Source organism: Vitis vinifera, chromosome 12 (genome assembly GCF_030704535.1).
Source record: "Vitis vinifera cultivar Pinot Noir 40024 chromosome 12, ASM3070453v1".
Lineage (NCBI taxonomy): Eukaryota > Viridiplantae > Streptophyta > Magnoliopsida > Vitales > Vitaceae > Vitis > Vitis vinifera.
In genome coordinates this window covers 16,617,009-16,689,097 of record NC_081816.1, presented here as the reverse complement: position 1 = coordinate 16,689,097, position 72,089 = coordinate 16,617,009, and the positions used below count along the sequence as shown (strand labels likewise).

The 72,089-nt window shown below is 33.9% G+C and overlaps 1 protein-coding gene across 2 annotated transcripts; it reads left to right on the top strand.

Moving 5' to 3' along the window:
* Nucleotides 1-43,348: 43,348 nt before the first annotated feature.
* LOC100250466 (ABSCISIC ACID-INSENSITIVE 5-like protein 6) lies at nt 43,349-67,216 on the top strand. 2 transcript variants are annotated; one of them, XM_002266308.4, is made up of 4 exons: nt 43,349-44,341; nt 44,617-44,688; nt 49,783-49,812; nt 66,644-67,216. In XM_002266308.4, the coding sequence occupies exons 1-4, from the start codon at nt 43,625-43,627 to the stop codon at nt 66,722-66,724; spliced, it is 900 nt and encodes a 299-aa protein (XP_002266344.1). In that variant the 5' UTR covers nt 43,349-43,624; the 3' UTR covers nt 66,725-67,216. The 2 variants fall into 2 exon arrangements, with proteins under 2 accessions (XP_002266344.1, XP_059596988.1); XM_059741005.1 differs by lacking the exon at nt 66,644-67,216 and adding an exon at nt 61,823-66,637 and having other exon boundaries at nt 43,358-44,341.
* The last annotated feature ends 4,873 nt before the right edge of the window (nt 67,217-72,089 follow it).

Genomic DNA, 72,089 nt, shown 5'->3' with positions numbered 1-72,089 from the left:
AAGTGGCTGACATGACTGTCATCAAAAATTGCTTCATGGCAGATTTCTCTTTGCTTCCCCTCCTTGCATTCCGGATTTGCTTATGGCAAAGGACTTCAAAGCTTTGGTTCTTCATGTTTCTGAGCTTTCCATTGCTTTGCCATGGATTCCAAATAACTCTCATCAATCTCATATTGCTTTGGTGATCAAAAAGCTATCAAAACACCAAAACTTAACACAAATTGATTAGAAGTGCTTGCAAAGGTCCTTAATATGTTAATTGGGTTAAAAGGCAATAACTACTACTCAAAAGTGTTTAAAAGAGTTAATTACAAGCTATGAAATAGCACTTTTTGAGTAGTAATCACTCCCCCCAACCGACATATTGCTAGTCCCTTAGCAATGAAGGAGAGAAAAATAAAAATAAAAATAAAAAGTACTATAATTTACAATATCATGCTGATAAAAAAAAAAAAACAATTTTCAAGTGGCATGATGATCTAACTCTCACATGGAACATTAAAGAAATATAAACTCAAATTTCAACAAGAGTTATCAAAAACTTTGCTAAACACTATTGATCAAGGGAATGCATTATGCAAATTGAAGTTTTAAAATCATTTTCACTTCCAAAGAACCAAACTTTATTCTTCCACAAAAATCTAAGTGTAAGATGATAGTTTCCGAATATAGCATGTTAAACTGATCTCTCCCCCCAACCTATCTCTTTTCAACACTTAGCAAACTGACCAAATTCAATAGGCAGATAACACACTTCTTTTTTTTTTTTTTTTTTTAGAAGGTACAAGGCTTAAGGGGTATTCATTTCTGAATTGTCCATGTAACGGGGGTCCATCGATGACTCCCAACCAATTAAGGTTTAAGGCATCAAGCTTTAAGGATTTTTCAACCACTAACTCCTAGGATTTTACCCCGGACTTTTGAGAATGAATTTTTAATACCCAAGCACCTACCATATGCTAACTCCACCTATCCACTTTTGTAACGAGCATTGAGGTCGGTGACTCCCAACCAATTAAGGCTTAGGGCACCAGGTTTTAAAGATTTTCACCATATACCCCTCAGGCCTTGCTCGGGTTTCAAGGCAAGCAAACATTTTGCTTTCTTTCTCTCTTTTTTTCAAAGGCTCATTGGCCTTTCATAAGGTGTCTCACATTATTAAATGAGGTCAAAGGTACCAAGTCCCAAAATTTTCCTAAGTCAAGAGGGAAATAGTTTTTCATCTTATAATTAGAATCTATTGTGCACAATGTGTGGATAGCTTAAAGTGGAAGAACTAAACTTGATTTCAATAGAAGCTTCAACAATTGAACCACTTCAGTAAGCATAATCCAAACTCTAAGTCAAGTGAAAAGCAAAAGTTCAGTTTCTCCTATTTTAATTTGAAAATTTTTCCTCTTAATCCATGGAGATTAGAGTAAAAAGTAAAAAACTACAACTAATTTACCAACATAATTGAACTACCAAAATAACTTAGCATACTTCCTTCCTCATTTCTCCCCCCTCCCCTCCCCCCCCAACCGAGCTGAGCATTGTCCTCAATGTGATATGGGTAATTGAAATTATAGGGAGGAAGTGGTACCTCCTGAGTGATATCAATTTCGAATACTAATTGAAGAAACCACATGTTTCAAAAAGAATAAAAGATGTGAGCAAAGGAAATAAGAATAAATTAATGCTAAGAGTTAACAAAGAATGCTAGACTTGTATTACTTTAATTCATGTGAGTACAATCGGAAAGAAAGCAATACAAGTAATCCCCATATATGATATCAAAATGATGGGATTTCATAAAAGACTAACAAAAACGAAATACATAAAAGAAATATATAATAGATATATAAATGATCAGACAGGTGGATGATGCTGGAGCTGATGGCTTAGGCAGATGGCTCTGCCTCTTCAGTAGTTGTTTTAGGAGGGGCCTAAGGCTCTGTGGCCTGTGAGTGTGGCACTACAGTGGTGGGGGTGAGATGCTCAGCAGTTGATGGAAGACCGAGATGATGCTGGAGTTGCCTCAAGATGGCAGTATCCTGAACCTAGGTGGTCAACATCTGCTCCTGGCGAGCTCGAATAGCTGTCATCTCCTGAGCAAGGCTACTCTGAGACGTGGTAAGGGTCTGCAGTATGCGGCATAAATCTCTATACTCTGGAATGGGAATGGCCATCCTTGGCTCAGCTGAAGCAGAGGGCTCTGATGAGGCTGGAGTAACTGGAGGGGCTCTAGATATGGTAGGAGAAGCAATGGGTATACCCTCAGATATATGATCTGGAGATGCTCTCCTGGCAGCTGGTATCTCAGCTGGCTGTGGAAGCTCTGGCTGCTCAGCTCTATACGTTGTCATATTGGTCCACTTGTCAAGAGTAAATACCTCTCGGCATTTACGCTTGCGCTCCAGCTGAGGATCTGATGGATAGCCCAGATGCTCCAGAATCTGACACAGCAGCCGTGGAAAAAGAAGTGGAATGGCATCAGCTCGCTGCAGCTTCTTCTTATGCACCTTCTCTTCAAAGTAGAGAAGGGCAGCCATAATTATATGGTGAGGGCCAAAGAAATATCCCTCTGAAATCCTGAACAGGGCCTCTAAAAGAACTCCTCTCCTCTGAGTCCAATGCTGTAGTGGATAAATGTTGTGACGCAAGAGTGCATCAATGAGAAACATGCTCGGAGGAAGTTCCCTCCTCAATAGATGTGGATTTGTGGAAGCTCTTCTGGACAAGATATGAACCATTTCCAACTAAGAGAGACTAGTCCATACTCGGTAATCCTCAAAATGGCTTGGCTCGTATGGTATATGCAGGGCCTCTGTTATATGGCGAGCTCCTAAAATGCCATGCCGACCGTCAATAGTAAAATGGATTAGAGTAGGATCTCTGACCTGATTAGTAGTCATGGACTGATAAAAATCCATGGCTACTCTGGGATAGAAGAAATCTCTTGGGGATAGCAGATGCTCCATGCGATATCTGCGCAATAGGTGGAATGAATCTGTAAGCTCCGACCTCAATTTGAAGGTGGCTGTGTCAAAGCACAACTCAGAGTGAAATGGTCGAGCTCGGCAGTCCAAATTCCCTTCAATTGGCGGTTGAGTCAGCATCGGACGCCTGATTAGCACTTCAGGAGCTATCCCAGATGGAATTCGGGATTCTGAAAGTGGCGGCTGGTGCTCCTGAGGCTCTGCCCGAGGCTCTAACGATGGCGCCGAAGATGGTACCGGAGAGGGCTCTGGTGAAGGTACCGGGGACTACTCTGTTAAGTCTATGGGCTCTGAGCTTTCGACCCTGGCTCTCTTTTGCAGGGGACGGCCTCCTGACCTAGTGAGATAACGCCTCGCCGGAGGATTCTGAGGTGCGGCCTTCGCCGGAGGTGAAGCAGCTCCTGGCCGCGGATGTTCAGAGACGGGGCCTTGAACAGGCGCCTCTCGCGGGACTCGTTTGCGGCTGGAAAGAGAGGATGATTTGGCTCTCTAGTTCACGCCATATCGGACTGACGAAATTTGGCCGGAAGTGATGACCGAAAGAGATGACCGGAGGTTCGCGCGTCGTCGGACTCGGGCAAGGAAATGAACAGACGGTTGCTATGGCGTTTTCTCTTTCTGAAACCCTTTCGCAACTCAAATGACCGGTCTTTATAAAAAAATAACGGAATATTAAAGGTCATTTTGATTTTTGCAGAAGAAGGCCGATTTCGTAGCAAAAGGGGGGTTTCGCAGAAAAAAAAAACGATTTTCGCAACCCATTTCGCAACCCATTTCGCAGCTACGAAATGGGGGTCACTGTGCTGCGAAATGGCACTCGTGTGCCAAAATTGGTTTCGCAGCTTCGAAATACCCTGCGAAATGGAGCTTTGGCTGCGAAATTGAGACTTTTTATGCTTTGGAGCTTCGCAACCGTTTCGCAGCTGCGAAATGGGGGCTCCTGTGTTGCGAAGTGGCACTCGTGTGCCAAACTTGGTTTCGCAGCTGCGAAAATTTTCGCAGAGGAGTCAATTGAGCTGCGAAATGATTTCGCAAAGGACGACCGTTTTCGCAGAGACTGGTTGATTCCGCAGCGGCTTCTTTTAGGTTGCGAAACGGTTTCACAGCGAAGTGCTAATTTCGTAGAGGATTCTCTTAGGCTTCGAAATCTCGTAGACCCTTGTTTTTGCCCTGTTTTTGCCCTATTTTTGCACTGTTTTCGTTCCAAAAGACTTCCTTTCAATTTCTTTGCATTTTCTCCAACCTGAGATCATTCAAAAAGACTAAATTACATATAAATACGCAATTTAAGATCAAAATTAAAATCAAAAGTATGGATAAAACTTTGACATTTGCAAAATTTACAAAAATTTTGGACTTTGGTAAAACCAAGTCCATCAAACCCTTATTTGCTTAGGCTTTTTGTGACTCAAGAAGGTTGATTTCCTCCTTTTCAAGTTTGAATGGCTCCATGAATGGCTTGAGACGATATCCATTGACTCTAAAGGTGTCCTTGCCATTGGAATTCAATAATTCCACCACTCCATTGATATGTACTTGGTGAATAATGAAAGGACCTATCCACCTTGACTTGAGCTTTCCAGGAAAGATATGGAGTCTTGTGTCATAGAGTAGAACTCTTTGTCCTTTCCGAAATTCTTTGTTGGAGATTAGTTGATCATGCCACTTCTTCATCCTCTGTTTTGCAACTTTGGAATTGATGTAAGCATCATTTCTTAATTCCTCCATCTCATTAAGGTCTAAGCACCTCTTTGCTCTGGCTCTGATCAAGTCCATATTCAGCTTTTTGATTGCCTACCAAGCTTTGTATTCAACTTCCACAGGGAGATGGCACGCTTTGCCATAGACAAGACGATAGGGAGACATGCCAAGAATAGTCTTATAAGTTGTTCTATATGCCCATAATGAATCATGAAGCTTAATAGACCAATCTTTTCTGCTTGAAATCACCACTTTCATCAATATGTTCTTTATTTCCCTGTTTGCTAGCTCAACTTGCCCGGAAGTCTGAGGATGATAAGGTGTAGCTACCTTATGCTTCACTCCATACTTGGCTAATAAAGTTTCAAAATGTTTGTTGCAAAAATGAGTACCTTCATCACTGATTATGGCTTTGGGCACCCCAAATCTTGAAAAAATGTTCTCTTTAAGAAACTTGAGCACCACTCTGTGATCATTTTGTTTACAGGGGATTGCCTCAACCCATTTAAAAACATAATCCACCCCCACCAAGATATAAGAATTACCAAAAGACATTGGGAAAGGTCCCATGAAGTTAATGCCCCATACATCGAATAGCTCAACTATTAGAATGGGGTTCATAGGCATTTGATTTCTTTTTGTTAGCTTTCCAAGACTTTGGCATCTATCACAACTTCTACACATGATGTGGGCATCTTTGAAAAGAGATGGCCAAGTAAACCCTGATTGCAACACCTTCACGGTTGTTTTCTGAAAGGCAAAGTGGTCTCCACATGCATTCTCATGACAATGGTTTAGAATCCCTTGTTGCTCTTCTTCAGGAACACACTTCCTTATGATCTGATCTGCACAATACTTAAAAAGGAAGGGCTCTTCCCAATAATAAGCATGAATTTTTGCAAAGAAGTGCTTCCTATCTTGTGCATTCCACTCACTTGGAATTTCACCAGTAACTAGATAATTAGCAATATGAGCATACCAAGGAGTTTTTACTAGGAACATAAGTGATTCCTCAGGAAAGTCATCATTAATAGGCAAGGCATGGGAATTATGTGCTATAGCTAACCTTGAAAGGTGGTCAGCTACCACATTCTCCACTTCTTTCTTATCTCTGATTTGGAGATCGAATTCTTGTAACAAAAGAATCCATCTAATCAACCTTGTTTTTGCATCTTGCTTTGTCAATAAATACTTCAAGGCTGAATGGTCAGTGAAAACAATGATGAAAGACCCTACCAAATAAGCACGAAATTTGTCTAAGGCAAATACCACAGCTAACAATTCTTTCTCTGTAGTTGTGTAGTTCCTTTGAGCTTCGTTCAATGTTTTGCTTGCATAGTAGATCACATAGGGCTTTCCATCTTCTCTTTGGCCAAGCACAGCTCCTATAGCAAAGTCACTTGCATCACACATCAGTTCAAAGGGTAGTTGCCAGTTAGGGGCCCTCACTATTGGAGTTGTTGTTAAAAATTTCTTCAGTTGATCAAAGCTATTTTGACATCTTTCATCCCATATAAACTTAGCATCCTTAGCTAACAGCTCACAAAGAGGTTTTGAAAGATTTGAAAAATCTTTTATAAACCTCCTATAGAAGCCTGCATGGCCAAGGAACTGTCTTACTCCTTTTACAATTGTTGGGGATGGCAATTTGACAATAAGCTCCACCTTTGCTTTATCAACTTCAATGCCTTTTTCGGAGATGATATGGCCAAGAACAATTCCTTGACGTACCATAAAATGGCATTTCTCCCCGTTGAGCACCAAGTCTTTTTCAATGCATTTGTGAAGAACCGCTTCCAAATTGACTAAGCATTCCTCAAATGTACCTCCATATACGGTGATGTCATCCATGAAAACCTCCATAATTCGCTCCACCATATCACTGAAAATACTCAACATACATCTTTGGAATGTTGCAGGTGCATTGCATAAACCAAAAGGCATTCTTCTGTAAGCATATGTTCCAAATGGACATGTAAAAGTGGTCTTTTCCTGATCTTCCACATCAATTTCAATTTGAAAATACCCTGAATACCCGTCCAAGAAACAATAGAACAGATGGCCAGAGACTCTCCCCAACACTTGATCGATAAATGGCAATGGAAAATGATCTTTCCTGGTTACAGCATTCAACTTTCTTTAATCAATACACACCCTCCAACCTGAAGTGAGGCGTGTAGTAATTTCTTCTCCTTTTTCATTCTGAACCACAGTAATCCCTGACTTCTTTGGTACCACTTGAGTAGGACTCACCCAAGGGCTGTCAGAGATAGGGTAAATAATGCCTGCTCGAAGTAGCTTCAGCACCTCAGCTTGCACCACCTCTTGTAAATGAGGATTCAATCTTCTTTGAAGTTGACGAATTGGCTTAGCTTCCTCCTCCATATATATATGATGCGTGCAAACTAAAGGACTAATGTCTTTCAAGTCAGATATTTGTCATCCTATTACTTTCTTACACCTCTTGAGAACTTCCAGTAAACACTTCTCTTGATGACTGGTCAGAGATGAAGATATTACGATAGGACATTGATTATTCTCTTCAAGGTATGTAAATTTCAGCTCCACGGGTAGAGGCTTCAAATTGAGTTTTGGGGTCTCTTTTTCAGCAACTGCTCCTTCTTCTTTATTGAACAAAGCTAGAATCTCTTCTATCCTCCTCCAACTTTGTAGAGTAGCAAGCACATTAGGGGGTTCAGACAAACCTTCCTCAAAATCCGCAAGACTTTCATTCAGCTTGTCTTGCATATTCTGATTACAGTGCTCCTCCACTAGAATGTCAATAATGCACACCTCTTCTGGACTCTCTTCTTCTTCCGGAGTGGTTTGCTTTTTAGACATATAAAAAATGTTGAGCTCAAGTGTCATGTTGCCAAAAGTGAGTTGCATGAGCCCATTCCTACAGTTGATGATTGCATTTGAGGTAGCAAGGAATGGCCTTCCAAGGATGACAAGAACTAAATTAGCTTCCTTTACAGCAGGATCCGTATCAAGAACAATAAAATCTATCGAATAGTAGAAATTATCAACTTGAACCAAGACATCCTCAATTACCCCCCTTGGAATTTTTACTGATCTATCTGCTAAAGATAGAGTGATTGTTGTTGGCTTCAACTCACCAAGTCCCAATTGCTTCTAGACAGAGTATGGAAGCAAATTCACACTTGCTCCCAAGTCTAACAAAGCTTTCTCCACTACCTTTCCTCCAATCATGACTGAAATGGTAGGACTTCCCGGATCTTTGTACTTCAAAGGAGACTTACTTTGTAAGATTGCACTTACTTGCTCAATCAAGAAGGCTTTCTTATTTACAGTCAACCCTCTTTTGATAGTACATAAATCCTTTAGGAATTTTGCATATGTTGGAACTTGTTTAATCATATCCAGCAGTGGGATATTGACTTTCACTTGTCTCAATACTTCAAGAATTTCAGATGCATTTCTAATCCCCTTTTTCCCATGCAATGCTTGAGGAAAAGGTGGGGAAGTTGATTTCTTCAGCATTTCTTCCTTCAAAAGTTCCTTCTCTAGATTTGCATTCATTGTTGAATCATAGTCCTCCTTCTTTTCAGTGATCTCTCTCTTTTTGTCTTCCATTTCCTCCCCTTTCTTTGTTTCTTCTTCTTCCTCAACATGTGGCTTGGGTGTTGGCTTCTCAATTTTTTTACCACTCCTTAGAGTGATCAAGGCTTTAACATCTTTCATCTGTGATGATTCTCCCTCATGGCTTTCCACTTCATGGACACCCTTAGGGTTTTGGTGGGGTTGAGAAGGAAATCTTCTCTTTTCTTGCACTGTGTTCAAATTTGTGAGCCTTAAGATTGAGTATTGGAGATTATTTATCTTTTGGGATATATCATTTTGCATTCCATCCATCCTTTTGTTCAGAGTACTCTCTACTTTGTCAATTCTTTGACTGAGTTGAGCATTGATGGCTTTTTGGTCTCCAACAAAATCTCTCACTACCTTGCTGAGATTCACTATTGCTTGTTCAAGGCTTGAAGATTGTTGAGATGGTCGATCCGGCTGTTGGTACTGAGGTGCTCTGGCCTTCCATGAGAAATTTGGATGATTCCTCCAACTTGAGTTGTAAGTATTTCCATAGGGTGCATTGTTATTGGGCTTGAATTGTCCAACAACATTTGCTTGATCTCCAAACATTTCCCTTTCAGCTGAAATTGTAGGGCATTCCTCCACCAAGTGTTCATATGATTGACAATTAGGACAAAGCTTCACTTGCACTGGTGCTTCAGCAACAGCTTGCACTTCATGCATCTTTTTCAGTTCCAGCTCCTCCAATCTTCTTGTCATAGCTGCAAACTTTGCTTTCATATCATCATCTTCTTTTAAGGTATACATCCCAACCTTAGCATTGAAAGCACTCAGTTGAGACTTCATCTTTCCCACTTCTCCTTTGTTTGGTTCATCCCATCCTCTTGAAACTTCAGCTACATAACTCAAGAAATCCATAACTTTCTCCGGATTTTTGCTCATGAAATCTCCTCCACACATTGTCTCGAGGAGTTGCTTCATTGAGGAAGACATCCCATCATAAAAATAGCTCACCAATAGCCAAGTATCAAAACCATGGTGAGGGCAAGCATTTATAGCTTCCATATATCTTTCCCAACACTCATAGAATTTCTCATTCTCTTTAGCTGAGAAGTTTGAAATTTGCCTTTTCAAGCCACTTGTTCTATGAGTGGGAAAAAATTTCTTGAGGAATTCAGCTTGTAAGTCAGTCCAAGTGCGGATACTCCTTGGCCTTAAAGAATTAAGCCAAATTTTGGCCTTATCCTTTAAAGTAAAAGGAAATAACTTAAGCCTCATCAAGTCAATTGAAGCTCCTCCCTCTTGGAATGTATTACAAACATCTTCAAATTCCTTGATATGTGCGTAGGGATTCTCACTTTCCATCCCATGGAAAGTTGGTAGAAGTGGAACAATATACGGTCTAATCACTAGCTGCTCTGTAGGGGGCACTATACATGATGGTGCACTCATACGAGGTGGATGCATGCGGTCCCTCATTGATCTAAATTCATTGAGATTGTCTTGACGACCTTGGTGACTATGCTGATCTTTAGGTGTAGCTTCCATGATATTCAAGCTCAATTCCAATTCCTTGTTATGAGGTGTATCGCGTTTAACAAGTCTTCCTCCACTGTCTCGTATCCAATCTGGCATACACAACTAGTATCTATCTATAACTAAAATGAAAATAAAGGACAACAAAAGAAAACAGGGCTACAAAAACAAAATAAAACTAAGTTGAATTTAAAAGATAAATTTAGATTATGAATAAGTAGAAAAAAAAATGAGAATAAATAAAGCGAAAGAAACGTTACCAAACTTGTGATGAAAATCACAAGTACTCTGAAATAGTATCACTATAAACTTGACACCTTCCCCAGCAACGTCGCTATTTGATTCGTGCCCAATTGGTATCTCAGCTGATTCGTGTCCAGCTGGTGCTACTTGATTGAGGGAGTAATCAACAAAATTTATAACCTATTACACCATATACTAGGGTAGCAAAGAAAAAGCTACTATAGCATAGTGGCTCTAGGATCGTTCACTGGGAAGGGTTTTCAAATTACAAATGATACCAATTCAAAGTGAATTGGTGCTGTTTCATTTCAAGGTTAGCTTAAGAAATAAAACACAAACTTTGGTTGAAAAAGGTTTAGATTTAAACTAACGGCACAGCAAGTAATGGAAATTAATTATGAAGAAAAACATTCCTTGGAGATTTAGGTTCACAGGGGAGGTTCCTCATGCAAAAACATAGCTCTGATCAGTTGGTTCATTTCCTCGCATTACAGAATTAACATATGGTCAATTCTCTAACCGGTGTTGTACAGATGCATCCCTTAATTGGATTTCAGCTCTAATTCCATCTCACTGATGCAACTTGCAATGGTTCGTGCCTCTCACTTAGCATTTACCATTCAAGGTGATCTTTAACCTTGGACTTCCCTTCTCAAACTCGCAAGAGATAACTAATGGATGTCTCCTTGGAGTCCAAAAGCTTACCAAGTGTTGGCAATTCTAGAAAATCCTACCTTCAAGTCACCTCCCAAAGGCTCGCAAGGGGTAAACTAGTGCATCTCCATGGACAGAGATCACTTGCCTTACCAAGTGTTGGCCCAGGTGACTCCAAGGCGTTTTAAGTTAACTAAAAATATAGAAATCACTAAAGGATCACACTTTCTCTTCATTCATGGCTGAAACTACAAAGCTACTAATTCTTGCACTTGGAACCTTTCCCAGCAACCTTAGCTCCAAGGAACTAAAGGTTTAGTTACTCATTCTCTGGGGAAACTTCCTCAGAGAGTGCATAACTAGTAAATGAAAAATACAATCAAAGTGAGAAGGTAAGGTAGAGCAAAGGCTCTGTATTTTACTTTCTTTCAAACTTTTACAAAAGGTCCGTCGTCCTCTCCCTTGAGAACAGGCTCCCGAGAGCTATTTATATGAAAATTATAATAATAATTATTACATGGATATTCACCCTTTTTCCTAACTTAATAGCTAAGGAATCCTGTAATCGGTGGCTTACAATGAGAGTTTTGAGATTTAGACAACAAAAATATGAAGAAAAATATCTCAATGTGTCGGTTGCAAATATCGGGAAGCACTAAGGACCATTTCGCAGGTGAAAACGAGGTCTGCGAGATTTCGCAAACGCACAAAAAGGGCTGCGAAATCACTTCGCAGTAAAAGGCTGATTTCGCAGCGCTGCGAAGTTGGCTTTCAGCTTGCAGTGTTTGGCTTCCAATGGCTGTAACTCCTTTATTTCAGCTCCGAATTGCGCACCGTTTGAAGCATTGGATTTATGACTTCCTAAGCTTTGAAACGACATATAGCATGCATAAATTGGACTTTAGGAAGTGCTCCAAAAGTGGCTGACATGACTGTCATCAAAAATTGCTTCATGGCAGATTTCTCTTTGCTTCCCCTCCTTACATTCCGGATTTGCTTATGGAAAAGGACTTCAAAGCTTTGGTTCTTCATGTTTTTGAGCTTTCCATTGCTTTTCCATGGATTCCAAATAACTCTCATCAATCTCATATTGCTTTGGTGATCAAAAAGCTATCCAAACACCAAAACTTAACACAAATTGATTAGAAGTGCTTGCAAAGGTCCTTAATATGTTAATTGGGTTAAAAGGCAATAACTACTACTCAAAAGTGTTTAAAAGAGTTAATTAAAAGCTATGAAATAGCACTTTTTGAGTAGTAATCATTAGTTATAGGGTTCTCTACTCGACTTAAGTGACTTGTGCCCATTAAGGGCTTATGTCACTTAATCTAGCCAAAAATGGATCCTAATTGATTAATTAACCCAATAGGACCTACTACTTAATCAATTAGCCTAATCTAGAGACCTTATTCACTTAATCTTATGCACCTTGCATAATTACCAAAACGCCCTTATGCACAAAAGTGAACTTAGAGTCAATCCAACCCTCATAACCCTTGTCAATAAGGTATATAAGCTCAAAGCGGGGACCACTGGGATACCAACTCCCTCATAATCCAATTTGAAGTTGATTCAACATCCCACTACAAAGAATCAACTAAACTCTAGTATCCTATGTAAATAACAACGAGACACTAAGTGTTCAAGTCTGTGACCTACTATCCATTATGTTCAGTCTCCTCATGAACTAGTGTTCATAATCTAACAAGGTGAAAACTATCAGCCTTTCAAGACTGCTTCTACTATCCTTGAGTTACAGATCCTCCTATTGTGTTTTCAATTGACATGTCTAAACTTTCAAATAGCTTACCTCAAGTTCCACATAAGGAACTACTATGGTCATAGTTTCTATGAACACACCTCCTTAGGATCACCCAAGAGGACACACTATCTCAATCCCAAGAGATGTCATGATGCCTCTATTAAGAATACCTATTACTATCGGCTTTTATCAGCATGACCTAATCCATAAGAAATATATGATCAACTTATAAAGTCACTGCTAACTTCAACACAAGCTCAATATTCTCTCAAGGTTGAGAGACGACATAATGAAACAGCTTCGTGAAGTCATGACTACTTGATAGCTTTAAGTCATGACTCACCATAGGTCCTGACCAATGTATGACCATACACAATAGTGCACTCACTATAGGAAACTCATCCCAATAACCAAGACTAGTCATCCCTCCAATTAGGAGGTGATGCCTAGACTCATGAACCGACTGTGAACAAGTCATCTATTTGCAAGGAGCCCAAGAGTTGAATCTTTCGTGTGACTCCTAATGCACCCAAGTCACATACACTACAAAAGATGTAGGTGAGAGTGCTTATAAGATATAATGCATGGAAATATGATAAATAAAAGTGAACTAGAACTTTATAAAATAAATAATAAAATCTAAGAGTTTATTAATCATGTCATGCTTTTAAGGGTTTTATCCTAACATTATGAACTCTACAAGAGTTCCAAAAAGATTACAACTACAAAACCCCTACTTTAATCCATACCAGGACATCATTTGAGCAAGTATATTATCATTACAACTTGATCTAGAATGTGATATAACTTTTTCAATCCTTGTTTTAGACATTTTAATCCTTCAATGATTTATTTGCTTCAAGCACTTTAAATCATTTAGAGACTTGGTTGCTTCAAGTAGTTTACATCCTTCAGGGAATTGTAACTATATTATAAAGTATATATCAAATACTCCAGGAATATCTATCATATGATTGAGTCATTACAAGAATCGATATAGGTATCTATAGGAAACTTCATCTTATTATTTTATTTTATTTTTAACTTGGTCACACTAAACAATTGGTATAAAATATTTTTTACATCTTCAGGCACTAGATCTCAAGTTCATTATAATAGGCTTTACATATTTATACATTTGTACTACAAGTCCAAACACTTCATGTTTTATTAATAAGTTTAACTCTACCTATAGTAATGCTTCTTTCTATTGTGCCAATCATTTTGTATTGGTATTCTTCCATATTTTGTAGTTTGGGATTACCATCATTCTTAGATGTCTAAAACCACTTAAAAAGTGACAATGTTTTTGCTAAAAATATCATTTTAGTTTCATTTTTCTTTATGTATTCATAACTTATTGAGATCTCACTATTTTCAACTACTTATACTTTTTCAATGGCTATTCACTTAATTTGTACCTCTTCAAGGGTTATATGTTTCATTTGTACCTCTTTAAGGCTCAAATTTATCAATCTTGGACTAATTAGTCAATTTATGGTCTCTTCAAATTATATTTATAATATTTATTTGTCCTACTTAGTATCTTTTGCTTCAACTATTTTACCACACTTCATGTATGTATTTGTTGTTGTGTTAGTTCATTGTCTTACATGGACATCAATTTATTATATTTTTTGAATAAGAACTTCCCAATAAATTTAACATTATTCTTCTAGAATAAGCTTCCTCCTTATAATAGTGAGAAAAATATTTCATGAAAATAACAATTTATGCAACATGTCATATTACCTTTCATGTTATATATAGATTATTCATTGTATAAAAGAAACGTCTAGTTTTTTAATGAATACCCATATGACATTGTAATGAGAATAACCTTGACGGATCCAATTGGTCATACAAGACTCTTCTAGATTTAACATGATATAAAATGCCATTCACATGGAATAGTCTGCTACTAGTGATCAAGTATGATTTTTTTTTTAAGCTTTTAATCATGTTTCCAATAGTTGGTGTGGTAATTACATCAATTAATGTTAATGTTGTATAATGAATAAGACAAACATTTTAGAATATATCTATTAAGTAATTGATATTATATACAAATAAAAATGGATAAAATATATGCATATAGTAGAAAACATGTCATTATGTTAAAATAAAAGGGCAAACATGGAAGGTAAACAAGACTAATGATTTTTTATCAAAAGTTTATTATTCTTTGATACATCCCCATTTTCAAAGGATCATAGTCTTTTGGTAGTCATATATTTTTTCTTATTATTCCAATTTTGTTTTTTTTTTTTTAACAATTTCTTATGAGACATCAATTCATTTAAATTTTCATGGAAATGATACATCAGGATGTTTCATATTTTTGAAATATCCCACAAGATCTCATATTTACTTAATTTCATCACAAGAGTTACAAATTCAAGTTTGTGTAATGTTATAACCTATGGGCACATGACCAAATAATACAATGAAAATCATTCATAAACTAAAAGATCTTGAAAAAAAAAATAATGGTCTAAATAAAATTGTCAAGTGATGAATAAATTAAGTTTTATATTTTAATTTCATAAAAATAATATGCATTAATAACTATAACATGATAAAATACTTTTTGTTTTCTATTATATAACTTCAAAATATAAAAATATGCAAATTAATTTTTCATATAACTTCAAGTTCCCTATTACTTTCAACTATTAGAGTCCATATGAATCTGTTTCTTCTACATAGATTTTGGTTATGTAATATGATAAAATATATTTTGTTTACATAACTTTTGGCTATGTAATGGTTATGGTAAGTTTATTATAAAAATATTTTTTTTAAAAAAAGTTACATAACTTTAGGCTATATACTCTAAAATTGTTAATTTAATTTTCACATAGTTATATAAAGAATAATTATCAAATCAATCTAACTCGTTAAATTTTTATGGTGTTTGACTTCTTTTACTTGAGGATAAGATAACACCTAAATAAGATTTTTGTGTCTATTTTCGTAAATAATGGGAAAATTGTGGTTCATTTAAAAATAATCAAATATGATCAAAACTATAGAGAAAAAAAAACATATTGATTTTCAAATTCTTAATTAATAAGCATATAAGGAGATGTCTCCTCATGTAAAATAAAGTTAATTAAATTAAGCAAAGCACCCAATAAGAGAGGGAGATGGGGGTGTGAATTGATGACATCTTAGATCTAAGCAATGGAAGCAACACAAATTTTCAAAAAATTGATCTTTAGGGTTAAAATACTAATCTTTAGGTTTGTATGTTCCCAAACCTTAAATTCCAAGTGTTAAAGATAACCCTTGAAGTTGTTGGAAGTCTCATAAACTCAAGATCTTCTGTCATAAGACTCAACCTTGTTCTTGCCATACTTCCACTGAGGAGAAAAAATGGGGAGGGGGAGGCTATGGCTCTCTCTTTCTTTCAAGATGGTGGAATACAAAAAGTTTACGAGATACACATCTGAAACCTATGTTATCCCTATGACAAACAAAGACTTTCCTTGTCAATGTCTTGGTGAAGGGATCCACTAAGTTCTCCATAGAAGGCATCTTGTCAACCATCTTGTCACCCTTTAAACTATCTCAACACTTTAAAGCACAAGCACATAATCCTTCATTCTCCTAAGATACTTGAGTATATGCTTGACAACAGTCCAATGTTTTAGACCTAGATTAGATTGATATCTATTCACCATACCCACTTCAAAGCAAATATCTAGCCTAGTACATAGCATCGCATACATAAGACTACCCACTACAAAGGCATAGGTTACTAATTGCATGCACTCTTTCTCTTCAAGTGTTTTAGGACACTAATCCTAAGAAAATGGAATTCCATGCCTAAAAGGTAACAAACCTTTCTTGGAATCCTCATCACATACTTGACCAAAATATTATGTATGTAGGTAGCTTGAGATAGCACTAGTTTCCTATTCTTGTGGCCCCTAAGGACCTTAATCCTACGAATATATTGTGTTTCTCCTAGATCCTTCATCTGGAACTAAGTAGATAACTAGATCTTGACTAGTGACAATAACCCTACATCATTACCAATGAGTAGAATGTCATTACCATACAAGATCATAAAAACCACCATGCTTCCCTACACCCTCTTGCACACATAAGGCCTTTTGCTATGAAAATATATGATTACATCATATAGATGCTAATATCAAGATAATCATTTAAGAATACTATCTTGACATCCTATTGTAATATCTCATAAGTAAGATACATCACAATGGGTAGGAGTACTCTGATGGATCTTAATATAACTACTAGTGAAAAGGTTTCCTATATTCGAAATAGTGTTTCGAACTATAACCTTTAACTACAACCTAGCCACATAAAAGTCAACTTTTTCCATCTACTCCTTTGTTCCTCTTGTAGACCAACTTACACCTATAGGTTTTATCCCTTTAGGTATTTCTACAGGAACCCAGACTACATTAGAATCACAAGGATTCTAACTCTGTCTCCATGGTTTTTTGCTAAAGATGTGCATCCACATCACTCATTACTTTATCGTAATCTATGGGATCAATATCATGTTCCTTTAGAATGGCCTCGAAAGATTTTCCCAAATACATGAATCGGTCTGGTTGTTTAACAACCCTCCCAATACAACAAGACACCAATATACTAAAAATGGGAATGGTTGGTATTGGATCCATAATATCTTGTGTATAATGGGACTATCTTCTAATATTCTCCAATCTATATCATAGTTTGCCTTATTACATATCATATAGTCTTCATCATAAATCTGATATTTGTAACAACAAACACCTTCTGATAATCTTGACTATAAAGTAATAATCCCTAAATCCTCTTAGATATCTTATAAAGTGATACACCTCTTTAGAAAAAGAGGTATTATACATTCTTTAAGATATATTCCCAAAGAATATGGGAAGTAATGAGAAACCAATCACCGATCTCACTATATCTATCAAAGTTCAATATCTTCTTTCCACTACTCCATTTTGCAATGGAGTCCTTGGTGCACACAATTAAGATATGATCTCATGCTCCATTTGGAAATAATCAAACCTAATAGAATAACCACCTCAATCTAATCGAAGTTCCTTGATATGTTTACCCAATAGGTTATCTGATTTCGCCTTAAATTCAATGAGTTTATCCAAGGCATTAGATTTTCTATCTACCTATCCAAAACTAGAGTAGTCATCAATAAAATGATCAAATACCCATACTTTCCATATAGAAACTCAAAAAACGTTCATACACATGAGTATGCACTAACTCCAAACATTCCTTGGTTCCATGCCCTTTAAAAATAAAGGTGTCTCTTCATCATTTTACCTTATATATAGGATTTGTAGACTAAAAGATCTTCTGGAATAAAAAGGTCCAGACTTAATTAGTCTTTGGATCCTATATAGATTAATATGACCTAAGCATTAGAAGCCAAATGTTTGATTAGTGTTAATTCTTTCTTTTAGTGAGATCTAACTATTCTGATTACTTGGCAAAGTGATAATGGAGTCTTACACAAAAAAAAAATGTAATATCTCCAACAAACTTGCATAATTAATCTTGCAACCGAAGTTAAGGTAAGTACAATCCCATCATATGACATTCTCACTTGTTGAAAATCTTATAAAGAACTACAGATAGTGGGTCTAGAATCTATCCACCACAATTGGTGAAATTCACTACTATTTATTTAACAATGAGAATATGATGTGTACTTGCCTATCATTAGGTACTCTAAGCATTCCTTTTCTAGTGTCTTGAAAGGTCACAAAGGAATCATTGCCCATGAGTTTGTTCTCTTATTCCTTTTCTTGAACTTCCCTTATTTGGTGTTATTGTTCTTCTTCTTGTTAGAAAAACCTGAAGAACCTTGACTTCCATATATATACCATTTTACTCTTTAAGAATCTTCTTACCCATCCCAAAAGAATCTGGTAAGATCTCTAAGATAACTTGAATCTTAGTGTTCATAATAGTCTTAAGGGCAACTTGTCTAGTTAACTTACCCTTATCACCAAATAACCCTTGTAACCTTAAAGAGAATATCATAGACTATGGCAATAGACATATGTTGCTTTTACAACACATTATCTAAAGACCCCAGTATGAGAGATTTAGTCTTTTGATCTTTCTTATGCCACCTTTGATATGTTCTCTTACTTTATGATAGGTCTGTTCAAATGAGATGACAAACTCTACCAAAATTGGCTTCTATGCAATTAATACTATATCCAGATTATTTTCGGCGTATAATTAGGTTCAATTTAAACAAAAGATAATGGGTGACAAGTTAAAGACATGATATCTGTAACAAATATAATAATTTCATGCATTAATAAAAAAAACTAAGCATTCAAGTCAAGTTGATAATTAATTTAGCGAAAATATAGTGCTCTCAAACTACATATATCCATGCAAGGTATCCTAGTATCATAAGAATCAAGTCTACTTTAGGCAAGTCAAGACTCTTATTACTAGGTAGAGACCCTCTCTAATTAATCAACCTGTCTTAAACCTCCTAAGGTTATCCTAAGGCATTGATCAACATACCTTTATGTTTATCAAGATCCTACCTTCATGTCTAAGTTAAGTGTATAACCAAGATCCTTGACATCAATGTTACCAAGTGAAGAGTTCCATCTTTAGGATTTGTCACTCCCACTACAAACATATATAGTCTTGTCCATAAAGGATAGTCCATATCCCTTGATTCCTTGGGTCATCCCATCTTTAGGATGGTGATGGGTACAAAATCAAGATGGGCTCGATCTGGGAGGCTATGAGCTTACCTAGGGCCCGTTCCCAGTTAATATTTTGGACAAAAGACTTTAAGATAATTTTGGTAATATCTTAAAATAAATTATCTATCATGAGAATTTCCAAAACTTTTATTTATCACTTGAACTGGGACTCTTGTGCCAAATGGGGATATCTTTTATATTCCTTATCCTTAAACTTTCATTTTCAAACTAAACAATTTCCTCATTCTCTCAATGGAGGAAAGCCTAGAGGACCAATTTAGGTGTCATTCTCCTTCTCTTTGGATGGGAGAGCCTGGAGAACCACATATCACAAATAAAGGAAAGTCCCAAAATGAATTTGAAATTCCAAATGACAACAACCAATTTCTTAAATAAATAATAATGGAAATAAAACTCATGAAAATTTATTCTTTTAAGAAAATCCAAAATTACCATTTTAATTTATTTTATTTGAAACAATATCTTGGTAAGTAATCTTAATCATGAATTATCTATCATATATTTTTCCAAAAATAATTTATTTCTTTAAATTAGAATCTTGTGCTAAATAGGAAAGATTTTATTTCATAAAGACTTGAAAAAATAAAACTTCTTCCTTAAAATAAAAAAATTCTTAGAGATCTAAAATATAAAAAGATTTATTTAAAAAAAATCTCTAAGAGTTTAATTTTAAAAAGAAAGTAAGTTCATTATTTCTTTCCAACTTGTCTTTACCTAAAATAAAATTTTCCTAATTCCTATCACATTCCAATTTTAAATTATCTAAAAAAAATGAAAAAATATGAAAATTCATTAACTTAAGAATAATAAAATATATTATATGCCAAAAATAAAAAATCATAAAAGACATGAAATGAAATTAAATAAATAACTCCTATGGCCTTAGGGATCTTGTTCAAATTTGGTAACTAAATTTTGGATAAAATTCAAATTACCAAAATAGCCCTGCAATCAAAGATAGGGTTAGTGAAAAAAGAAAAACCCAACGGGCCTAATTGCCACAAAAAGAGCCCAAAAAGAGGTCCAAAAATTGAGCCTAAACAACCAAAAACAATTTGGCTTAAACTCAATCCCGTAATTGCATGCCATTTGCACAACCTTACTTCGATCAATTATATCTCATTTATTTCAACTCTGAATTGAAATCCGTTTGAAGCACTGTATTCTTAACTTCCTAAGCTTCAAAACCATATGTGGTTTTCCCATAAAACCTCACAAGAGATAGTCCCAATTTTGAGTTGAAATCAGCATCATTGTGCTATCATGCTCTCTATGCAGCCTTGATTCAATCAGTTATAACTCTCTCATTTCAACTCTGAACTACAATCCGTTTGAAGTCTTAGATTCCTGACTTCCTAAGCTTCTAAAAAATAGGTGGCTTGCTCCAAGAAACTCATAGGAAGTCATCCTAATTTTAAGTTAAAAATGACGAAACTATGTTTCTTAGGATCTCAAATCAAGAACTTCCAAGATTCTTTCTTTTCCCTTAAATCACCATAGGAACTCATGAAGAAACTTGAAGAAGCCTTATTTGCTCTTTTCCAACAAGGGAATGTGTGCAAACACTTTGTGATGCTTCAGATTGCTTCCATACTCTCCATAGGTTACAAAGAATGATTAAAAAAAAAAACAAAGGATTTTTACAACAAAGTCCTATACTCCAAAGATTTGGAGTTTACATATCATTCTAAGATAAAAAAATAAAAAAATAAAAAAATAATTTACAAAAGAACAAAAATCCTATGCCTTTTATGAGGCTTACAACCCATCTAAGAAAAGTAAAAAACCAATCTAAGTAATTATTACATCCCCAATAAAAAGCATCACATTTATAACTACCATATTACAACAAGATCATAATAAAGAACACACATTAATTATCCCTGGGGCCATGGGATAAAAAAAAAACCATGCAAAAACAAGTTAGCACACCCTAGAATGGTTATAGCACAATTACTAATCTATGGCTCTGATACCAGTTGAAGGGAAAAACCTGGTTCTCTCTATTTCCCAAGTCCGGATCAAGTTAAGAACATGCATAACTATTCTAAATTTTTTTTAAATCCTATGCATAGCGGAAAAATAGCATTTTTTTATACTTTCAAAAGGATTCAAAAAGTGCTAACAAAAACCATACGTTAGATTTGGATGTTCCCGAATGGTGAAGATGAAGATCAAAATCGTAGAAGTCTCATAAACCCAAAGTCTTTCACCCAATGACTCGAACCTTGATCTTGGCACACTTCCAGTTGGGAGGAAAAAATGGTGGAGGCTATGGCTCTCAATCTCTCTGGATGGTGGAAGACAAAAGTTGTGGAAACCCTAACCCCTATGGGCTAAGTGGGCTTAAGTGACTTGAGTCCACATGGGCTTAGGTCATTTAATCTAGCCCAAAATGGGTCCTAATTGATTAATTAACCCAAGGGGGTCTACTAATTAAACAATTAACCCAATTCAAAGACCTTGTTCACTAACCCCCGTGCAACCTTGCATAATTACCAAAATACCTTTATGCACAAAAGTGAATCTAAAGTCAATATAACCCTCATAATCCATGCCAACAAGATATATGGGCTTAGAGTGGGTACGATTAAGACCCATAGGAATATTAGCTCCCTTAGAATCCAATTCTAAAGTTAATTCAACATCTCACTACAAAGAATCAATTGAACTCCAATATCCTATGTAAATAACAACGAGACACTAAGTGCTCAAGTCTATAACCTGTTGTCCATTATGTTCAATCTCCCCATGAACTGGTGTCTGTAGTCTAACAAGGTGACAGCTATTAGCTTTTCAAGACTACCTCTACTTTCCTTAAGTTGCAAATCCTCTTATTGTGTGTTCAATTGACATATCTTAACTCTCAAAGAGTCTATGTCAAGTTTCACTTAAGGAACTTCTATGGCCACAGTTTCCATGAACACACCTCCTTAAGATCACTCAAGGGAAAACACTATCTCAATCCTAGAGATATCATGGTGCCTCTATTGAGAATACCTATTACTATTAGTTTCTATCAACAATGACCTAATCCATAGGAAATATATGATCAGCTTACAATCTCACCCGTAGGTCAAAGTCATTGTTAATTTTAGCACATGATCAATATTCTCTCGAGGTTGAGAGACAACACAAGGAAGCAGCTTGGTGAGGTCATGACTCCTTGATAGCCTTAAGTCATGACTAACCCTAGGTCTTGTTCAATGTGTAACTGATCGCTCGGATTTTTGTCGTTTATTGGATCAAAACAAAATTTATAACCTAATTCACTATTCTATAGTAGCTTGTACCCGATCAAAAAGTTGTTTTAGTACAAACTATTGTAGTATAGTGGTTTTTAGGTATCGTCTACAAGGATGGATTATTCTAGATAATTAAGGCTTGAATGAGATGATAAGAAATGATTGTGATCAAGTGAAATTGATTTGAAAATGCATGATAAAATTTCAAAATAACAATTATTTCAAATTGAGAGAAAAATGAAGTGTAAAATGGAAGAAAATTAATAGGAGGTGAAATTCTCAGAGTTAGGATTTTCTAGAAAACAATTTATATGGTGAATATATGTTAAGATCTAATCACTACAAGGAAAAAGGTATATGGTGACATTTATAACGAGTCACCATAAACATAAGGTGTCACTACAACATAGCGTCACCTTCTCCACTGACACCATAGAGGGTACCAATTGGTGACGTATTTGGAAGTGACACCAAAGTAGATAAATGGTGACTCATTCAGAAGTGACACCATATATTTCTAGTGATGATAGGGTGTCACATTAAATACATCATCTTTGAGTTATGATGTCACATTAAATGCATCACCTTTGAGTTATGGTATCACATCATTGTAAATTATTGTGGAATATATGATTGGTTTTAGTTGTTGATTTTTGTAATGCTTATGAATTAATAAGATTAACCTGTTTATATTTTGTCCATAAATATAACAATCATATTATATTTAACTCATTTTTCTGTAATGTTTCTGGAATAACTCATAATACATTGATCATCTAATAATATTTGTATATCAAATGTTCACAAAAGGATAGTACGTCCAACATATCAAACCCATCAAAACTAAAAAAGAAGAGTGAATACATACCAAAACATGATTTAGAAATGTTAAAGATCCCAAGATTCATGTATACCTCCATTTCATAAGCATAAAACCGGCTAACCATAAAATGACATAGAAGTCCCATCTAAAAATCTAAATTTCTCAGTTGCAATTAAAGTAATGTTTATGTCCTACAACGTATGACAGAAGAGTTGCATTTAAAAACCCAAAATCTTGTTGTCTTCTTCTTTCTTTTTATTCTCCATTTCACCCTCCTAAGAGTATATACCTGCATTTCAAAATTTAATGAGTTTTAGAGATTTTTATTGAAGAAAATAAACATGGATCTATGTTATCATAAATGAACAAATCTAAGAATTAATTTTTTTTTTCAAATAGAAACATTATTCAAAGAATAAGCATTACTATACAATACCTATGGAAAAATTCATGTAGTAGCTAAGGGACTCACCATGCATGGTGATCATGATGCATCAACATGATTCATGATTAGTTGTAGCACAAAAGTAGCCCATTCTCCTCTAATTTTATCAAATTCTACTTGAGAATATGTTTTTTTTATTACCAAACTGAAATCAAATAAGAAAATAACATTAAAATGCATAACATTTGGAAGCCTAAAACTATGTACAATTCATTAAATAAGTAATACCTTTGAAGCAATAATTGTAGGATAAAAAATTATCTCTTTAATGAATCTCATAACAAAGTAGCCACATTCGAACCCTCCTTCTTGTCTTGGACACTAATCAATCAATTATAAAATAACATTAGTACTCACATATATAAATGGTGCAAATGCATAAGCTAATGTGTAAAGAAAAGTTTTTGGATGTCACCTGCACTAGTTGCTAAGATGGCTCCCTCTTAGATGTTTTCTTTGCAGATATTCGAAGAGCCCTATGTAAATAAGTTCAATGGGTACATTTTAAAAATAGGTAAATGTTATATGTTTTAATATATATAAATAATAAAAAAAATGTGTTTGAGGTGAATGTATTTTTTTTTATTTAAAAATAATACTATGAAAAATAATAGAAGGAACTTACATGTTTACGATATCCTTAAGTCCTCACATGGTTTGTGATGCATAGGGTCAAGATAGTGGACTATCATTTTCCTTGGCTCAAGCACTACCTAAATATAAACCCTTTAAGTCCTCATATCTATTTCTATTAACAAAATATAAAAACTTTCCAAAACTCAACTACTTAAATATAAAAACAAAATCAAATAAAATATCTATCTAATTGGATTTTAGAAACTAAATAAACTATAAATAAACTAAATATAAAAACTAAATAAAATATCTATGCCCATGAATTAATTGAAGAGGATAGAAAGACACAGAGAGAACATGGCTATGGTTATGATTTCCATCTTATCATTTCCTGTCAATACCACACATGCCCATTTTAAGGTTGGACACTACTTTTGTTGCTGGACTTGGAAAGGGGACTTCAAAATTGAAAACATAAATAAACCCTTATGTAAAAAAAAAATAACGTTAAAATATAATTGAGCATTAAAATATTTACTCTCTTTCATCACTTTCATTTGAATATTAATAATCTCTTATTGAGATAGATACTTACAATTTAACAAAATAGAAATTCCTAATAATAAAAAATATAAAATTTCTATTTCTATTAACAAAATATAAAAACTTTCCAAAACTCAACTACTTAAATATAAAAATAAAATCAAATAAAATATCTAGCTAATTGGATTTTAGAGACTAAATAAACTATAAATAAACTAAATATAAAAACTAAATAAAATATCTATGCCCATGAATTAATTGAAGATGATAGAAAGACACAAAGAGAACATGGCTATGGTTATGATTTCCATCTTATCATCTCCCGTCAATACCACACATGCCCATTTTAAGGTTGGACACTACTTTTGTTGTTGGACTTGGAAAGGGAACTTCAAAATTGAAAACATAAATAAACCCTTATGTAAAAAAAAAAAAATAACATTAAAATATAATTGAGCATTAAAATATTTACTCTCTTTCATCACTTTCATTTGAATATTAATAATCTCTTATTGAGATAGATACTTACAATTTAACAAAATAGAAATTCCTAATAATAAAAAATATAAAAATTTATATTTCTATTAACAAAATATAAAAACTTTCCAAAACTCAAATACTTAAATATAAAAACAAAATCAAATAAAATATCTAACTAATTGGATTTTAGAAACTAAATAAACTATAAATAAACTAAATATAAAAACTAAATAAAATATGTATGCCCATGAATTAATTGAAGAGGATAGAAAGACATAGAGAGAACATGGCTATAGTTATGATTTCCATCTTATCATCTCCCGTCAATACCACACATGCCTTCTCGGATTGGTCCTTTTGGGGTTGGATACTCTCAACGAAATTCTATATCTCATTCCCACTTAGATACAAACAGAAAAATCATTCTTTTTTTTTTTCCTCTCTCGTTTTTTAGAAAGGATGAAGATTATGTGATAGTATATCTTAAAAAAATTATGTACCTGTCATTCTCACACAAATACATATTAAAAATCATTCATTTTTTCCTATTTTTCACTTTTTTTTAAGGACTTGATCACGTGTTTGGTTTAGATTAAAAAAATCAATTAATCTATAGTTTTTTCTTCCATGCTAGAAGATTAAACCTAAATTTTTCTTCCCTACAACTCAAGAAAACACAATTCACAAAAACCATAGTACAAAGATGTTGAAACAATTAATATAATGGCATTAATAAAAGAAAAAAAAATAGATCCAAGAGATTTTGGGTTACCTGGGAGCCACAAAGTGAAGAATGTCGGTTTTGAGCGTGTTGACTATGGATGGGTGAGAGAAAAGGTTGAAGAAGATCATGATTTTATATATAGGATTTATAGATTGAGATTTTTTGGATTGTGGGTGAGATATGGAAACAATGGGATTTTTATATAGTATCCATCATTATTAATTCTAAAAGTGGGCTCATTAAGTTATAATACTTAAAAAAATTTATTTTATATGATGTCACTTCCCAAAAAATGACACTATAAATATAAAATTAATATCATCTAACTACCTCAATTGAAGATTTTTTATATGATGTGTCACCTTTATTAATTATAAACCCTATGGTGTCATTATTTTAAAAGTGACACCGTAAATAGTGACACCATAAACTATTTTTGTAGTAGTGAATTTTCATCAAATTAGATTGAAAACCTAAATTTTCATCTAAATTGATGTTTGATTTAGCTTTAGGTCTAGATCTAATTTATCTTCAAATTAGGTCATTTAATCCAAGAGATCAATTCAAATCATATATTCAATTCATCTTAAATTATCTTCCAATTATTCACACTATGCAACTATTCAATCTCATCAAATCTAGCATTAAGAATTTGATGAATCTACCTAACTTTCATTGTAGTAATCATCCAAGACAATTTGAAGAGAAAAATCCCCAATTTCAATTAATCAATCAATTGGATCAAATTACCTTTGCAATTCAAGCTCATTTCTCTAATTCACCATAAATCTTACCTCTAGATCCTCTCTCCTCCAAGAAAAATGAGATTTAGCCACTCATGCTTGGAGATTTGATCTCACAAGACAGTTTGGCTACCGAGAAAATGAGAGAAAATGAAGGAAAATAGAGAATTATATAGAGAGAAGAAATCTGGAAAGTTCTACGATTAGGAAATATTAAAAAGTTTTTGAATGAGTCATTCCCATTTCTATTTATAGGCCAAGGTCAAGTGCGCACTTTGCATCATCTAAGAGGTCTTCCGGAGGCTTCTTCATTAAAGAATCTGGAGAAAATACATTTTCGCACGAGCCCCAGCAATTTCGCATGATGGTACCAAGTGGAGGATCCATCGGCATTATTTTCGTCTTCCTAGAGCGTTTCGCATGACTGTTCGAAAATTTTGCATGGTCATGATGCGAAATTGAAAAACATGCTTTTTCGACTCCTCTTTGCAATTTCTCTCATTTCTTCATTTTTAATCCACCTCCACCACCTTCAATTCAGCTCCAAAGCTTGGTCCAAACCAATTACATTACTTCTTTCATTGTGTATTTGGATCATCATCAACTTTATTTGTTTTCTTTAATTTGATTCATCGCTTTTGGCATAAATTTATCAAAATCATACCTTGAAATGACTTCAAAACTTCATAAAACTTGTTAGTAACTCTTGCAAGGGCAAAAACATGTTAATTGAGTGTTTTAGGCATAATTACTACTCAAAAGATGTGAAACTCATGAGAATTATTATCTAAAATATGCTCTTTTTGAGTAGTAATCAGTAACCATACACACTAGTACACTCACCATAGGAAACCCATCCTAATAGCCAAGACCAGTCCTCCCTCCAATTAGGAGGTGGTGTACTACAACCTCTAATGGGTTACCTAGACCCATGAACCGGTTGTGACCAAGTCATCTATTTGCAAGGAACCCATGACTTAGATCTTCTGTGCAACTCTTAATGCACTTAAGTTACATACAATGCAAAAGAATGCTCGTAAAGTATAATACATGGAATAAGGATAAATAAAAGTGAAATTGGAAAATCATTAAATAAATAATGAATTCCAAATTTATTACATCATATCATGCTTTTAAGGGCTTTATCCTAATAAGTTCTGCATCAAGCGCTCAAACGCTATTCCTAACACTCAAGTACTCTTTTCACGAGCTCCAAGCACTCAAGTATTATAAGTTAATCTAACGTTGCTTTGAGCAGTAAGATCGTTCAAGCACTATAAGTCACTTACAGTGCTCGTGACGCTTGAGTGCTAATCTACATCTAACACTCTTGCAACCTATTTAAACCCTTTCAAAGCATCATTTGTTTCACTTTTTCATTTTGAGTCAGCTCGAGAGCTATGGGTTCTCATTTTTCGTTCATTTGAGGTTAATTTACTTTTTATTTCATATTTTCATTCATATAGTATTGTTTATAACTTCGTTTAAAGCATTTCTAGTGGATTACTTTCATATTTTTCATTGTTTTCATGTCTTAGTGTTTTCCATTACATTTATGGCTAGTCGTCGTCATCCTAGGGAGGTGACCTCTCCTAGGTCACTCGAGCTCATTCAGGGCATCCCTCTCCAAGGTTCTCTTTACATGGATGACCTTCCAATGGAGTGTTTACACTTCGAGGAGTCCTATGCCCATTTTATGCCACTTTTCAAGATCGTCATGTCGAGGTTGAGCATCCAATCCACCTTCATGTCTTTTAGAATACTTCTCTCACCGCCATCATTCGTGAGTAAGAGTGAGAGTCTTTGTTTTCTCTCAGAGGGGTATCTTACCCTCATTATGTTTGGATGTTCTATGAGAACATTCATTTAGTTACTACTAGTCTTACCTTTAGGGTGACCATGTATGGTTAGTCCTTTTTGGTTTCTACTCAATCCATCCAACGTGTATTAGGTAAGTTACAACATACTGATCGCCTCTCCTTCTTCTCATCTAAGGTTCAGGCTCTTACCAAAGGTGAGCATGATGTCATTCTATTCTCACTTTTCAGTACTTCTCGCCCCCTTTAGACCTACATCTCCATCATTGACTTTACTAAGTCACCATGGGTCTTTTATACTTTCTTTACTCACTCTTTCTATCCATCATCCTATCGGACCCAGATTCGTCGATCCACGACTCGATTCATTTATGTTATTGTAAATAGGAAACAATTTGATATTGCCCAAGTTATTCTTGATACTATGACCCCCTATCGTAACCATTCCTACCTCTTTGGAGCTTTCTCTTTCACTCTTATGATCACTCATCTTCTAGAGGACATAGGTTTTGAGCTTTACCCTTCCCATACGGCTCGGATGTCTCTTGTTCTTATTAATGTGAGCTCTTAGGCCAAGCACTACAATCATGTGTATGGTCCCATGATTTCCCCAACTCAGCATGTTGTAGCTCCTCAGGGTCTTACACCCCACGCCACTAAAGCTCAAGAGGCTGCACAAAAGGCCCTTATAGAGGAGAACAATATTAGATCCATGAAGCAGGATGCTCCGATTCTAGATACTAACTGCCCCGAGCTGACACAACATACACATTTTAACAAAGGTCATCGAAGACCTTCTCCCTCATCTGCTCAAGCTTCTACTTCTACTAATCTTACTCTGAGAAAGCTTTTAGATTTGATGACGAGTCTCTACTTGTGGATGGATACTCAGGACCAAGCTATTATCGATCAAGGGACTCAACTCCGTGAGATCCAAGGTCAACTCATGTCTATCATTTCCTAAATTCACTCATAGAGAGCATCAAGTACAGTTCCACCTCCTCCACACTGCGATGCCTAGTTACATATTTTTTTTCAATATTTTTTTTGTTGATTTGGATTTCTTATCATCTCATATATTGCTTGTGTATCCAAAATCATGATTGTATATATATGATGTTTTATCTTTCTCTTTTTGTCTTTCTTATGCTTTATTTTTCTCTTTTTGTCTTCTTATGCTTTATATTTCTAATTGTGCATCATTTGCCATTTTTTGGAAAAAAAAAAAAAAAAAGATACCAAAAATTGAAAAATTAGGGAGATAATTAATAAAAATAAGGGAGATATTTAGAAGGAAAGTTTACCTATAGGGGGAAGTTGTTTTTATTTTCTCAAAATTTTTCTTATTTTGACTTAGTGGATAAGAGGGAAATCATTCCTACCTAAAATCAAATTTAATTGATTTTTTTCTTGAGGAAAGTTAATTGAAATATTGGAGAAAACTAAAGTTGAAATATTGGAGGGAACCAAAATACTTGTTGATAACATGCTTTAGATGTTTAAGTGAAACACCTAACACAAATGTTTCCTGCAAAATATTTCTTGTTGGCCTATCTAACTCTCTTGAAATATTCTCTATAATATATGCTTGTTTTCATCATACTCTTTGTATATATTCTAGTTGGCAAAAACTATTGGTCCTTCCCTCGAGATTAACTGCTCTTTGCAAGGCTTCTCAAAGACTTGGTTGAATTGCATGTAATTATATGTGTGTCCATATAGACTTTGCACATTAGTATCCTTACAATACTATGTCTCTTCTTCAATGTTTCGGATTACATCAAGCAAAACCTTTCACTATCCTATTTTTCTTTCTCGATAATACTTTATCTCACACCATGTTTTACCTTTGGTATAGTTTTTTCTATGTGTGCAAGTTACAAGATTGGAAGATAAGTACTACAAAATTATGCAATGTCTTCCCTCAAGTTACTTTTAATTGTTGTGTGCTATGTAAGCTCCTTTATTAGAGTTTGGGGGAGTTTATATAATGATGTTTGGTCATAAAATTGTAAAAGGGGGAGATTGTTAGGATAATAATTCTTTTTTTTTTAGTAATTTTGTTCCATTTTATTTTCTAGCTTAGGAATCTTTTTGGATAGTGACTTACTCTCTATTGAAGATTCAAGTGTTTGTTCGTCCAACCACAAAGTCATGAGTATGTCTAAAAAGGTTCGGCTTATGGCAAGTTAGGTGATCAAGAGTATAACAAAGATGGTACATTTTTCTAGAATTAAAAAAATATTTTATTAAATATCTAAAAACTGCAAAGAATGCTTGAGCGAGAAACAATAATCAAGCATTGGGACCGCTCGAGCGCCCAAGGTGCTTAAGCGATGGTTAAGTGTGCTCGAGTGCTCTTACCAAATCTACTAGAATATGGTAGAATATTTTTGAATTATTCACTCAAATCAAATTTATAAAACTTAAGGTACTGATTCTCTACGGCTTCTATGCTTATATATAACCCTATTATAACCCTTTTTAGGGTGAGATACTTTATAAGAGATTAAGCCTACCTTGCCACACCATTCTCGCTCTTTCAAGAAAGATTCAAGCATTGAATATTGTTTCAAAACCTGCATCCCTTTTAGCAAGGCTGAAACATATTCATTGGAGCAATTGGAGGTTGTTGCGTCGCGGACATACAACAGGTTGTAGGTTCTGGAGAGTAAGTCTTTAGGGTAAAACAGTCAAGTCAATCTATGTAACTTTTTCTCATATAATAGATTTACATTAGATGTCTTAGACCCTTGATTTTTTATCTCTACAGTTAATGTGGGGGTTTTCCATATAAAAATTTGTATGTCTTATTACTTATTTTTATGATTATCTTGATTCCTTTGATCATATAAATTATCCATAATATCTCACAGGTTTAATTGAGTTAAAAACTCAACTCCCTATTTAAGAAAATTTTTAAATGCACTCATTCACTCCTCTTTAGGTGTTGCCCTACTAAACCTAGTTTTTTTCAATCATAATATATAATTTTAATATGATATCCACAACAAGTGATATTTTTTTCGATTCTTCAGGAATCTTAAGCATTTTTCACATGGAATCTTGTCATATTTAGTAATAAAATAATAGTTTTTTAAGACCTTTCAATCAAGTTTTCAATCCCTGATATTATATTGACATTAGCTTCAGGTTAATATTGCATAATTTTTTACACAATCATTTAATTAAAAGTTTATCAATTCATTAGTAAATTTGTAAACTTTTATGTATAAACAAAAAAAAAGGCTTGCGATGCATGAACATTGTATGTACTACATGAAAAGAGTAAGGTACAAAAGTTAAACATCATGATATATATATAAAAGATAGACATTTTCCTCAAAGAATTTGTCATCAATAAAATTTATCTTTATTTTTTAACCAGCTTTTCAGGTATATCATGGGTACAATGTCTAACCACTCTCACACTTAGACAATTAAATTACAAGTGAAATAAACAAAAAGAAAGTACATTCCAAAAGGAAAATTATCACCACAAAATTAATGTATGAAATTTCTTATATAGATTTCAATTCACATAATAAATGCAAATGTTGTATTCATCAAGAATCATATTTTTTAAAACTAATATATTTGTAAAAATAACAATAATGAATGAAAATAATTTCTATATAACTTTAGGTTAATATATTTGTGTATAGCTCTTGAGCATAATAACATATAAAATAATTGTGGCATAACAATTAATTATGATAAGATTAAAAAAATTATTTTTCAGTATGTCTAATTTATTTTGTACAAAATTATTTTGTATATTACTTCAAACTATAAATAATTTATTTTTTTATATAAATTCGAGCGAGTTATAAAAGATATAAAATAACTTTCTCATAAGTACTAGTAATAAGTTTGAAATGGTTGTATTTCTTTTTAATATTGCACAACTTTTGGCTATATACTATTATAATGATTTACATATAGTTTATTCATAATTTTAAATTATATAAGATAACTTCTATGTAACTTTTTGCTGCCAAGAAATATAAATTAAGAGTCTGTTTGGTAATTATTTTTTAAAATAGTTTTCTGTTTCTGAAATAAAAAACCTGAAAAACTCATTTGGGAATCAAAAATTGTTTTTTTTTTTTCTTAATAACAGAAAATGGAGTGTTTTTTAGAAGCATATTTTAGTTGTTTTCACTTGTTTTTTAAGGGATATTTTAAAAAATAATTATACAAATTTTTAGAATAATTAAAAATAAAACACTACACATAAAAATTATTTTTAAAAATGGGTTAAAAACATTTCAGGCTTCCAAACAAACTTTTATTCTACAAAATATCAAAGAACAATTTTCAAAAATTGTTCTCAAAAACTGTTTTTCATAACTATTTTCGAGAACATTTACCAAACAAATCCTCATTTTCTAAATAGTTTCATCCTATTAGACTACACAAATTATTTTTATATATGATTTTAGGTCATGAAAATTAAATAATTTTCAAATAGCTTTGGGGCTTTGAATATATTTTTCTTCCACAACTTTATCTTATGAATGAGATAAATGCAATGAAAATAACAACTATAATAATGTGTTAGTAGTTGATAAATATTTTATAATTGAATTTTTAGGGATGACCCCACACATCATTGAGTTCTTAATAGTACATAGATAGTCATAAATTATTAGTTTCTTTCAAGAATTTCAGGGCAAAAATTTTAAAAAGCAAAAAGGTTGGGTGGAGATTCATGCATGAGCTTAGAAACGAAGGAAAGAGTACAAAAAAAGCAAGCCTTTCCTCTTCTTTTGACTTAGAAGGCAAAAGCTGATTGTGGAAAAGCTTATCATATCCGAATAAAAAGTTATTTTAAACGTGTTTGGATAAAATTTATGATCATAATTTCTTCTTTTTTTTTTCTTTTTTTTTTAACCCCTACATATGATAACCTTACAACTCCATCTCATCCCTTAAATCATATTATCTCTGATCTTTTTAATGAAACCATGGAATCATAACTTTTCTTTTTATTGTTACCGTAAAAAACTTCATATATTCTCACCCTAATTTTTAATATTTCTCATTGCTTAAAAATTGTTTTTAAATTTTAAAACAGCTCTAATTTCATTTGCTTCCCATCATTTTGAAGTAAAACTTTGAGGTATTTAATAATATTTTAGTGAATTTAAAAAAAAATTATCAGAAGAAATTAACCTATGTTGGGTTCTTGGAAATATATATGGGAAAAGAAAATAGAAAAAAAAAATAGAAGAAAAGAAAAAAATAATAAAGGAAAATAAAAAATAAATTTAATATTAATGAATTATATTAATATATTTCTTCAAATTCTTTATATTTATTTTTCTTAAAAATTAAATCATTTTTAACTAATTTTAATTTTAGTTAAGGATGACAATGAGACGTGTTTTTTTTAGTACTTTTCCTACCTCAATCCTAATGAGAGGGGTTTGGAATTTAAATAATTGATTTTTTTTTTTAAATCCAAGATAGGTTCGAGTATTACCTTGTCTTACCCTTCCCTGATTATATATAAAATTAATTTTATTTTATTTTCCAATTTTTAATATATAATAATAATAATAATAAATACTTTTAATAAAATAAGTTATAAAAAATTATGATATTTTGAATTATTTATAAAATATTTTTATTTTTATGTAATTAAAAAATTAAAATTTAAAAAAAAAAAAAAAAAAAGTTAAACGAGAGGGATGAGTGTAGGAATTTCTCATACCCGCTCTAACCCACTCTATTCAATTTTTTTAATCGGATAAGGATGTGAATTATTCTGAATAAATAGAGTGGAGTTGAGATAACAGTGACCTGACCATTGTCATACCTTTTTTTCATATTTTCTATATAAACAAATATTTTTTTAAAATTATTTTTCTTATTATTTCCTATTTTTTCCTTGGTGTTTTCCAACCGTTGTCAAAATTTTGAAGGTAAATAAGAAAAATGAAATAAAGGGGAAAATAGAGCGAAAAAAATAAAATTAAAAAAAGCTAAAAAAATAAAAATATGTTTAAAACTAATAAATTATTTTTTATACATTATTTCAAAGATATTTAATTTAATTAATTTTATTTATATAAAGATTAAATAATTTAAAAAAATACATAAGTGTCTAACTATTTATCATCATATTCTTTTCTATTTTTTATAATAAAACTAAATATAAGAAAATCATTTTTTTATTTTAATATTTGTTAAAATCAAATATATCCTAAAAAAATTAATATTAAATATAATTTTTATTTTTTAGGAATCTGTTCATCAGAAACAGTTTTGTAATGTCAAAAACATTTTTTTGAAATAAAAATTGGATGAGTCAGCAGGGTGAGATATGGATTAGGCTCTTTTCGGTTTGGATAAGGCTTTCCCTGTTCAAAGGTTGACTGAACCTATGAAAAAAAAAAAGATTGACATGCGGTGGGATGGACAGATTGATTGAACCATGTTGGATTTTACCTTTCAAATAATGTTATCTAGGTTGATCAAACTATTCAATATTATATTTAATATTTTAAAATTATATTTATTTATATATTAATCTTTTTATTTAATTTTATTTATTTATTTATATTCCGTGAAATTAGAAAGGTTTCATCAAACAAATTCAATTGATTGGACCGTTTGACGACTCGTTAAGTATCTATTTTTCCACAAATTTGACAAATAACTAAGCAATTTCACCATCTCAATCTTTTCTCTATTAGATTCTCTTTAGGAATCAATCAATTTGTCAAATTTAATGGTGGTGTTGGAGGATGAAGATGGATTAATTTTTTTTTTTTAGGGTCAAGTGGGGAAGTATTGCCTTACATTGATCACACCAAGGATTGAAATATCGGTTTTTACGGATATATCGGTACTTCGATTTTACGGATATATCGGAAATATCGGAGAAATATCGTGGATATTTTTTCACAAATATCAATAAAGTGAAAATTATTTAAAATTAATAGAAATGTTTGAAAAAACTTAAAAAAATGATAAAATAAGTAAAAATACACATTTTAAAGTTATCTTGTAAGTGTAATTGACATATATATAATTAAGAAGATATTTTAAATAAAGATATATTGATAGATTCGATATTTGAATTTTAAAAATAATATATATGAATTTTGAAAGTATATAGAGTTAGAATTAAATTAAAAAATATTTGATTTTATTGAATAAAAATAATTTATACATAAATATAATACATATGATATTACAATAGTCCTTATATTAAGGAAGAGATCGATGTGATTTCATTATATTGTTAGATGAAGATGACCCAATTTGCTGAAGATAATGTTTATTTAAAAAATTTTAAAATATTTTTATTAAAACATGTTTTATTATATTTTAAATGAAAATTAAATTAATTTATATAAATATTTTATTTGAGATTTAATTTTTAAAATTTTATTAAAAACATATAGTAACAACTTTTTTTTATTAATATTAATTTATTTAATAATCAAAATAAAATTCAATAATTTATAATTATTTATATGGGTAGAGGAAAATTGCTCTCATGATTTTTTTTTTTTTTTTTTTTTACCTCTACTAAATCTAAAAATTAAAAGGGCCACCCACGTCTGAAGTTGCCCTCCAGCCGAGAGAATTCCCCTTTCCCCTTTTCTGAAGCTGCCCTCCAGCCAAGAGTTCCTCTTCCTAAAAAGACCTATCTTCCTCTGCCACTCTCAATCCTCGCAGGTACTAATCTAATCACGTTCATATTATTTTTTTTGCAACCCCCGTTTGATTCCCAAGAAAATCCATCCCCCATTTGATTTCCGGGAAAATTCATTCTCGTTTGATTTCCGAGAAAATCCATCCATTCAAAACCCCCAAAGAAAACCAAAAAATTTGCTTTTCTTTTGCTCCCTGTGTTTTCTGGATCTGTTTTAAGGGTCTCTTTGTTGTTGTGCCATTGGATTTAAATTTCACGAACCCTAAATCCACGATTTTTGAGCCAGATTTTGTATCCTGTGCGCGGGCTGGACTGGTAGGAAAATATCGGGAAATTTCCCGATAAATCGGTATTTCGCCGATATTTCGCCGATATATCGGCGATTTTGCCGATTTTTGTCGATTTTTCCGTCGATCGATAATCGGTGACGATTATCGTTTCGACGCCGTCCGATATCCGATATTTCTTTGAAATATCGGCGACATTTTCCGATTTTTCAATCCCTGGATCACACACACCACAGCTGATGTCAGAACCTAGCAAGACAAACGTGAGAGAGAGAGAGAGAGAGAGAGAGAGAGAGAGAGAGAGAGAGAGAGAGAGAGAGAGAGAGAGAGAGAGAGAGAGAGAGAGAGAGAGAGAGAGAGAGAGGGAGGGAGGGGGAGGGGGGAAGGGAGATGGAGAGAGAGGGAAGGGAAATCAAATCAAAGAGCAGGTCAACCACCCAAAAGGGCAAAATCCAATTTCCCACCCATTACCATTTCCATCACCACTCTGCTTAATTCTCCTAGCAGTCGGGTTCCGCCGCTCCATTTCCCCCTTTTGGTAGCGCGTCACCCTCACTTTCTCTACTTCACCTCCGCTGCACGTTCATTTTCCACACAACCCAAAGTAGCTTTTCCTATTTGCCTACCTTATGAAAGTCCTTACTAAAATTTAGGCAGTGTTTTTTTTTTACCTAATTCTAAATAAAAACTTAATGTTAATAATATTAAATATTAGGTTGTTTATTTTTATAGTATTTTATTTTTATTAAATATTAAAAAATTTAAAAAAATCAATATATTATTTTTTCTATTTAAAAAAAATTACATATTTTAATTTTTTCTATTCAGTAAAAAGTTTATAATAGGTCATAAAAAAATAGAAAACAAATAACCTAAATTTTAAAAATAAATTGTTTTAAGCAAAAAGCCAAAAAAATAAACAGCCTTTTAATCTTCTAAGGTTAGATTTTAAAAAATAATTTTTTTCAAGTTAGATTTGAAAAATGTACATTACAATATAAAACTTCTTAAAATATGTTTTATTTTTTTATTATCCCTCAAAACAATTTTAGAAAATAAGAAAAAATATTTCAAATTTATTTCTAAAAAATAACTCTATTTTAAAATAATTTTTCAAAATATTGTTTATTATTAAAAACTTATCTAATACATTTTTAAGTTAAAAACAATATTTGGATTTTAAAAAATAGAACATTGTTAATAAAAGAATGAATATTATTTTATTGTTAAGTCTCTTAGAATGCATTTGAAAGTGATTCTAAGAAGTGTTTTTAGTCTTTCTAATGTTTAAAAAATAAAAATTTTGAAGAGTTAAAAAAATTAAAAACACTTCCTAAAATTACTATCATACTCACTCCTACTTTAATAGAGTTAGAAGAGGATTTATATCAATATAAATGATCATTGACAAGTTCTTAAGATCCAATAGTTTTTTTTTTATAACATTCCTTTTTATATGATCATAATAATGTCCCATTAAAACCTAAAATATTTTCTAGTAAAACCCACTGAGATAAAACTTGGATGAAGAAAAAAAAATACAATGTAGTGACATCCCTATCTATGAAGCTTGTGAGCGAGTCATCAACTTGTAAGAAACGTATGACTTAAATCTTTAGTGTAACTTCTACTACACTCATGCAATGTACAATGCAAGTGACGTTAAGCCTAAATATTCACCACATATAATGCTTGAACAAGATAGAGATATGGGAAATTAGCATCATAATATAAATAATAATGAAAACCATTTACTATTACATCCTATCATACTTTTAAGGACTATATCCTAACAATCAACTCCTATTAGCTCCCAAAATATCCTAGGAATACATCTAATACTCATGTTATCCCTACAATCATCAAAGACTTTACTCGACAAAGTCTTGGTAAAGGGATTTGTTAGGTTCTTGATAAAAGTTATTTTCTCCACAACTACATTGTCTCTCCATTCTATCTCACAAATCAGGTGGTAATTTTTCTTAATGTGCTTATCCTTTCGATGGTCCTTGGTTCTTTAGACTACTCCACCACCATACCTTTATCACAAAACTATCTCATGGGAAATACATCCAAGGTCCTCTTGATTATGCATGAACATTAAAAGGTTCGTACATATCAGTATGCACTAACTTCAAACATTCCATGGTTCTATGTCCTTTAGTAGTAAAAGTCCCCTTGGTCATTTTACTGTCTATATAGGATTTGCAGACAAAAAAATCTTTTGGAATCAAAAAGTCCAAACTTTACTAGTCTTTGGATCTTATTTTGATGAATATGAACTAGGTTTATATATCAAATGTTTGATTAGTGCTAGATTCAATCTTGAGATCTGACTATTCTCATTATTTGGCGAAATGATAATGGAATCACATAAATAATAAAAAAAATAATAATAAATAAAAAAAACAATATCTCCCACTAGCCTACATAGCCATCCTTACAATTAAAGTTAAGTATAATCTCATCACTTAACTTTCTCACTTGTTGAAAACTTTATAAAAAATTATAGAAAGCAAACTTGGAATCTATCCACCATAATTGGTGAAATCCATTACTAGATATTCAATGATGAGAAAATGATGTATAATTTCCTTTTCCTTAAGTAAACTGTGCATTCCTTTTCTAGTGTCTTAAAAGGTCACAAAGGAATAACCTACCCTTGAGCTTGATTTCTTATTCCTTCTCCTGAACTTCCTTATTTGGTATTGTTGTTCTTATTAGTAGAACTTGAAGAACACTTGACTCTTATATGAACACCCTTATATTTTTTTAGAATCCTCTTAGCCATTCTGAAGGAAATTGACAAGGTCTCTAAGATTATATAAACTTTGGTGTTCATAATAGTCCAAAGAACAACTAGTCTAACTTACTTGTCCTTATCCACAAATAACTATTGCAAACTAAAAAGAGAATACCAAAATCCTTGGTCATAGACATGCGTTGTTGTTGCAACACATTATCCAAAGATCCAAATATGAAACACTTAGTCTTCTCATTCTTTTACACAAATTCAATTAATAAATATTTTATTTAAGAAATATCTTCAAAGAAATTTATTTCCATCAAATTGCTAATAAACCTTTTGGTAATAACATTTAATGACAAGTTATTTTTAATGAAAATTTTCAAAATATTTATTTTCCAAATTGGAAAATCTAGTATAATAAGTAAATTACCAATTTATGAGATTTTGAAAATATTGAAAGTACTTTCTTATTAAAACTAAAACTAAAGGAGCCCAAGAAACCACCTATACGAAAACTAAAAGGATAGTTACAAAGGAATAACATTCTTATTACCAGTAACTAGTTTAAATAAATAATTTTGAAAAAATATTCTCAAAAAAATTTACTAAGAATACCATAACACTTTTTTTTAAAGACCAAATATGTAATATATAGAGAACATATACAAATAGGAATTAATTAAACAAATAATTCCCCATTGCCTTTAAGGATTCGTTGCATAACTGGTAATAAATTTGGATAAAATCCAATTCATCAATATTACCAAATATTCCTACAACAAAAAATAAGGTTAGAAAATAAAAAAAACAAACTTTATGATTACTCCAAAAGCACCAAATAGTTGTCATTTATGCTAAAGCATCCAAAAATTCTGAAAAACCATTGGATACAACTTGGAGCGTTGGAAGGAGAGTTTGATCTCTCGAGCCATTCGAGCACTAATCCAACCATTCAAGCACTAATCCAACCGCTCAAGTGTTACTACCACTGTTCCACAAAAAAAATTCATTTTTTTTTTCAGTTGAGGAATGTCCATAGGACTACTGTGATCGATTTGATTGCTTCCATGCCTTTCCTTGGGTTACAAGATTGATCAAAAATGGAACTTTTACATAGCAAAAACCATGTACTCCTTAAAACGAAGTTTACAATCAATATAGCCAAAAGGAAAAACTTTTAAATCCAAAAATGAAATTCTTATGCTCCTAACCAAGGAGCTTACAACCTAATACTAGAAAGCCAAACAATAAAACAACAATCATTAGAATATTTTAAATATAAAAAAATCAAATATTCATCCCTTTGGGTTATGGGATAAACAACTAACCCTGGAAAAGTGAGCACATTCTATAATAGATTTAACAAGCAAAATCCCAACCTAAGGCTCTCATACCAATTTCTAGGAACTCTAGATTACTTTATTCCCTGCCTCGGATCATGTAGGGTGCATGCAAACTAACCTAAGCTTCTTTAAATCAATAGAAAATGATGGTTTCAAAAACCATAAAACATATTAGATCTAGAGATTAAAGTTTAATACTTGCAACTTGGATGTTTCTAGATCGATTTCTATCCAATAAAGACTTTGAAACTGCAATACGTGTGGTTGTCGAAGAACTTGTCTACCTAATGATCTTTCATCCGATCTTTCCTTCCATAGGTCTTAGCACGATAGAAGGGTGGGGTTTCTATCTCTCTCTCTTTAAAGGGTGGCTATTTCTTTCTCTAGAATTTTAGAAAAACTAAATTGCAAGACTGAAGCACTAACCTCTAAGGATGTTTATGTAGGCTTCCATATGAGCTTAAGTGACTTGAGCCTAAATTGGGCTTGAGTCACTTAATTTAACTCATTTAGGTTTTAATTAATCAATTAGTCATAATAGAATCCAATTAATTAATTAACTTTAACGTGTTTCAATTAATTAATTAACTCAATCCAAAAAGTCAATTCATATTATATAGCACAACCTTGCATTTTTACTAAAACACTATTTTGCACACTCATGAATTAAATACCCTAAGTACCCAAAATACCCTAAAAAAAGTGTGTCATTGTGGACTAGAAACTCGAGTAAAAACCATTGGGACCCATAGGAAAATATTAGCTCCCTTATTATCCAATCATGAAGTTGACTTAATAATACACTAAAGAGAATCAATTACACTTCAATATCTTATGAAATTACAATGAGACAAAGTTTAGGCCCATGACCTACTATTCATTGTATGTAGACTCCCCATGAATTGGTGTTCGTTTAACAGGATAGTGTTATCAACCCATCAACATTACTTCTCCAATTCTTGAGTTACAAATCATTCTATTACGTGATCAACTAACATTCTCTAGCTCTAAGGAACATGTATCAAATTCTACTAAAGTAAGTACTGTGACCACAAATTTCATGATCACATGTCTTTTGGAGCACCCAATGAGACACACTGTCTCAATTCCATGAGATATTATAATGTCTATATAGAGAATACCTATTGTCAATGGCTTCCATCAACAGTAACCAAATCCATAGAGAATATATGACCACTTTAAGGTCTCAAGTTTCTTGTTTATTTTAGTATAAACTTAATAACCTTTCAAGGTTGAGAATTCTATGTAATATAATAGCTTAGTGAATTATGACAACTTGATTATCTTATGTCATGATTCACCGTAGGTCATATCCAATGTATAAACTATACACACTAGTACACTCACCATGAAAAAGTCATCTTGATAGCTAAGACATGCAAATCACATTTGTGCTTATACTTATAAGTATATTAGAGTGATGAATTTATAATTTTTATCTAATTGTTAAAATATCTGCTTTATTTTTTGTTTTTGAAACATTTATGGGAAAATATGTGGAAAAGAGATAAAGAAGATAAATAAAAGGAAAAAGATGATGAAGAAAATAAAATGAGTCTAAAATTAATAAATTATTTTTATATGTTTCCTTAAATCCATTAACTTATTTTTCTTTCATCATTTTTACAAATATTAAACAATTTAAAAAATATATAAGTTTTTAACTAATTTTAGTTATGTCATGACCCCACTCTCCATCCAATATTGTCCGATTAAGGGTTGTAGTGGCGCACAAATGACCCACCAATTGACCCTGATTTTGCTTCTTTATTGGACCTACACTCTTAAGAAAATGTCTCGATGGTATTATGGAAGTCCAATATATGACTCTTCACCACTCACCCCGGGGTGATGTGGGACACTATTGTCCATCCCCTTTTGGGGTCTAGCATCCTCATTGGCACACTTCTAATTGAAAATCAGACTCTGATATTATTCTGTTATGACTCTATTCTTCATTTGATATTGTTTGGGTTAGGGCTACAATAATGTACACATGGCCCACAGTCGATCCCAGTTTTGCTTCTTTATTGGACTTACACCTTCAATAAAAGGGTTCAATAGTGTTGTGCAAGCCCTTCCATATATAACTCTTCCCCATTGACTCCTTTGAGCGACATTACAAATTTACTTAATATTTTTTCCTTTCTTAATTCTTTATAGGAACCACACATGGTATTAATACTTTTTTTCTTTACTTTTTATTTTTATTTTTCATAACATCCAAATATCAAAAAACAAAATCATTTTAAAAATTTCCTTTAAATCATAGATAACACGAGCCAAACATATTATTAGTCTTACAAAAACTCACATGCATGGCTCATGAACTTGAATCCATTAAAACAAATGATGAAACCATTCAATTATATTAATGATTAAAATTAAATAAGCACATTCATGTGCTTTTTAATAGAAGTTTTAAGCATGAGCTTCCATGCTAACCCTAAGTATAAGTTTTCCAGTAATAGTAAAGGACATGTAGTTAGAATATGGATTTTCTTTGTGAAAACTGATACTAAGAATTATAATATTATAATATAATATCATTATATTTTTTATTTTCACGCGTTGGTCACCTCCGCGTGTCAGCATGCCGATCGCGTGACACTAACACTCAGGGTGGGGCCCAATACATTATTACTAAAAGCACCCTTCTTTTTTCACGATAAAGACAAAATGGTTCCTAAAAATCGAAGCGAGTTCCCATTGTTTGTACTCTCAGCGGTGGGGCATGTCCAAAGCAAACCCGTCTTCGACAATTTCGCACTTTCTCTCTCTAAAACAAAAGCATAAAAGGCAGAGTTTCCCTCACTAGAAGCCACAGCAGAGCGGAGCACGTAAATTCAAACTGTCCGCGATACTGACGGTGAGAAGTGGGGCTCAAAATTTTGCACACGCAGGTTTGGAAGCCTAGAAATTGTAGTGAAAGGGAGAGAGTGAAATATCGGAAGCCCTAGAAATCCGCAGATTCAGCTATGGCGTCGTCGAAGGTGATGGCGTCAACGGCGTCGACAAATTCGGATCTGCCGCGCCAGTCATCTATATGTTCACTCACGATCGCGGAGCTCCAGAGCGATCAGAACAAGAATTTCGGGTCCATGAATATGGACGACCTGCTTAAGAACATCTACGGTGACAACCTCTCCCCGGAGAGTTTCTCGACGGCGGCGGGGAACAACGGAGATGGAGGCGGCGGGGGCGTGGGCGGGGTCGACGAGGGAGGGTCACTGTCGCGGCAGGGGAGCTTCTCGCTGTCGCGGCAGGGGAGCTTCTCGCTGCCGAAGAGCGTGGGGAACAAGACTGTGGATGAGGTGTGGAAGGAGATCGTGGCGGGGAATGATCAGAGGCGGGTGGGTGCAGGGGAGGCTCTGGAGGAGATGACTCTGGAGGATTTTCTGGCCAAGGCTGGGGCAGTGAGGGAGGAAGATGTGAGGGTTCAGGTAATGGGCGGAGCAGGGAGTTACGGTGTGGATGCGATGATGAACGGTCAATTTCAGGCGCCGCAGATGCAAGCGCAGGGTGTCGATGGGGCAATGGTGGCCTTTGGGAATGGCATTGATGGAAGAGTTACTGGCGCTGGAAGAGGAAAGAGAAGAGCGGTGGAGGAGCCGGTGGATAAGGCTACGCAGCAAAGGCAGCGGCGGATGATCAAGAACAGAGAATCGGCAGCCAGGTCCAGGGAGCGAAAGCAGGTAAATTTTCCTTTCCATTTTTTACTATTTCTAGTTTGGTTGATGAGAAAACGGAGGAAAGGTCATAAAATGAATTTAGTTGCTTATTATTTATTATTTATTGGAATAAGAATTGAACTAAAACAGGTGTTGTTTCTCCTCTATGCGGGGCTTTTCGCTAAAATTTACTATTAAAGTTTTTAATTTCTTTTGTTTCACGTTTTCTCAGCACCTAAATGGAGTTCTGGTGAATTTTTTTATTTAATGGTTGTCGGTTGTGTTTCTTTTATACTTAGGCTTACACAGTTGAGCTAGAGTCGCTGGTGACCCACCTGGAGGAGGAGAATGCACGGCTCTTAAGAGAGGAGGTATTTTGTGCAATTTGGATTTAAGATCGTATGCTAGATTTTACTATGCCTGGATGAATTACATGGGATATGGCTTCTGACAGATTACATGTCGTGTGGTTTCATCTCTAGCCTTTACATTTGGAATTAAGTTTCAAAATTTTTTTTGGTGTTGGGTTCACTTATGGGGTGTTTGTTTGTTTGATGGAAGTTGTAAATTCAATTGCTACATTGTATTCTACATAGTTTGATGGGGACAACTGATCAAATAATGAGAAAAACTCTGCAGACAATCACAAATCAGATTGAAGAACCCTAGAAAGGGGCTAGATCTCACATTTCAACTTTAGATCAAGGTCAATCGAGGAATAGTCTGATCAAATGTTACATCTCACATTTCAGCTTTAGATCAAGGTCAATTCGAGACTAGTTTGATTAAATAATAGATTTTGATCCAAAAATTAGATTTAACATTCAAATTTAGATCTACGAGTCTAATTAGATTATTATAATTCTTTGTGCCTTTATTATGCACTGATTCATCTTTTGTGATTATTCATTAATCTTATGCACAATCAATTAAACAAGTTATCCACTAATCAAGGGGTGATCAAGTATCATTATAATCAAGCAAACATTGATTGTCCCTTGATTAAGAAAAAACTAGTAAAGAGAACTTCAAATGACTTGGAGTCATGAGGTAAGAATGTAGTGATGTCATTGATCTATGCTACCTCTGGTTATATCCTTATCCTCTTTGATCTTTCCTCCTGAAGAAGAACAATCACCCTCTCATAGTGGATGACCGCTCTTCACAAACCATGTTTGGTCGATGGGAAAATGAAAGAAAATAATAGTGGAGGGAAAAGTAAACAGAAAATTTAGAATTCAAATTCAAATGATAGAAAAGTTTAGAACAATGGAGAATTCCTCCAAAAGTCTCCAGTGTGAGATATCTAAAAGCTAACTAACAAATCCAAATCTACCTATTTATATTAATAAGCATGCCAAGTGTCACTCTCTAATCATGCCACCTCAACTAGAGCTAAAATCCCAAATATTTGTAAGTGTTTAACCTACAAATTAACCTTGGGGTAAAAAATTACCAAATACAATGCGATATCATTTTACAATAGGGTAATCCAATATTGAGACTTGAAAACCGATACCAAATCATTGTCAAAACATGCTCTTCATCTGCATATCAAAATTCCAGTACACAATCATCAAGTATCATTTTTGGTGTGTGTTTTGATTGCAAAATTGGATACCATATGTCATATCATTTTTTGTATCTTTTTTTATTGAAAATTTGGATATCAACCTCCAAGTTTGATTTCTCCTTGTCATCCTTGCTCCTTCATCTTTTTCAACCCTTCATGTCAAGTATGCATGATCTCCTCATGATCTTGCTTGGCTTTTAGGTGATTTTTCATCCTTCCTTCAACTTCCACCAACTTCTGAAGATGCATTTCCCTTTGAATTCTCTTAAAAAGCCTTAAATTTCCTTAATTGTTGCATTATAATACTCAAGTACATATATTAGCTCCAAGAGGATTTAGCATGAATTCAAGCTAAAAAAAAAGCATAACTAACACTCAGAAACATGAAGAAAACTTTGTTTTAGTTGTGGAAAATATGCATTTTTGAGTTTTTATCAATTGGCAAATATTTTTCTTCATTCATTGAAGACTTCCTTGTATGGTAGTTCATCCATTGGTCCTTTTTGTGAAGTGTTAGTTTAAACTCTTACTCATTTTTAGGGTCTTGTACTTTTGTTATATTCTTTTAGTTTTTTCTTAGATTGATAGTGATCACATGACTTAAGAGTAAGGAAATAAAAGTTCAATAACTAGCTTCTTTTTATTGGATTAATTGAAATGAAATAGTTGTTTCTGATTAAAAATAAAAATCTTTTTGTTATTTTTATTTTCCTACCCCTTCTTCATTTGTTGATCATGCTCTAAACTTCTTAATTGCTTTGATGGAACTTTTTTTTTTTTGATAGACAAAAGAGAAAACATATATTAAAAGTGCCTAAGAGGAGGTGTAGCACATGACACACGAAGTATATAAAAAACACCCAGTAGCAAAAAGGCAAAGGAACAAAAAGACTTCTCTCCTTGTTTTAAGCTCAACCAATCTACAAAATCTAACATAGACATTGTGTGATCCTCTATATACACCTTAGCCTAATTCACAAAAGTATACAAGGAAAACTTATTTGATTGCTAGATTAGACTACTCAACATCATTAAAAGGCCTTCTATTCATTTCCTTCCTAAAAGTCCACAACAAACATAAGGGAGTGGCCCTTCACACTTATTATTATTTTTTTTTTCGTTTTTTTTCCCATGAGTCCTATAGGTTGCCTCTAAATAAGGAATGCGTAACCCACTCCATTCCAGATAGGGAAAAAAATCAAGTGCCATACCATTATTGCTTTGGAATAATGTAGAAGCAAGTGGTTAGTCGTTTCCTCCTCACCTTTACACAAGTAACACTTATTTAGGAAAGTCCAAACCCTCCTTTTTGAGCTGGTCAAGAGTTAGGATTTTACCCTAAGATGCTTCCCAAGCAAAAAAAAAAAGATTGACCTTCACTAGTGCCTAAGACCTCCACACAATACTAGTCGGAAAAGGCTATCTATATCCCCTAGATAAGGAAGAATAGATAGATCTAACTGAAAACTTGCTGCACTTAGATTCATTCTAACTCAGTTTGTCCTCCACTTCCCTTTTAATTACCTTTGATTGTATTTTCTGAAAGAAACTATCCACTTCATTAACCCCTAATTGTTAAACCCCCTTGAACAATGGGGGCTCCACCCACCCCTTTCTTGATCATGGTTCCTAGCCTCTGCCACCCATCTATCTTTGTTAGCAGCCAAGTAGGATAAGTTTGGGAAGGTTTCTTCCAATGTTTGATCCTTGCGCCATAAGTCTTTCCAAAATTCAACCCTTCTTCCATTCTCAACTAAAAAGTGAGACCTATTTTGTATACCCTCCAATTCATGTCTGATGGCTTTCCGCACCCCCACTGTATAGCCATCTCTCACCCCTCTCGAACTCCACCCCTTGTCCTCCTCTTTGAACTTCCCTATTAAGATTAAATCTCTGAAACTGAGAGTTATCATGTCTTCCATATCTCTGTACCCTAAGAAATGCTAGTTATAAGAAATAGCCTCTACCATAATACCACAACAACTGAACAATGAAGTGAAAGATGATTATGTGAATTTCCTGCAAATGACTACATGCTTAAGACTTTTGCTTTTGGGGTATTAGATCTGCAACAGCTTGTTGAAATTAACCTTTTTATTGACCATAACCAGTAGATGGCCCTGGCTTTTTTTAACTGAAACTTTGGACTTCCAGTTGAATTTGGATTGAGGAAAAACGCAGAATAATCGCTCTCTAAAAGGCCAGAAAGAGAAGATTTTGAAGGGGGGCGAAAAACTGAAACAGTCATTATCATGAAAAAGAAAATGAAAAAAGAAAAGAAGAAAAGAAGAAAAACATTGAAGTGATTATAGTCCAATACCTTGTTAGAAAAAGGATGGAAAAATATAAACATGAAGGATAAGACTCGTAAGAGGAGAGGTCATCAACTATCGGTGAAGTTAGCATAAAGCTAAGGTTGAGCAGGAGTATGACCCTGGACGAACAAGATCAAGAACTCCTCTAGCCCTAATGATAAAATATAGATGAGGGAATAGAATACATAAAGGTTGATTAGCTTACTAGAGGTCCTCCCAAAAATGAATTTTGACCTTCTTTTAACAAGGAATTTTTAAAATTAGAGAAGGATATAGCTTTCTTGGACATTAGTGAGACAACCGACCACAAGTCTCCGCCATTAGAGCCTATCCCATAAGTGCCTTTGATAACATTGTGCCACAAAGGCTTGATTAATGCTACAAATACTTGCCCAAAAGAGTTTTATTCCTCGTGGATAATCCCCCTAGCCCCTTTCACTCTCAGAAATACAAACAAAATCCAACTTATATATGATCTTCATTGCTTTAATCCATGCCTGGCAGCAGGAACTGGAGCTGACTCTCCTGAGACACAGCAGCAATTCTGAAAACAAAAAGGCAATATGTGGGTTATGAGCAAAGACAGGATTGAACAAGAGTACTCCGTCCAATTCAGTATAAGAAACCCTTCTCATCCATAAAGTCTATGTTTTCTTCCTATCAAAATAATAGATAAATAAAGTCTATGTTTTTTTATATCCATTAACACAAACTCTTTCTAAAACAGGGTTCCAAAAATTGGGCCCTAACTTGATCCCTTTTGACCTAGCAGCCTTTTGTGTGGCCTCGATCTTTGGCCTTATGTATCATCCTACTCAAATTTCCTCTACAATGATAAGAAGCAAGGGTGATAGAGGATCCCCTTTGTAAGATCCCTAGAAATTCTAATCAATGTGGTTATTAGTTTCCACAAAACAGGTTTAAAATCTTTAAAACTGGTAGTAGGGCCTTTCTTAGGATATCAAGCAATAAAGGTGGGTGAGTACTTTTGCTAATAGCCCCATTATGGTGGAACTCTCTACAAAAGCCTTTCACCAGGTCCTCTCTTACTGTAGGCAATTTAGTTGCCTTTTGTTGAAGGGCAGTTTCAACCGGAAAGCTCCATCTCAGACATAGGAGACCTGTTGAAATCCTTACTCTTGAAATACCTATAGAGTTGTCCAAAATTTCAAAAACTCCTCAGAAATATGTTCTTAGTCCATTAATGCCAATCCATGGTCATTTAAATGAATTTAATCAACTTCTTCTCCTGCCCTTGCAAGGTAAATATTTAATAGAATAATCTCTCTTTTCTTAAGGTTTTTGTAGTCCCTGTGTTTGATGAACTGCCACTTTCTCCTTTTTTTCTTACTGATGAATCTTAGTGAGTGCTACTTACTGAATACTAATCTTCATTGCCTCGAACCAATTACATCTCTTTGTACATATATTTATATTAGTTGCAATCACACATTGCACATTAATAATTTCACGTTGGTATCTCCCATTATGATTTATTTATGTGTGTTTATTTTTGTACTGAGGAAATAAATTATCATTTTTTTGAAGTTTCTGAAAGAAAAATATTTTGAATGCAGGCTGAACAGTCTAAGGAGAGGTATAAGCAGGTATGTATTCTGTAGCTCTATGCTAACTTGTTCATGCTTTATGTATGGATTTTATCATATATGCTATTAAACTTCTCATATAGATAGATTTGTAAGGTTATTTAACTTCAAATTTTCCAAAGGTTGATGCATGTGTATATGTATTTGTGTATGTTGAAAATTATTGAAGTTCTTATGCAGCCGTTTTTAATTGTAATTGAGGAAAACTAATTTGACTTCTGATATGCATGGCTGGTTGAGTGCTTTTTTCTCCCATTGTTTCAGTCTAGTATATCTGAGCGTTTGAATTGATTAGTTAAGAAAATAAATGAAATTCATATTTAGTTTTTTAAAAAAGTAACTTTAATTATTATAATCTGGTCTTTAATCATGGTGATTAAAATAGAATGTATCACTTATGAGCTACTGATTAAGTTTTTAGTAATTTGAAATAGCTTTGGCTTGTACTTTTTCTATTTTTAATATTTTTACTACATATCAGAAACAGCAAATTCATCCAAGTGAATAGTAAAATCATCAAACTGATGAAGAAAAGGTTAGAACAAGTCCAAAATAGTTCAAACAATAATCAAGATGAGCTGGACTAACTGGCCTTTGAGGCCTAGCTCAAGTGGTAAAAGGTTGGCAAGGGCTTGCGGGAGGTTTGGGTTCAAGTCCCAATGGGGACAAAAATTTACTTATCAAAAGGAAAAAAAAGGAAATTTATGCTACTTACAAGCAAGACCCATAGATTAGGGAGACTTGGGATCTTGCCTTGCAACAAACCCATAGTATGTCAGCCTCAGTGGCAAAACTGTTTCTATTATATATATAAAAAGCTCTTGATACAATGTCATTAAGATCTTTAATCAACATGTATTCACATGATTTATGAACTTGATGAGCATAGATGTACCTTTGTTCAAGTTGGAGTGTAGATTCTTTTATGTTGCCAAACACTATAGTGGGTGGGATAGACCACCTTATCTTATGGAAATTAATTGTGTTTTAGTCTTCCTGATTGATTATCTAGTTTTATACTTAGTGCAAACAATTTTAAATTACAAAATAACGCTAAACAGATCTTTACTTTATGCAAATTTCATTCACATACCTAAACCACCTTCAACCTAACCTCTAGGCTATGGCCCAAAATTTGGAACGGAAATCCTATGACAAATCAGATTTATTTGGCTAATGACTAATGTCTGTGTTGAAGAGATAATTGGCTTTTCTTAAGGCATGTAATTCCAGAAGGTGTTGCTTATTTTGATTTGTTTTGAAAACATCTTAGGTTTTGATTTTTATAGGTATTTTCCTAGAATTCTAAGAGTGTTTAGGGTGTGCTATTTGATATGTTTTGAGGCTGAAGATATCTTTTGTTTGTTAGTTTGAGAGGGAGATTTTAGTTTCTTCTCTATTTTAGTGAACTTTGTTTTAATCCAATAGAAAGATGAAATTATATGAAAGATTTTTATTAAGATTGAAAGAGTTTTTCTTAAAGAGAAAAACTCTTTCAATCTTAATAAAATTCTTTCATTAAGATTCAAAGGGATTTGCGTATACCTAGAACGGTTAGATTGAGACTTGAGCAAATCCAAAGGGATTTCCTTTGGGGTGGGGGAGCTTTGGAGAGGAAGATTCATCTTGTTGAATGGCTGATTGTTTGCTCGGATAAAAATAAAGGGGGTTTGGGGGTAAAATGCCTCTCTACTCTTAATAGAGCTCTTTTGGGTAAATGGAGTTGGCGCTTTATGGTAGAAAAGGAGGCTCTTTGATATCAAGTAATTAGTAAGAAGTATGGAGTGGAAGAAGGGGGGCGGTAGGGTTTTGGTGTGGGGTTGTGGAAGGAGATTAGAAAGGAAGGTTCTTGGTTGAGCAACTACATTGGGTTTTCTTTGGGTAATGGAAGAAGAACCAAATTTTGGTTGGATTCATGGTGTGGTGGTGAGGCTTTGTGCAACTCTTTCCCTTCGTTGTTTGCTTTGGCGGTTTCTAAAGAGGAGTGGGTGGCGGAGGTGTGGGACTCTTCAGTTGAAGGGGGGGAGTTGGAGTCCTCGTTTTCTGAGGGCTTTCAATGATTGGGAGGTAGTCTTGGTGGAGCAGTTGCTCTTGACAATTCAAGGAATTAGAGTTAGTGCAGAAATGGAGGATAGGGTGATTTGGAAAAAGACAAAAAGTGGGTTTTTCACAGTTAAGTCTCTTTATAGTGCTGAGGAGTTGGGAAGTACAGTCCGGTTTTCAAGAAAATTAATTTGGAGCCCTTATGTTTCTCCAAGAGTGGGTTTTTTTTTGCTTGGGAAACCTCATGGGGGGGAGTTTTAACTTTGGATCAACTTAAAAGAAGGGGTCAGTCCCTTGCCAATAGATGTTTCTTTTGCCTAGCTGAAGAAGAGTGTACTAATCACATCTTAATTCACCGCACAAAGACTAGAGTTTTGTGGGAGTTATTATTCGTTCTCTTTGGGGTGACTTGGGTTCTCCCTTATTCGGTAAGGGAGACTCTCCTTGGTTGGTTTGGATCCTTTGTGGGCAAGGCGTGTAAAAAAAGCTTGGAAGCTGGCTCCTTTATGTCTTTTTTGGGCAGTGTGGAAAAAAAGAAATAGGATAGCATTTGACAATGAAGAGTTTTCAATACATAGATTGAAGTATTCTTTTGTGTGTAGTTTATGGTATTGGACAAAGTTGTATATAGATGCTTGCCCTTTATCTTTAATTGACTTTTTTTATTGGTTGGGCTCTAGGTGAGGGCGGGTGAGGTTTTTGTTTTCCTCTTGTTTTACTCTTTTTTGCCTTTTGGCACCTATTATATACTTCTTGTATGCCTTAGGTTACTTTCCGGGCTTCCATTTTCTAATTCATATACTGTTTATTGTGTTTATCCATCAAAAAAACAAAAAAAAAAAGAAGAAGAAGAAGAAAAGAAAAAGAGTTTTTCTTAAAGAAAACATCATCTTTTTGCTGCATTGTGCTTATTTTAATTTATTTTTGGAAACATGTTAAGTATTTGTTTTTTGCCGATAGAGAGAGAGAGAAGTGCTTCAACTATTTCTAAAATGGTTGGTTTAAGTATGCCTAAAATACTTGTGTGATTTGGTTATATTAAAATGCTTGTTTAACTTGGTTTTTTGTATACTTTAGAGCCTATGTTTAGGATTCTTGCAATTTGTTAGTTACCTACAAGAACAGTGAAAAGAAATCAGCTTAGTTCTTTTAGTTACTTTGCATTTGTTCTCTCAAAGGTTTAGTTTACCCTACTTGTGGTTCATTAGGATTAGGCAAATTTCCTATTTCATCATGTAGCAATGGTTGTTAATATTGTTGGGAACATCTATTATTATTATTTTTAATTTATTTTGGTTTTCCCAATTAACTCCCAATGAAATCATAGTGGGTATAAAGTCAAGTTTCAGATGGTGGTTTAGAAGTTGTATCATTTGCAAATTTTAAGGCGCTTAGAAGGGTCCATTAATGCTTCCAATTGCTCTGGGTGTCACAAGGACCATTTAGAATTCATAGTTCCTTTAGGAGTCAAGCATTTAGTTAGTGTTTAGGATTTAAAATCAAGGTGTTAGATCCGTTTAGCCAATTCAAGTTCTATGGATCTTGGTGGAGGTAGAGGCTAATTGCTTAGAGATAATCTTGTAGGGCAAGAAAATGAACACTTTAATGAGATTCAAGGTGTGGCCATGGAAGGTCAACCAAGTCTTGCAACAAAGTTGCTATATAGTCTTGAAAGGTTCAAGGTTATGATTGGGAAAATTTCTTGAATGGGTTTAAAATATGGATCACTTCTTTAAGTGGAAAGATCTTCTTGAAGAATTTAAGATTATGAAGTTAAATTTCCATAACAAATTGAAGTTAAATTACCACAGTGAAATTAAAAGGAACCACCATTTTTTGGTGGTGACAACTTCAATAGTTCAACAAGGAGTAGTTCATTACATGAAGACAATTGATAGAGAAGATCCAACATTAATTTTCCATCCTTAACAAGGCTTTGTCAAAAGCTCCATAAGGCAACGACAAAAATGTGAACAATGATATGCTACAGTTGAGAAGGTCTTAAAAAGACCTTAGTCCTAATTATTGCATCTTGTGTATAGAGAGTGGAGAAATGGTTATCTTTTCTTATGTTGTCAGTTAATTTGAGGATATGGCTAGACTATTCAAACTAGACAAATTAGATTGAGTTCCCCATAGGAGTATATGTGAAATGATGACCATCTCATGTGTTGGATTGGAGAGCACCATTTGGGTGTTTGGCAAGAAAGAAATGGTAGAATTTTTTAGGACAAAGTAAGGACTTCAGAGACTATGAAAATTCATTTCTATTCCTCCTTTTAGGCCTCATGCATCGGACAAAGTTAGGGCATTCTTCTCAATTCCGTTCAACTGTATTCAGTGTGCAGATCAAAAGGGGTTGGTTAACAAAGAGAGGAGCATTGATTAGGTTTCTTTTGGACAGAGAAGTTTATTTGATCTTGGAGTGATGTGATGCTCTTTTTGTATATTCCCATGTGGGTAATATGCTGATGTATGGGTCTCCCTGGTATATTGGAGTTTCAATCATACATTTTTTATTAGTTTGTTGTAATTTCAGGGAGGATTTTGTCATCCTTCTTATGTATTCCTTTATCAATATTTAATACATATTTTTTTATTGATTTAAAAAAAAACATAGAGTAGTTCTATCAGGTAGTTGCATTTGACCATGACTAGATTGTCTTAACAAATAACTAATGGGATGTCTTAACTCTAACTAATGATGGTGGATGATGCTTGTCACTTGGAATTAACAATGGAAAAGTATTGGCCACAAAATTTTGATGAAAGGAACACCTTGGCAAGGGGTATGCTAGCTTGCTGAAATGAGACAAGAAGCAATGATGCAAAATTTGGCTCTCATTTGGCAAATGTGAGTTTGCTAATAAACCCAACTTGGAAGATCCCAAGTTCTAACCTGAAAGTGGATCCGCTAACATTGGGGCTTAGACATTAGAAAACCATCTTTAAGTGTTTTATGTGTAACAAACTTGACTGCCACCTTCCATACTGCTAATGTAAACGTTATCTCCTCTAAACAAATTTGGTGGTCAAACCAAAGGCAATAGGGTTACAATGGTGTGGAAGATGAGAGTATGTTGACAAAGAAAAGTGATCTGAAAATTGAGGAAGAATTCCAGGATGATAAGGAGGATCCTAAATGTATGACTCATGGAGGTAGGTTGTTATTGGCAATTTTTTCTAGGGCCAAGGGTTTCTAATAGGTATTTAAGACAGGTGGCAACCATAAAATGGGTTTTGAACATGGATGGGTGGGGTAGGACAAGAGTGTCTTTGTATAAATGGGGTTGTTTGTCTTCTTCTAGTTTTGCAATCCTAGTTAATGGGAATGCAAAGGGTTGGGTTAAGGCTTCTAGAGGTTTGAGACAAGGAGACCCTCTCTCTCCTTTCCTTTTTACTTTAGTAGCAGATGTTCTAAGTAGGATGTTGTTCAGAGCAGAGGAAACTAGGCTTACTGAGGGTTTTTCTGTGGGGAGGGATAGGACAAGAGTGTCTTTGTTACAGTTTGCAGATGACACTATCTTTTTCTCTAAAGCCTCTATGGAACATCTTCAAAACCTCAAGATTATCCTTTTGGTTTTCGGGCAAGTTTCTGGTTTAAAAATCAACTTAGAGAAAAGCACCATTTCAGGTATTAACACTAGGCATGAGCTATTGTCTAGTCTGGCCTCGGTTTTTGATTGTAGAGTGTCTGAGTGGCCTTTATCTTATTTAGGTCTTCCTTTGGGAGGGAACCCAAAGACAATAGGCTTTTGGGACCCGGTGGTTGAGAGAATTTCGAGAAGATTGGATGGGTGGAAAAAGGCCTATTTGTCTTTGGGAGGGAGGATTACATTAATTCAGTCTTGCTTGTCTCACATCCCTAGTTACTTCCTCTCCCTCTTTAAAATCCCAGCTTCAATTGCTTCAAAGATTGAGAAGATGCAAAGGAATTTTCTTTGGTCTGGGGCAGGGGAAGGGAAGAAAGATCATCTTTGTCAGATGGGAGGTTGTTAGTAGACCAAAGGAGTTGGGAGGTTTGGGTTTTGGGAAGATTTCTTTGAGAAATATTGCTCTCTTAGGGAAATGGCTTTGGAGATTCCCTAGAGAAAGGAGTGGTCTTTGGTATAAGGTTATAGGGAGTATATATGGGACACATCCTAATGGATGGGACGCCAACATGGTGGTTAGATGGTCACACAGATGTCCTTGGAAGGCTATTGCTCAAGTTTTCCAGGAATTTTCCCCTTTTGTTCGCCTAGTGGTGGGCAATGGGGAGAGAATTCATTTTTGGGAAGATCTTTGGTGGGGTAACCAATCTTTGTGCTCGCAATTTGCTGATCTTTATAGAGTTATTTCTGTGAAAAACCTCACTGTTTCAAATGTCCTTGGCAATTCCTTTCCATTGGCTTGGAATTTAAATTTTCGTCGCAATCTTACCGATTCAGAAATTGATCTCCTTCAGAGATTAATGTCCTCCCTCAGTTCAGTGCGTTTCTCTCCTTCTCTGGCAGATTCTAGAGCGTGGTCTTTGTCTTCATCAGGCTTGTTTACAGTGAAATCTTTTTTCTTGGCCTTGTCAAAAGTCTCTAATCCTATTTTGTTCCTTCCGGCCAAGTTTTTGTGGAGTTCAAAAGTCCCTTCAAAGGTTAAGGCCCTCGCTTGGATAGTAGCTCATGGGAAGGTGAACACCAATGATAAGTTGCAATTGAGAAGACCCTACAAGTCCCTCTGTCCTCAATGGTGCATTCTTTGCAAAGGAAATGGAGAGTCGATTGATCACCTTTTTCTTCATTGTCCTGTTACCATTGGACTCTGGAACAAGTTGTTCAAGCTGGCTGGGTTGGATTGGGTCCCTCCAAGGAGTTTTAAGGATATGTTGGTTATTGCTTTTAAAGGCTTGGGGAACACTTTAAGAGGCAAGACTCTTTGTCAAGTTGCTTGCCTTACTTTGGTTTGGATAGTGTGGCAAGAGCGAAACAAGAGGATTTTTGAGGATAAGGGGAGATCGGAAGAGACATTATGGGATTTGATTTTGTTCTATTCCACTCTTTGGGCTTCTTGTTCTGCAGCTTTTAGAGGAGTTCCTCTAAATGTGTTACAACTCGACTGGAGTGAGGTTTGCGCTTCAAGAGTTTGAGTTTGTGGGGGTTTCTCTTTGTTTTTAGCTATTGTTGGGTGTTTTCATGTTGTTCAGTTTGTGTAGGAAGGACCTCTCATCCTTCTAGTGGTTTCTTTTGTTTCTTTTTTCTTTTCTTTCTCTTGTATCTTTCCTTCTATTAATATAATTCTCTTCGTTTCTGATAAAAAAAAACATGGATGGGTGGGGTAGATACATTATTGCATATCTATAGCAAGACTCAGTTTTGGTAAATGATACTCTAGGATTTTTTCCGAATCTGCAAGGGTTTGTACCAAGATGATTCACTATCTTATTATCTTTTCTTGGTTATGAAAGCCCTAAGTTGTCTCCTTCAAAGGTAATGCAAGGAGGTTTTCTAAGAGGCTTTAAGGTAGGAAGAAGTGGTGGAATAGGGATAGAAGTCTCCCCTCCTTTTTGCTAATGATGCTTTATTATTTTGTGAGGCTAATGAGAAGTAGTTGAGAGATTTGAGATGGATATTAATTTGATTTGAGTTTGTGTTTGGTTGAAAAACCAATTTGCAAAAAAGCAAAATAATCTGAATAGGCAAGGTGTTGTGGGTGGAGAGATTAACTTTCTTATTTGGGTTGTAGTGTTGGAAGATTTCTTGCTACCTATATAGGTATTCCTCTAAGAGCTTTTCGCAAGTCATGTGTGCTGTGGAACCTAATTCAGGGGTGCTTTGAAAGAAGATTAGTTTCTTGGAAGAAACAATAACTATCTAAAGGGAGGATAATGACTCTCTCTAAAGGTACACTTTTTGAGTCTATCAATTTATCTCATGTCCTTATTTATCATTCATAAGAAGGTGAAACTTATATTAGAAAAGATCCAAATGGGCTTCTTATGGGAGGACCATGTGAAGGGAAGAAAGATGCGTCTAGGGAATTAGCCTACCATGTGCTTGGGCAAAAAGGAGACTAGAGTTGGGAATTAGAAATTTTGGCACTTTATTAAATAAAGCTTTTCTTGGCAATGGTTATGGAAATATGTTGTTGAGCATAATAGATTGTGGAGAAAAGATCATTCAAGGAAACTTTGGAGATTTAAATGGTGGATGGTGTACAAAAGAAGAGGTGAGGAAGGCATTTAGAGTGGGGTTACAGAAGGCTATTAGAGTTAAGAATTAAAATATAGGAAAATACGAAAATATCAAAGGATATCAGACAGAAATCCGAGAAAAAAATGAGAAGGAAATTGATTAGAACTCATAGAAATATTGAAAAAAAAAACTCCAACAAATGATAAAAATAATACTAATAATACACATATTGGAATTGTTTTATCAAAAAAAGAAAAAAAAAACAATGTATGATAAAATTTGTAACACTCAACAATAATATGCAAAAATTTAAAATATATTTAATACTAAAATGATGATATATCTAGCTTAGATACATACAAGGATATAAAAGAAATGATGACATATGTATAATTACTTTTATTTAAAAAATGTTTATAACTTTATATACAATTTTCTGTTTATCTTGAACTTAATTACGGTTTTATATTTTCAATAATCAATTAAATGGAATTTGAAGACCACATAGATTTGTCACAAATAAAGGTTATGTATATTAATTGTATGTATTACAACAAGAGTAAACTTGCCCAGGTGGCAAAGTGTCACCATTCTATAGGGCTCATGTTTGAGCACAACAAATTGCGTCATGAAAAAATAGCTGAGGTGCCGAGAAAATCACCAATCTATTGGTGATTAATAGGGAATAATTTGAAATTTTGCAAAAATTGGTGATTAATTGCTGAAAATTTGATGATATTTGATGGGCCTAATTTCGGGCCTTGAAATTGTTTCTATTCACGCTGAAATCCAAAATTTCAGCAATAAATGGTGAAACTTTAATCCTTGATTAGAGGAGGTTGGGATGAATTCAGCCTTAGGACCTTTATTTTGGTTGGAAATGGGATAACTAAGTTGTGGTTGGATAGGTGGGTTGGGGAATGCTCTTTGAAAGGGTCTTTTCTGTTGCTATATGGTCGGGTCTTGGTTAAAAATGCTAGTGGTAGATTTTTGGATGGAGGGTGAAGGTTGAGCTCATTGGAGCTCTAGCTTCATGAGGCACTTTCAGGATTTGGAGATTGAGACTGGTTAAATTTGTGGAGCTTGTTCATCTTGTGAGGTTGTAAGGAGTAGGTGAGGATAGCCTCATGTTAGGGGTGGGGGGTTTGAGAAGAGAGGTTTCATTTGAAGTTTTACTAAATTGCCCTTCCAAAGAGATTTGGGGCATCTGTGTCCGATGAGGACTTGCTTTATTGCTTCGCAGATGGGCATGCAAGAAGATTCTAACCATGGACCTACTCATGAAGCAGGTGGACATTAGTAAATAGATGGTATCTTTGTAAAGCCAGTGAGGAGACTGCAAATTATATTCTGATTTTTTACAGCAGAGCTCAGATGTTATGGGAGCTTTTACTTGTAATTTTTGGACTGAAAAGTGGGTTCTCCCAAAGACAATTAGAGAGCTTCTTTTGGGTTTTAAAGTTCGAGGCATGGATAACAGGAGGAAGAAGGTTTGATGGATAATTTATTTTGTTGTTTTGGTGCATTTGGAGAGAGCACAATTATCACATTTTCAATGAGGAGCTTTCTGATCAACATCTAAAGGAGGGCTTCATTAAAATTCTTATGGAGTCATCTGAAATTCCATTAGGGATGGTGTCTTGTTCTTTATTGGACTTCATTGATTGGTAAACTGGGGATGGTGCACTCTAAGTTTTGCTGAGGGTGCTTTGTATGTTTGGTTGGGCTTTTTTTCGGTTATGGTGCCTTTTGTATGCATTGGGTGTGCTTCCTCATTTTTTAGATACTTTTCTATACATATCCTTTTGACTATCAAAATAAATAAAATAAAATAACGATCAATGATTTCTCCTTGCGTTCTTGAGAAAGATGGGGGGATACAATAAAATGTCCTCCAAATTTTGCACAGCTGGTTGAAAAGTCATGCTTGCTAGTTATTGACAGTGGAAGTTCTGAGAACCTAGTTTCGCAAGAGATGGTAGATATGCTGCACTAAAAAACTGGAAGATTACACCATCCTTACAATCTCTCTTGGTTCAAGTAATAGAATTCAGTTTATGAATGTCATGGACCAGCAGTTGTCATCCATCATTCAGTGGTTTCATCTAAGGTACTTGAGAACGATAGGAAGGTTATGTATTAGAATATCATTCATGCTTTTTGCTCAGCTCTTGGAGAGTCTAGCTGTAGATGGTGGAAGATAGAGAACTTGGTTTTTGAAGAGGTGGTTCATAAGCTGCACTCAGAAGCTGAAAATTTACATTAACCTTACAACCTTTCTTGGTCAATGACATAACTATCACATCACATTGTATGGTAAACTTTTTCTATCAAGTATTATAGGGACAGTTGGTATTCATGTTGCTCACTTGAGGAGTATATCTTATTTTACCATCCTCAGTAGTATGACAAGACAATCAAAAATTGAGAGAATATGTATGCTTTCTTTAAAGATAGAATGATTCTCTAAGTATTAATATGCAAATCAAGCATACTGAAGTCAAAGGTCATAAAGGAGGTCAAGAAATCCTCATTGAAATGCTTCATTTTGTGGGAGAATCTGAGAAAAAATGTAATTTGTCCTTTTTACTTAGGACCGAACAAAGAGGTCAAAATTCCTCTATAGGTTCCTTTTTTGGGTGGGGGGGAACTCACTTGGAAAAATTAGTGGTAACTTGTGATATCTAGCTCATTATATGATAGTCTTACACAGTGAAGTGCTGCATTTAAAGGTGTGCCTGAATTACTTACTAAATGTTCTCCATTCCTTATCTTGATAATATGCAGCATTCTTGATAGGGTTTTTCTCCTAGATTGGTCATAGAGGTGGTTATCATCAGTCCATACTCAACCTGAGGATGAATAGGAGACTGGGGAAATATCTCCATGGCCTATCCTTTCACCCAGAATTGCACTATTAACTAGATTCAAGTTATCATTTAGTATAGGTTTTCCATACCTCATCTTGATCATATGCTTGATTTGTGAAATGGTGATGGCACGAAAATTCTCCAAGATTGACTACAGATGTGGGTATCATCAGTTGATATTCAACCTGTGGTTGGATGGAAGACCGCCTTCTAAAGTCACAGTTATCTTCACGAATGATTCGTAGTTCTATTTGGAGTATCAAATTACCAAGCATCTTCATGTGTGATGATCTAGTGTTTATGATCTTTCATTGGAAAATTTGTCCTTGTTTATTTCTAAAATCTTCTGGTTTATAACTTGAATCATTATGATGATTTGACACATTTGTAGTTGGTGCTGGTAACCTCATGGAGAACAATTTGTAAATCAATCTTAATAAGTGAATTGTCATGATTGATGCCTTTTTTACTTTTTGTGGCATGTTAATTTAGTACAAGGAAGCCATTTGGAGTTTTCCTACACTAAACTCTATTAGTGCTGTGTTGTGATTTCATGGTCTTGGTTCAAATTTTCAGAGGTTTATCCAAAATTTTAGCATTATGTTTGCACTTGCCATTAATTACATGAAGGACAAATTGATTGGCTGGATAAAGTTGGGGAAGTTTCCCTCTTCTCAAAATCAAGTTGACTAGCGATTCAGTCTTTTAGCTTTAGTGGGCTTAAATAAGGTTTTCAAGGTTTATTAAGATGCCTCTTAGGCATTGGAGCCCTTCTAAGTCAAGGACACTTTGTTGCTTTCTACTGTGGGAAGTTGAATAATGCATCATCTTGATGTTTCATGTATGTTGTCAACTTATGCTATTGTTCTGGATCTTAACCACTAATAGCATTAATTAATCCAAGGGGAACTTGTGTTCTTTTCTTACCAGGAAGCATTGAAACATTTGAAATGAATTCACATTATAGATGGTGTCAGTTTGGTTGCAACCATACACGTTTACCCTTAAGCACAGATCAGGAGTTAAAAACAAGGTAGCTGATAAATTGCTACACTTTCCATGGCACACATCTACATTATTGTGGGTTTTTGTCGATTAATGCTTACTTTTAAGTTGATATGAAAAGAATGTATGGATGACAAAACACATACTACCTTTTGGTTTGTGCTTCATGACAATCTGTTCCATGGGGATCTGTTGTGTGCATTTCTGGAGATTATTTGAAGAGTATTATCATCAAGTTGCATAGAATGGCAGGTAATTTTTGTCAGGCAAAGATGACAACGATAGTCGAGTAGAGGTACTTTTTTGTTATGCAGTGTCGTATGCTCTATGCAGTTGTTGTATTTGTCAGGTGTTCAAGTATTAGACAGAAAATACTGGTCTTCAATGGTTGGCACATACATGTAAAAATTTGGGCATAGGTTTTATTTGTTCAAGGAATATCTACTATCACTAGGAAAGTTGGTTTTGTATTTTTCTACTGGTCAATAAGTTCTCAAAAATGGCTTGAGGTGGTCAATAATGCATGGGTAACTCGTTCATTTATCTTAGACTAAGACATTAAGATTTGTGTCATTTCTGGAGAATACTTTGCAAAAGGTTAGGGACTACAGCAGCACATGTCATCCTCAGTTATAATGGACAAAGGTTAGTTGCAACTTGGTAAATCATTTAAGATCTTTAATAAGTGAAAGACCAAAGTAGTGGGAACTGACGATTGCTGAAATGGAGTTGGCATATAAAATTTATGTCAAGTGTAAACAATCTATCTATGTGTATTTAAACAATCTATCTATGCTTATAGACAATCTATGTGTGTATTCCTATGTATTTTCAACTGAACCTTGGTACTCATATTGAGAGTTCTAAAAAGAGATTCCATATTGGTTACAGTCCCAGTTCTTAAGTTGTAAGCTTGGCACAATTGAGGCATTGTACATAAAATTAATTTGGTGTAGAGGATTTGGCTATGATATATTTATGACATAAGAGATTTTGACTTTATCCTTTCTTTTTTCCTTTTTAATGAAAAACTGGGGAATTCCATACAGATTTTTACCCACTAGCAGGAAAGGTGAACACTATATTCCTTCCTTTTGTTGGGAACATCCCCCTACGACATTATTACCTTGTTTTGTCTAAGTCCACAAAAGTGAATAAAGACTATTAAATTCTAGTTAAAAAATTATAAAACTATTCCCCTAGTGAGGAAGTGAGAGGATGAGGTGTCATTCCAAAGATTTAATTAAAAAAAGCTAGAAGAATTCTTAATACACACACACACTAATCAAAAGCCGAAAACAAAGCTACAATACAAAACCAAACCAAGCAAAACAAACCAGACTCAAGGGTAGTTGTCTGCCAGTGTGCATGTATTTTGTTTATTGAGTTTTTCAGGCTAGAACTCAGCCTCAAGCTCATCCCATCATACTTCCATGGGATTGGAGTAGATGATCAATATTAACTGCCTTGTGCTTAGACTGAGATCAGGCTGTCCCTGATTAAGCTTAACCTAGCTCAGTTCAGACTAGTGCAACTTACAGCCTGTGATCCAGTGTGGAAACCATTCCCACCATTAATCATTATATAGAGGAAAAGAAAACCTGAAACATGTCCTAAAACCAAAAAGAATCCTCTATAAATCGTGAAAATTGACTAACTTCAAATATTATGTTGTAATAAAAAATAAAATCTGCTTGTTTCTGTTTATATGTATGCATATGGTGGAATGCTTTTGTTTATATAAGTTATACAGGCCTTTGATAAGCATAATTCCTTGTCATGTTCTATATGCAGCGACATTTGTAATTGTAAGTTCTAGCAAAGGTGTTGTCAATTAGATTAAAGAAAGTTATGGGGAAAAGTGGTGTCCAAGTTTCAAAATGCATTTGTAGAGGGGAGACAAATTTTAGATGCGGTCCTTATAGCGAATGAAGCAATTGATTCAATGTTAAAGGATGGTTCTAGTGGTGTCATTTGTAAATTGGACATTGAAAATGCCTATGACCATGTCAATTGGGCTTTCTTGCTAGTAGTTATGGAAAAAATGGGTTTTGGCCAAAAATTGATTTGTTAGATTCTCCGGTGCATATCCTGGGACTCCTTTTGGTTTCTTTCATAGCTCGAGAGGGTTGAGACAAAGGGATCCTCCTTTTTTGTTTGTTTTGGCTATGGGGGTGTTGAATCGTCTATTGGAGATAACTATGGAGGGGGGGTTACTTGTCAAGTTTTAGGGTGAGAGGGAGGGGGTAGAGTTGCCTAATCTTTTATTTATAGATGATACTTTGGTCTTTCGTGAGGACTCCCTAGATTAATTGGTTCATCTAAGTTGGTTGCTAATATGGTTTGAAGCATTATCAAGGCTTAAAATTAATCTATAAAAAAGTGAATTCATTCCAATTAGAGGGGTTACAAATGTAGTTTTGGCAATGGAATTAGGATGCAAGGTGGGAAAAATTCTTTCTACTTACCTAGGATTTGCCTTTGGGGAGCCCCTTGCAGATCAAAAGCAATTTGGGACGAAGTGGAAGAGAAGTTTTGTAGGAAGAAGTACTTTTCCAACCTTGCCAATATATTACATGTCTTTTTTTGTAATCCTAAAAAGGTCAAATTGAGATTAGAGAAGATTCAAAGGGACTTTCTTCGAGGAGGTGGGACTTTGGAGAAAAAGCCTCATTTGGTTAGTTGGTCAATTGTTTGCACATGTAAGAGAAAGAGGGGCTTGAGCATTAGAAGTCTCTCTTTTCTGAATCGGGCCCTCCTTGGTAAGTGGAGTTGTAGATATGTTGTTGATGGAAAAGTTTTTTTGGAAGCAAATTATAGAAGGAAAGTATGGGAAGGAAGGTGCAGGTTGGCACTCTTGTGAAGTTAGAGGTGGTTATGGGGTTGATGTTTGGAATGCTATTAGGAAGGGATGGGATCTTTTCTTTACTAGAACCTCTTTTGAAGTGGGTAATGGCAAAAGAATTAAGTTTTGGATGGATAAAAGGAGCCCTTATGTAACTCCTTTCCCTCTTTATATATGTTGGCTATGTCAAAGGAGGCCTGGGTGGTGGGTTTGTAGGAAGACTTAGAAGGGATGGGACATTGGATTTCGTACCTTCACTAGGCATTTTAATGATTGGGAGTTGGACGTTGTTGAGACCTTTTTCTCCATATTGCGAGCAAAGGCGGCTAGAAGAAGATACTGACAAGGTGATTTGGAAAAAAGGCTAAAAAACATTACTGTTTTTAGTCAAATTTTTCTACTCGGCCTTAGAAGTGGGGAGGGCTGTCCATTTGCCAATGAACATTATCGGAAACCCGTGGCAATCCAAAGTGAGTTCTTTTGCATAGGAAGCCAGTTGGGGAACAGTTTTGACTTTAGATAATCTCCAAAACAAGGGCAACCACTAATGAATAGATGCTATCTTTTCAAACTGGAGGGGGAATCTATTGATCCCTTACTTCTTCACTGCTCGAAACTCCAAAGCAAGGATTCTATGTAATGGTGGAGCTAGAAAGAAAGGTTAGGGGGCTAGGATATGAAATTTATTTCAGGGGAGGAGGCGGTGCTGAATAACATTCAAGTATTTGTATAGCCTAATGGTAGCCATCCATTTTTATTCAAAATCGTAGATCCAGGAATCAAATCCCTTCTTTTACACTTTTTTTTCCAAAATTGAAGGGGGAGCATCTGCCCCTCCTAGGCACAAGGTGGCTCCACCCCTTATTCTATGGCACCTTTTGTTTTCCTTATTTGTATAGATTGGGTGATCCTTTCTTCGGTGAAATATACCCTTTTAAGTTGGCATGACTCTTTTGTAGGGAAGAAAAGGATATCTTTGGTGAAAAAAAAAAAAGACTCAATGCCTTGTTGATTTTGTAGTGGGTGGGATCTTATTGAGTGTTACAGTGTTTTTTTTTTTGTGTACTTTTTTCTAACGCCTTCCTTTAGGTGCTCATTGTATGCATCTTGTGTGCTATGTACTTTTTTTTATTACTAATTTATGCATACTTATCTTTACCTATAAAAGAAAACCTCTTTTTAAGACAGTGTATAGCCCCTTTTCCTAGGTTATTTAGCTTCAAAGTTGTTCCATGACATCAAAAGCCACACCAGAGAAAACATGTTAGCCAGTTCTGTTTAAACTGACGAGGATTATTCTTCTCAGTGGTACTTTCTTCCCATGTTAAGGTGTATCACATATACACCCTTGCTGTCTGTTATTCTCTCTGTTTTTGGAGGATTGCTAAGTCCCTAAATGATCCTTTCAGGGAAATTATTTTTGCTTCTTTTGTCTAGGGGAAAAGTATATTTTGGGAATAAAATATATACTAAGCAAGAAGATTGTCATATAGGCCTTTTTTTTTCTAACAAATGTTTGTTGGCATTAAATATGTTCACACTGTCAAATGGAAGCTGCACGTTATTGTCACTGTGATGTTGGTTGGCTGTAGAATTTGTACTAGCATGAAGGTTCTCTGTTTTTCCTGGAGAGGGCATCCTAAGATATACAAGGAAGTTATTTTCCATCATTTTGAATCATCAGATATTAAAAATCAACAAAAGTGGCTTTCTGTTTTCTTCTCTGATCAGTTTTTCCCTTCACTGAAATGTTGCTCTGCATTATATAAGGGAGCTTATTATCCAACAGCTTTGTCATTCTTGCTTCATTTATTTGGGCTTTGATTGAAATAAAATGTAGCCTTTAATCTCATGGTTCATTCGAGTTATAACTCCCTGTTTGTTCTCTATTTGATTTGCAGTTGATGGAGAACCTGGTTCCAGTTGTGGAGAAACGAAGACCACCTCGTGTTCTTCGAAGAGTGCAGTCTGTTCTGTGGTAGATCTGGCTCTGAATTCGTTTTCAACAATAAGATAGAAGAAAGAAACTGTATTCTCTGGCCTGGCACTGGAGCTAGAGTGGATGGAGCAGGATCGCTTTCTTCCGGAAAAGGAAAATGAAAATCTATATCAAAAACCTCCAAAAAAAAAAAATATAGAGAGGAAAAAAAAAGAATGTCATGAAGGGGTTGTTCCTCTGGTGGTATCTTGTTAGGAGCAGTTGATGTTCATTTGTAAAGAAAGATGAGTAGAAGCCAAGAGAAGTAATTCGATTAGAAGTGAAGAATGTGAATGTGTCCATATCTTGTGGCTAGATCTAGATCCTTGATAAATGTTTAGTTGATTTTCTTACCTGTCAAAACCAAAAACCAAAAACCAAAAACCTCCCTCCTTACTTGCAGAGATAGAAAGGCCCCAGACGGGGAGGTAAAGATTGATATACTTATGTTTTATATAAATACTAAATCAAAGAAGCCTAATGCATTTATAAATTACTGGTGCTGCCTTCTCCGCAAGTTCATCACTCGAATTTATCCCTTTAGGAGGATTCCTCTCGGCAAAATTATCTACCCATTTTTTTGGCTTGTATAGTTTTGGACTTTATCTAGGTGTCTCAGAGTCCTATATTAGTTATCATAATAAAAACATTTCAAATAAAAATATTGCTACATGCCTTCTAAAACCTACACAATTTCATTTTTAAAATTTAATTAAAACATAAATTGTTCATTGAGTGTTTATTTGGATTTATTTTTTATTTTTAAAATTATAGAAGAAAATTGTTTAAGGTTTATATTTACATTGAAAAAGTGAGTTGGTTTTCGAAAATGTTTTAATAAATTAATATATTTAAAAGAAAAATATTCGTTGCCTCCAATTTTAAAATTTTTAAGTTTGAAAAAGAATTTATTAAAATAATATTATTTAACTTTTCTTGCTCTATAATATCTAATTCTAACTCTTCCTTTTGGACGGCAAATTAACAAAAAAAAATAAGATAGACTTTTTTGTCATTGGCCTTGGGTAACAATTTTGTCATTTAGTTACCTTCATCATTAATCTTGACTCCAGGCTTACCCATAAGTCTGATCCTGGCTGCCAAAGTTGGCCCCATTTACAGCCTATCATCCTACTTTTGGATATTGTCTCGAGGTGGGATGACTTTTTGAAGAACCACTGTTCGAAAATATGTGAAGATTAAACTTTCTCCTATTCATAAATGCTTTATGGATTTTTTTAAAAAAAATTTTATAATGTATTTTTTTGTTACTTAATAGGCTTTAGTGTGATATTAATATTTAGGTTTGCAAAATGTGTGGATTTATCTTTGCAATTCATGTCCCAACAACAGCATTTATTGCACCTAGCAATAGCACTTGTGGCATGCACAGTGCAATGAGCAGTGGTGCATTGTTCTTTTAATCATTGCATCAGCATTAATTTTTAAACATGCACACAACACCATTTTTTAAATAATACATAGCATCATTTTAAAATAGGCACAATATGTTTTAAACAATACACCAAGCACTACTCTTTGAAATAGATGCACAAGACAATTTTTAAAATAGGGCACACAACAATATTTTTTAAACAACACACCTAACATTGTTCTTTCACTCTTCCATGCTTTATTTTTATATTTTAATTGTTAATTTGATATTTCAATTATGTCTTGTTATTTTTTTAAGGTAAATTATATAATGAAATTTGATTATTATTGTTATTATTATTTTTTAGACTGGGTTCCTCTAATTGAGGAATGGGAGTCGAAGTGGGAGTAGGAGTGTAAATGGGAGTGGGGAACCTATACTTAGGGGACCCATTGATAAATTCACCATTTTACAAGTTAGACAAAATACTTTGAATTCTAAGTGGAAGCTAGAAGAAAGGAAGTATGGAGAAAAATTTGTCAATATATGTACTCAAAAGGTCTCCCATTTAATATAGTGAATGATCCTTATTAGGTTCCTATGATTAATGCAATTACAAATTTTGGGCTTAGGTTTAAGCATCCATCTATGCATGAATTGAGGACATAGATTTTGAAAGAAGAGGTGAATGATATAAATATCATGATAGAAGAGCACAAAAAAACTTGGAAGAAATATGGATGCTCAATTATGTTAGATAATTGGACAGACAGAAAGAGTAGATGTTTTATAAATTTTTTAGTAAATAGTCCTAGTAGCACATGGTTTTTTAAATCAATTTATGTATTTGATACTATAAAAAATGGAGAATTGATGTTCAAGCATCTTGATGAGGTGGTTGAAGAAATTGGAGAGGAGAATGTTGTGCAAGTTATTACTAGTAATGCATTTAATTATGTGAATGTTGGAATGAGGCTTATGGAAAAAAAAAGAGAAGATTGGTGAACTTCTTGTGTTGCTCATTGCATAGATTTGATGTTGAGAAGCTAAATGTTCATGCTAAGACACTTTTGCAAGCTAGGCAAGTGGTGAAGTTCATATATAGACTTGAGTTCTTAATTTGATGAGAACATTTACAAAAAATCATGAACTTATTTGTCCAGCAATTACATAGTTTACTACTACATATCTTACTTTCTAAAGTCTTTGTAAGCAAAAACAAGTTCTTATAGCAATGTTCTCCTCTAAAAAATGATGTTCTAGTACATGGGCCAAAAACGTAAAAGGTGTAAAAGCTCGAAGTACAATGTTGTTTGATCCAAATGTTTTGTCTTGTGTTGTTTTTTGTATTAAGACCACTATTCCATTAGTAAGTGTTTTTTTGAGAGTTTGATTTAGTGGAAAGACCAGTCATGGGTTATATTTTTGAGTTGATGGATACAACCAAGGAGAAAATTGCATTTAATTTAATTGTGGGGGCATGGAGAGGAAATATGGCCCAATTTGAAGAAAAATAAATGCAAGATAAACTTTGCAACTTCATTGGCCGTTACATGCAGTAGGTTTTTATTTTAATCCTCAATTGCACTATGAAAATAAATTATCTAATGTGGATGAGGTGAGGAAGGGATTATTTGAATGCATGGATAAGATGTTGGATTACTAAAAACGTTTAAAAGTTAACATTCAGTTGAATTCATATGACCAAGCAATGAGTGAATTTGGAAGCCATATTGCAATTGATTCTTGAAAATTAAGAAGTCGTACAAGTTGGTGGATGTGTTTTGGGGGTTCCACACTGGTATTGCAAAAGTTTGTTGCTCAAGTCATTAGCCTCACTTGTAGTGCTTCGAGATGTAAGAGATATTGGAGCACTTTTGAATTAGTAATACTTCTATTTTTTTTAAAAAAAAATAGCATATACATTTTTATTCTAATGTTAGAGAACTTTAATTTAATTTCAACATATAAATTTGTTTATATTATTATTTATAATTTTGTACCAAAAAGAAAAATAGACTCGAACATAAGAGGTTAAATGCTCTAATATATGTGAGGTACAATATTAGATTGAGAGAGTGAAGTATACAAAAGAAACAAAATATTGATCTGATTTTGGTAGATGAGAGTGATTCAAATGATGAGTGGATTGCAGAGAAAGAAGATCCCCTCTTCTCGCATGATCTTTGTTGGTTTAAAGATAATGAACTATTTAATGTTGATGCCATTAGAATTGTGTCATCCCAAGACAAAGAGACTCAAGCGTCATTGGTTGCTTTTAATGAATTTATAATGCTAATAATTTTGTGTCTAAACTTGCTTCCTTGTCAAACAAAAAAATAAAAATAAAAATAAATAAATAAAAAATCTCTCTACTCTTAGTCAAATATCTACATATCAAATAAGAGAGAAAGAGGAGAAGAAAAAAATAATATGAGTATACTCAGTTGTCCACTTGGTAATCGGACCTCTTACCTTACTAATAAATGATAGATTGTGATAAAGAATATATACTTAAAGCATTTTGAATAGAAGGTACATGGTTTGGTGTAATAGCCTCTTCGTTTCTAATGAAAGGCTCTTATGGATCTTCACATTTAATAACATAAAACCACTTGATTTGTCAATCACCGATCTTAGACTCGCTACATTTAGAAAAGCTTAATAAATTGAATTAACATTGCACCATAATTGAAAAAGAAAATACCAAAAAAAAAAAATGTTTAGTTCATGAGAGAATAAAAACATTTACCTAACTCATCCTAAGTAGTCTTTTAAAATTTATCTAGTTTCAAGTTTATCTAGTTTTGAGTTCTTAGAGAAGAGATACTTGTACTTTGATGTTGATCATTTATCACACTAAAGTTGTTTGAAGGTTCTAATTACAAGGAAAAGAAAGAAAGACTCAGAGAAATTTAGGATTAAAATGCTAGTCGATTGCTACTAAATTCATGAGTGTAAGTATATCTTATTCTTGAATTGGTTGTCTTTTATATTTAAATTGGAAGAACATTCATAGATTTATTTTTATTCTTTACTTTTATTTTCATCACCATAAGTGTCAACGACTAGCAGATAACTAGTTAAGGGATGATGATCACTTAAAATTGCTACTTTTTATAGACATATTCATGAATAATTAGTTTGCTTCAACTCAAATTAGGTTAATCCTGCATCGAAGGAATTTAATATTTTCTCTATGTTTTTATGTCTTTTAATGAGCTTTTATACATAAGAAGAATTTTATACTTAAGGCATTTGAAAGGTAAGCAAAAAATGTAATGAACTTTAAATAAAGTGGTAGAAGAATGAATTAAGGCATGCAAGCAACCAAATATAACAATTAACTTACTACCTACTGCTAAAATACATATTTTCTAAATAAGCTTATGCATTCACTAATGAAGATCATAATTTGCAGCCTTGATACCAAGTTGTCTAACTTACCATTTGATGGAATAATGTGAATCACAACCTTCCAACTAAGGGAAGAGTTTCATTGATGTAATCTCAAAGGAAACAATAATGTTTTTAATTTGGATTTTGAGTTAATGTAAAGCTTCTTTTAGTTCAAATTTATCTCTAAATGATGGTATTCAATTCTTGATTGGACTAAGATTTGTAAAATACCTTTTGATAGATCTAATACTTAGTATTTAAACCACATTGATTTTTAATTTTCCTAAAATTGATTCAGTAACTTTGAAATCTCTTTTTTAAGAACAACAACAATGATTTTCACAAAAAAGAAAAAAAAAATGATAAAACTGAATTATAGTACAAGGTGGTGTTTATTTTTTCTTAAACCTAAAAATAGAACTCAATTTAACTTAAGAATAAGTAGTATTTAATAGTGTTAAATATTAAGTTGTTTATTTTTAATGTTTTATTTTTATTAAGTATTAAGTTGTTTGTTTTTTATATTCTAAAAACCAACATTTTAATGCATTAAAAAACAATTATTACATCAATTCTTATTTGATCAAAAATGCAA

Coding starts and splice junctions, on each gene's coding strand:
- LOC100250466 (XM_002266308.4), top strand. CDS start 43,625: ATGGCGTCGTCGAAGGTGATGGCGTCAACGGCGTCGACAAATTCGGAT. Junction 44,689..49,782: donor CACGGCTCTTAAGAGAGGAG/GTATTTTGTGCA, acceptor TTTTGAATGCAG/GCTGAACAGTCTAAGGAGAG. Junction 49,813..66,643: donor CTAAGGAGAGGTATAAGCAG/GTATGTATTCTG, acceptor TTTGATTTGCAG/TTGATGGAGAACCTGGTTCC.